The sequence below is a fragment of the Canis aureus genome, unplaced genomic scaffold (genome assembly GCF_053574225.1).
Source record: "Canis aureus isolate CA01 unplaced genomic scaffold, VMU_Caureus_v.1.0 ptg000086l_RagTag, whole genome shotgun sequence".
Taxonomy (NCBI): domain Eukaryota; kingdom Metazoa; phylum Chordata; class Mammalia; order Carnivora; family Canidae; genus Canis; species Canis aureus.
The window spans coordinates 239691-311779 of NW_027554427.1; the positions used below are offsets into that span (position 1 = coordinate 239691).

The window sequence follows — 72089 nt, forward strand, 5'->3', positions numbered from 1 at the left end:
CCAGCAGATGCTTAACTGGCTGAGCCACCCCTTTCAGTGGTTTCATGAGAGAAAAGGCATAAATGTGTTTGTTCAAACCACTACTTTAAAGCGAACCAATCCAACTTATCTTAGAAAAAAGTTCTGGCACATTGGCAAAAATGTTCAGTGTCTTAAGCTCAGAGAAATGATGTGGTTGTAGTCATGCATTTCCCAGAATGCCAAGCAGGACAGCATGAAATATAATCATTTCAAAGATGCTTCTGAAATTCTTCCACAAAAACTCTATTTATTGGATCTGTTAATCTGTAATGTGTCCCAGAAGCCCTAGTAAAAGCAGAGTCCATAGACTTTTTTATATTAGAAGACTTAGCTTAGGGAGGGAAAATTTTCCATTATAAGAATAGTGATTAAATCCTGTGCCATGTGTACCAGTGTATCAGTGTCTTGAAAATCGAAATTACGAGGCACCAGTTGTTGGCTCTAACATTTAATATCTTTGCAATAAAAAATGGTACAAGATGTAGGACAGTACCGGCTGTGAATATATATGCATGGCTTTTGAATGGTTTTCAGTCACTGCAAACAGATAATTCTTGTTAAGTACACATGACATATTTCTTATGTAACTCTATGTTGTGGCCAATATGAAAGCTTTGAAGTTATACATGTTACATGAACTTTAAATATTTTGTTAGTAGGATTTCTTACTACAGGACTGAAAAGTAAAACTGGATTTGAGCAGTATGATCTTTATTTATTTATTTATTTTTGAGCAGTATGATCTTTAAATCCTGTCCAATTTGATCAAATAGCAGTTATTGTTATTTCAATGTAAAAACCTTCTCAAGTCTTTTTTTTTTTTGCAGCATTTAAAGCAACATCTGTTTGAACTTTTTAAAATCTGATTTCAAATTGATTTCCCTGATTTCATGAAAACAGCAAACCACACTTTCCAATCCTCAGTCCACAGGGGTCAGATCTTCAAATTATACTTGTGTCTAGCTGCCAATAAGTATTAAGTCAGCAAGAAGCTAGGTAAGAAAAATTAAATATTAGAGATGTTGCTTTTTTAAAGTATTGCTTTCTAGCAGGATCTACACTGGATCTACTATTTATGAAAACAAATAATAGGGCAGCCCCTCTTGCTCAGTGTTTTAGCACCACCTTCAGTCCAGGATGTGATCCCGGAGACCTGCGATCAAGTCCCATGTCAGGCTCCCTGCATGGGGCCTGCTTCTCCCTCTGCCTGTGTCTGTGCCTCTTTCTCTGTGTGCATGTAAAATCTTAAAAAAGAAAAGAAAAGAAAGAAAAGAAAAGAAAAGAAAAAATAAATTATAAATAAAAAGTAACTAAACAACTTTCCCACTGTTTTTAGAGATTAAACACTGTTGCTATAAGGCAAAGTCTTCACAAACGCTTTCAGATTAATGTTGCTATAATTAATCCTTATAAAGGTGGAATTACAACAAAAATATGAATTACATGGGACGCCTGGGTGGCTCAGAGGTTGAGCGTTTGACTTTGGCTCAGGTCATGATCCCGGGTCCCAGGATTGAGTCCCGCATCGGGCTCCCTGCAGGGAGCCTCCTTATCCCTCTGCCTGTGTCTCTGCCTCTCTCTCTCTCTGTCTCTTATGAATAAATAAATAAAATCTTTAAAAAATATGAATTACAACCATAGGAACTAATAAAGAAAGCACTTTAGTGGGATTCTACTTTATTGCCTTTGAGGCTTACAACAGATTTTAAATGTGATTCAATTTAAATTACAGGTGAATATTAGCAATCTTTATCATCCATAAATAGTCTGATGTTTTGATAAGGTTGAATGACCTATAACAAGTTAAAAAGTAAGGCTTTTCAAAAATTTAACATCGTCAATCTTGCTGACTCTATCCCGGACCTAGATGTTAATTAACACATCTTTTATTTTGATCTGCTCTTTATCTTTGTTGGGGTTTTAATATTCACTCACCTTTATTAATTTTATCCTGAATGCCCATACAACGTGTTCTAGATGGAAAACAGGTTATCATTGTATACTTAAAAATAATGACCACATGATTCCTCACATCAATTCTTGCCCCGAAGGTGATGCAATGAAAGCCAAGTCAGATATCCTACATAAATTTAAAAGTCTATATTACAGGTGGGTATTGGAGAAAATTTATTTTTTATCTGCTTATCTACAAGAGAAAGAGACAGTTACCGCCTTCTCCCTCCTTGAAAGGCAGGAGAAAAACCTTTGCTCTTTGGTGACAGGATGTAAAGGATCCTGAGATCTCACTCTAAACTTTTGGGATATAAATATATATCTCCAAGGGCCAGATAAAGCCAGTGTCTCTGGCTTTTCTGACCTAAGATGGCTCCACGATTCTGAGCCTTATCTTCCCTTAAGAGATTAAGTATATACCTCTGGAGTTAGAAAAACCTGTCTGGAGTTCTCTCAGTACCTATACAGTTGTGAATTAACTTCCCACATCTTGTTCTTAGCCTAGCCTCACAGGATTTCAGCGAAATTTATTCAAAAAGCTGTACGTCTACAGAAACACAAAAATATTTCTTCATATCTCACACTCTTGATAGCTCCAATTATTGGCACTATGAACTCTTTTTTGCATTACTGATAGTGTTTCTCACATAAGTAATAAACAAGCATATACAGTCCTTCCTTTAGAAAATTCATATGTTATACATGACATATTTACTTCCTATCATTAACAAAAAGTCATTTTTAACCTAATAAATCAAAGTAAGTTATCATTATCTTATTTTATCTGACAGGATTTCCAGACTTCAGAAGGAAATTTGTGAAATAATGCATAATGTTACTAAAGAGACCTTTTTAAACCTCCACCAGCAGGTTTTCCTCATTTTGAATCAGTTCATTTTTTCCTTTCACATGAATTTGACAATGACATGCCTTTTCTCTTTTTCTTTATTATAATTAACTTATTTCTGAATTTGTCATAACTATGACATTTTTGGAACAGCTAACATATTCTTTCTTTAATTAAGACTTGAAGGCTTATTCCTGCTCTTTTTAGCAGTTCATTTCATTACCTTTTTCAAATTTCTATGTGACTAAAAATTATATTTTCTAAGTTTCATAAAACTAAATTTACATTTAAATATAATTCATTTTGCAGAAAAAAATGACAATCCTTTAGAAGTATGGTTTAGTCTAGCTTCAAATGTACAGTTACAAGATTATGTCAAATGTATAAAATGGAGCATTTTTTATTAAATGTAATATATTTCTGCATAGTGCTACCCAAGCTAATCGAGTGATTACCTCTAATTCATGATTTAGCAAACTATGCCAGATTAGTCTTTGAAAGGAACTCAGTGCCAACAATAAGAAAAATATAAATATCACACAGTTTGTCCAGAAATGTTATATTTCACAGAAGGTAAAGAAGATGCTGATATATTCAATCTTATCAAACAATAGATCTTTGGCTGCAAATTTATCTTCTAATTTATCTTTAGATTCAACATTTGAAAACAATTAAGTGCTTTGATGTATACTTAATTAGTGTGATTCTAGTGGCTTATATAAATATACCAGTTGAAAATAATAACTTTTTAATAATCTTACCTGGAAACAAAATCAGTAGAATCAAAGACATGGACCTAGCTAAGTTTTATATGTCATATGTCTATTATATAAATGTGATCATGATAGAAAACAACATTTAAAACCAAGCAATAATAGGAGTCAATTATAGATAATCAAGTATAATACATAATTCCCAAATAAATTCAATAAAAAGTTTGCTATTTTCTCTCAAGTGAATGATACACTGACATTTACTTTTATAAAATGAGGATATCTTAGTTTGCAAGGAAGACATGTACAAACACTTATTTCTATTAAGTGGTTATTATAAGGATTTGTGGATATAGGAGATCATTAAGATGTTGGATGAGTAGTTGTCTGGTCCCTGAAATTTGGCTACATAGTTATCAAATCATCTGAACACCTGAAAAATCAACCAGAAATCAGAGGAAAGAACTGCTACAACTCTACAAATAGAAAGTGACCACATTTTGTAAGACAGGAGCTGCAAAGATGTGCATCTGAGGCAATATATCTGAAGGCAAACCACAGGGGAAGGGAGCTTCCATAAGCTGAGTACCAGAAAGTGTTATTAGCCACAGAGTGCAAAATGAGAAGGTTTAGAATTTTGCCTGAAAAGCGCCCAGGAGGCAAAGCAGAATAGTATCCCAGGTGGTACAGCATGTTCTCAGGATCCTAGGGGTAACAAAAAGAAAAGGGGTGTCTGAGTACAGTGCAGTTCCCAAGCACTGGAGGGGGAGGCTGGCTGAAAATAGTGAGCCCAGGTGCAGACTTTCTGTCCAGTGTTGCTGTAAACCCAGAACTGTTGCACAGTCAGGTGACTGCTCTCCCAGCGAGGGCCCAGCAAAAGGCAGAAGCAGAGACACCCCCCTCCTTCCCTGGAGGAGCAGCCTGGGTTCTTATCACAGGAGTCCTTAAGGTTTGGACACTCAGCATGGGATCCTGTGCCTGAGATAAAAACACTGGATCACAGGCTGGACAAACACAGAGATTGGATGGAAACCAGGAGAAAAGAGTGGTTGACTGCTTTTCTGGGAGGGCTCGCTGAGGAATGGGGGGCACAAACTTTCAGCTCTGGGCTAGAGCTTGGGGCAAAACCATTTTCACCCCCCACACCAGTTCCAAAGCTGCCTACACTCAACCCAGCCTTGGGGGTAAGGGTGGTGCCAGTTCCGCCAGGGAAGACACGTGAAAATCAATGCATGGGGTACCACCTGCAGAAGGCCAGCGGGAGATTCCAGCATACAGATGGGCGTTTGGTGGGTAAACTTTCACTGTGTACATATTTAGGTTTTTCTTTCTGTCGTATTTGGGATCTGTTTTTTTTTTTTTTTTTTTTCCTAAAAAACAAACCAAAATACACCCAGGATCTAGTTTATTATTCTGTTCAACTTCTGGCTTGATCTTATCTCTCTCTCTCTCTCTCTTTTTATCCTTTTCTTTTTATTTTCTTCTTGGTTTCTGTTCACTTCTGATTTGTGTAGTAAATTTTTTTCTGGTGTCATTATTGCTATTTTTTTGTATTTTCTCTCTCTTTCACCTATTCTTTTATGCAAATAATGATAAGAACTCAGCCCAAAAAAGAGAACAAGAGGCACTGCTCACTGCCAAGGATTTTTTTTTTAGGTTTGATTTATTTATTCATGAGAAACACAGAGAAAGAGAGGCAGAGACAAAGGCAGCGGGAGAAGCAGGCTCCATGCAGTAAGCCCAATGTGGGACTCGATCCAGGGACTCTGGGATCATGACCTGAGCCAAAGGCAGATGCTCAACCACTGACCCACCCAGGTACCCCCCTGCCAAGAATTTAATAAATATGGATGTAAGTAAGATATTGGAATTAGAATTCAAAACAATAATTATAAAGATACTAGTTGAGCTTGAAAAAAGGATGGAAGATACTAGAGAATCACTGGAGAAATAAAAGAACTAAAATCTATTCAGGCTGAAATTTAAAAATGGTATTACTGAGATGCAATAAAAAATGGAAGCTTGCCACCCCTGGGTGGCTCAGTGGTTGAGCACTTGCATTCAGCTAGATAGTGATCCTGGGGTCCTGGGATCTAGTCCCACATTGGGCTCTCCACAGGGAGCCCCCTTCTCCCTCTGCCTATGTGTTTGCCCATGTCTCTCCTGAATAAATATATAAAATATATATATATTTTTAAGTGGAAGCTTAACCATTATGATAAATGAGACCGAAGAGATAGTCAGTGAAATAGAAAATAAAATGATGCAGTATAAAGAAGTTTAGAAAAGGAGAGACAAACAACCAGTGGATTGTGAGGGCAGAATTTGATAGTTCAACAAGAGCATAAAGCAAGACAATATTAGACAATATTAGAATATTAGAATAATTGGGGTCTGAGAGGAAGGGCAAAGAGAGAGAGGGCCATAAAGTATATTTAAACAAATTATAGCTAAAGCGCTCCCCTAATCTGGGTAAGGAAACAGGATTCAAGACCAGGAGGCACAGAGAACTTCCCTCAAAATTAATAAAAATAGTTTGACACCTCAATATGTAATAGTGATTTTTGCAAATTTCAAAGATAAAGAGAAAATCCTGAGAGCTGCACAGGACAAGAGGTCCTTAACCTACAAGAGTAGAAACATTAGACTGGTATCAGACCTATCCACAAAGATCCAGAAAGGGCTAGTATGGTATATTGAGTATATTGAGTATGAGAAAAATAAGCAGCCAGGAATACTTTATCCAGCAAGACTGTCATTTTTTTTATACTAGCTGTGTAACTTTATTTTTTTAAAGATGTGTTTATTTATGATAGACATAGAGAGGGAGAGAGAGGCAGAGACACAGGAGGAGGGAGAAGCAGGCTCCATAACAGGAGCCTGACACAGGACTCGATCCTGGGACTCCAGGATCGTGCCCTGGGCCAAAGGCAGGTGCCAAACCGCTGAGCCACCCAGGGATCCCCAAGACTGTCATTCTGAATGGAAGGAGAGATAGCTTCCAGGCCAAACAGAAACTAAAAGAATTTGTGATCACTACACCAGCTCTGCAGGAAATATTAAAAGGGATCCTTTAAGTGAAAAGACAGCCCAAATGTAACATAGACCAGAAAGGAACAGAAAATCTACAGAAACGTTGACTTTACAGGTAATACAGTGGCACTAAATTCGTAACTTTCTATTGTTACTCTGAATGTAAATGAGTTAAATGCCCCAATCAAAAGACACAAGGTATCAGATTAAAAAAAAAAAAAAAGCAGGACTCAAGACTCACCAATATGCTGTCTGTAAGAGACTCATTTTATTTTATTTTTTAAAATATTTTATTTATTTTTTTTGACAGAGAGAGAGCACAAACACATTGAGAGGGAGAGGGAGCAGCAAAGGAAGAGGGAGATGCAGACTTCTGCTGTGCGGGAAGCCCAGATGTAGGGCTTTCTCCAAGGGCCCTGGTATCATGACCTGAGCTGAAGGCAGACGCTTAACCAATTGAGACACCCAGACACCCTAAGAGACTCATTTTAGACATGAAAATACCTGCAGATTGAAAGTGAGAGGTGAAGAACCATTTATCATGCTAATGGATATCAAATAAAGCTGTGGTAGCAATTCTTATATCACACAAATTGGATTTTAAATCAAAGACTATTATTTGCAAAGTATATATCAGATAAAGAACTAGTATGAAATATCCAAAAGAACTTATAAAACTCAACAGCTCCTTCCAAAAATAATCCAGTCAAGAATTGGGCAGAAGGCATGACAGACATTTCGTCAAAGAAGACCTACATGTGGCCAACAGACACATGAAAAAAATGCTCCACCTCACTTGCCATCAGGGAAATACATTTCAAAGCCACAATGAGAATACCAGTGAGAATACCAGTGAGAATGGATAAAATTAACAAATCAGGAAATGACAGATGCTGATGAGGATGTGGATAAAGGGGAACCCTCCTACACTGTTGGTGGGAATGCAAACTGGAGCAGCCACTGTGGAAAACAGTGTGGAGTTTCCTCAAGAAGTTGAAAATACAGCCACCCAATGACCCAGAAATTGCACTACTAGGTATTTACCCCAAAGATACAAATGTAGTGATATGAAGGGGCACCTGCACCCCAATGCTTATAGCAGCAATGACCACAATAGCTAAACTACGGAAAGAGCTTTAATGTGCATTGACAGATAAAGAAGATGGATAAAGAAGATGTATCATATTTATGTGTGTGTGTGTGTATGTGTGTGTATATAATGAAATATTACTCAGCTTTCAGAAAAATGAAATCTTACCATCTGCAATGAAGTGGATATAACTAGAGGATATTATGCTCAGTGAAAATGGTCAACTAGAGAAAGATAATTATCATATAATCTCACTCATGTGGAATTTTAGAAACAAAACAGAGGATCATAGGGGCAGGGAGGAAAAAATAAGTAAGATGAAATGAGAGAGGGAGACAAACCATAAGAGACTCTTAATTACAAGAAACAAACTGAGGGTTGCTGGAAGGGAGATGGGCGAGGGGATGGTGTCACTAGGGGATGGGCATGAAGGAGGGCACATGATGTAATGAGTACTGAGTGTTATATCCAACTGATGAATCACAAAACTCTACCTCTGAAACTAATAATACACTATATGTAATTTAATATAGAATTTAAAATAAATAAATAAATAAATAAAGTTTTAAAAAATAATTTGGGGATATAAGAAAGGAAGCAAACAAGTTCTCTCAAGAAACAGAATATATTATGAGTTAATTTCCCAATATCTCTAATCTTAGAGGAGTTCTGATGGCTGAAGTATCATTATAAAAAAATTAAAAAGAAAGAAAAAAAGAACAACTCTAGCTACTGTGTTTTCTAAGACAGGTATCTACTATTCCCTAGACTCAGCCCATCACTATGGTGATAAATAAACTTTTTCCCTCTCTCTGTCTTTCTGCCCACCAACTATTCATTTAGCTAAGATGTTTGCTATTTAATTTTTTCTTATAATTTATAAAAAATTAGTTCAAGTCTTCAGGTACATGATTATTTTCTCAATTTATTTTAATTAAAAGATGTTAACACACTCAATATTCATCTCATTATAGTATGTTATCCTTGATTTTTTTTGTGTTCCATGTAGCAGTCAGTAACTCAGGCTCACTTCCTGGATGTTGAGTCCACTCACTCAACACACAATTGAAATCTTAATTTTGTTTTTTGTTTTGTTTTGATTTTTCCATAGGATCGCGTTTTCTTTCTCTCTCTTTTTTTTTTTTTAAATTAGGTTTTGGTTATCATGGTCACTGAGAAGCTTTAACCATTTCTTTTACTGTTTCCTTAAGAGAGAAGACATTTATTTCCCATATTATATTCTTTAGATATTTCAGTTAGATACTCTATTTGTAAAAGTCATCTAAAAAATCGGCAATGATCAGACAATCAGATGTAGGCAGTAATTTCATTTTATGCACTACTGATTATAATAAATATTCCCTTTACTCTTCTCTATATAACACCTTGGTTGGGGGGTGTAGTGGGAGTTACAACACTTGTTTACTTGTTTATATTTTCTCAGTGTGACTGAACTCAAAGTCACCAAAAAATAAATAAATAAATAATGAATAAATAAATGTAATAAAATATCTGTGAATAGCAAATGAAAGACATTCTAGTCCAGTTCTGTTGCTTGTTGAATTTTAGTACCAAATTTATGAGAAAAAAATGTATTACAGAACTATTCAGATTATGGAGTGGTTCTCATGTACTTGAAGCAGGAAATGAAATTACTATCTCCATTTTACAGATGAAGAAACCAATATAGAAAAATTAATTAAATTATCTTCATCATGCACACAGTATAGACTGTAGAGCCAATCTTCAAACTCAGACAATCTGGCTCCACTGACCTGTTCTATGGAGGGTCTATGTCTCTCCAGCCATTTCAATTTCTCTGTTTTCCCTGGTTGTTTCTTTATCATGTTCCTCAATGGTCCAGGAAGTCAACACTCTTACCTTTCACTGTGCCCATGAAAGTGATTTAGGATATGACCACATTCAAGACAACACTTACTGAATTTTACATAATAACTGATTATCATTTAGCACAAACAATAGTTTGGGTTTCATTTCCATTTAAGTACACAGATATCTAGGTTTGATTTTCAAATTTTTCTATCTATGAACGTATAGACATGTAGGTTATGATTTGGAAGGTAAAGAAGAAATATAGTGATACAAAACAATCCCATAACTGAATATTAATGTGGGAGAATTAGAGGGTCAGCTTTTGCATATTCTAAAAATCATGAGGAAAAATCAGATGCTCATGCAACGATATAGGCCTACAGTCCTGTTCCTACTTTTATGCTATCAAGAAACTTCTATGCCATTCCATTTCTTTTTATTCATAATACTAATAAGCGTACACACAAACCCACACACAAAGAACATACAAAATATGTATACATTTTGCCACACAATAGCTCTCATTGATTTGAAATGTAATACTTATGTATTTGGACTCTCTAAACTTTGGATTTCTAGGTCTTGTTTAAGAGGTTATCAGTATTTTTTTTAGGTTATCAGTATTTTATGGAAGGTAATATACTGTTTAAATTTTTATACTGATACAATTAATCTCTAAATTTTAGAACATATTGCCTTCAAATACCATCATTGTTAATCTCCTGCTATTGCAGAATGACAACACATAACTTTTTAAGAAAAAGCATGTTATTATGGAAAATACATGGAAATAAGTTTGGGTTCTCACCTTTTATCCTAATACTGCTACCAACTAGCTACGTGAACCTTCTCTCTGAGCAATTTAGATAATACTATGATTTCATTTTATTAAAAATGAAACTTGCCTACAAAACATAATAAAATATATTATGTTATGATTATTAAAGTAATGCAGGACATTTGGAGAATATATAAAAGCATAAATTAAACCATTAAAAAATAAATTAGCTATTTTTAATAAAACAGAAGCCCCAGATAATCAAAAGAAAAATACAGTACGATAATATATACTTTTTGTTTTATCTTCCTCTCTATTTTCCCTATTCAGTTTCCCTCACTCTCTTATGGTACCTTTCACTATTTCTTATATTCCACATTTGAGTGAGACCATATGATAATTGTCTTTCTCTGATTGACTTATTTCACTCAAAATAATGCCCTCCAGGTCCATCCACATCAAAGCAAATGGTAGGTAGGTATTCATCCTTTCTGATGGCTGTGTAGTATTCCATTGTGTGTGTATGTGTGTGTGTGTGTATACCACATCTTCATTATCCATTCATCTGACAAAGGACATCTCAGCTCCTTCCACAGTTTGGCTATTTTGGACATTGCTGCTATGAATATTGGGGTGCAGGTGTCAACATCAGTTCCATTCATGTATTTTTATACATCTACCTTAGTCAACTCAGTTGCCAAAACAAAATACTACAGACCAGATGCCTAAAACAAAAGGAACTTATTATGCAAACTCTGGAGGCTGGGAAGTCCAAGGACAACCAGGGGATTAGGTTCCCTGGTCAGAGTCTCCTCTGGGCTTGCTGATGGCCACCTTCCCAGGCTGTCATCTCATGGCAGAAAGAAAGAGAAAGAAATCTTGTTGGTATGTCTTCTTATAAAGGCACTAACCTGATCATGATGGCTTCATCTTCATGATCTCATCTAAACCTAATTATCTTCCAAAAGCTTCATCTCCAAATGCCATCACATTGGGGGTTAGGGCTTCAACATATGGAGTTTGAGGAACACAATTCAGTCCATAGTCTTCTGTTTCTGACCCCTGAGTTCATGTCTTATCACTTGCATTCCATCCCAATATCCACAGAAGTCTTAATTCATTCCAGCATCAGCTCTAAAATCTAAAGCCCAAAGTCTTATTTAAATAAAACATAAGTCATATAAAATGAGTGAGATTCCAGATCTGAGGCAAGATTCCTCTCCAGTGATGCACCTGTGAAACAAGAGCTGTGCTTCTAAAATATAATGGTGGAACAGACATAGGATGGACATTCTTTTTCAAAATAGAAAAAGGGAAAGAAAGAGGGGTGATAGGTCTCAAGCAAGCCCAAAACAGAAGGTTAATTGCTAGATCTTGAAGCTTGAAAATAACCCTCTTTGGTTCTGTACTATACGTTCCAAACCCACTGGAGCAGGTCTTATTTCCCGAAGGCTCTGCTAGGCCATGGGCAAACTCCTGAGATTCCAAGAAGCTCACCTCCCAGTGTTCCAAGTGGCAATCGTCTCACCTATTGAAACCAAAACAGCCCCCTCCTCTCTCATACACACACACACACACACACACACACACACACACACTTTGAAATCATGAGGGCAGCTCCAGTGATCTCTAAATTCCTTGGTTCATTTTTCCCCTTGTCTTGGAAAAGCACACACAATCACATCCAAATAGCCCCATGGCCCAGCCCTGTCATATCTAAGAAGTCTGACAACCTCCCTTCACTTTATCCCGTCTCTGTCCCCTTCAGTTCAAATGCACAGTGTTTCTGATGGGATGACCCCATAATCTACTTATCAAGTGACAGTCCAACATCTTCGGTGCTGTCTTCCAGACACACTTTCTCATTTTCTGCAATATAAATAGAATTATTTATTATAATAATATAATAATTATTTATTATTAATTTATTTATTTGAGAAAGAGGGAGAGAGAGAGGGAGAGAGAGGCAGAGACATAGGCAGAGGGAAAAGCAGGCTTCATGCAGGGAGCCCGATGCGGGACTTGATCCTGGGGCTCCAGGATCATGCCCTGAGCCAAAGGCAGACACTCAACCACTGAGCCACCCAGGCGTCCCCAGATTGAATATATATATTTTAAAATAGTTAGTAGTTCTGATTTCTTTTTATTTAATAATTCCTTCTTCAATTTATTTTTTTCTTCATGTATTTTACTAAAAGCAGTTAGGAGGAACCAAATGATTCCTTCAACACTTTAACATCCACATTTCTAACTTGCACTTCAAAACTCTTCATTATCTAGCTCCAGTCATTTCCACATATTGAGGTATTTGTTACAGCATTGCCACACTTCTCAGTACCAATATTTTAATCTGCTCAGGCTGCTATATAACAAAATACCAAAGACTGAGGGGCATAAGAAACAGGAATTCATTTCTCCCAGTTCTGGAAGCTGTCTAAGATCCAGATGCTGGCCAATCCAATTCCCCAGTGAGGACTCTCTTAGGATTGCAGAAAGCAACCTTCTCCTTTTGTCCTGTCCTGGCAGAAAGAGAGAGAGAGAGAGGAAAGCTCTTTGGTGTCCCTCCTCACAAGAGCAGTAATCCCATCCTGAAGTCCCCTCACTCATGATCCCACTTAAATCCAATAACCTCTCAAAGGCCTCAACTCCAAATAACATCACACTATGGTTACTCCTTCAACACAAAAATGTGGGGACAAAATTCAGTTTATAGCAATGCCTAATAAGGCTTTCATTTTATTTTTTTCTCTTTTTTATTTTAAAACTTAATTTTACTTCATTATAAACATGTTTACATTCAATTTTAGAGGCATAAAATTTTCAGAAAGTCAATGGTATTCCTTAACCTCTTCAATCCCACTGTGAGTACCTAAAGTTGACAGGTTGGACTGCGTTTTGTTGTTGTTGTTGTTCCACGGGTTTTATATATTTTCACTAACATAGAGAATTATGTATACACTTCTGCAGGAGATTTTATTTAATTTTTTAATGGAATCATGATTTACATAGTTTTCTATAACATTTATGTACATTTAGTTCTCATTCTTTTTTAATAGTTGAATGATAATCCTTACTGTGAATGTAATAAAACTGCTCAATCTTTCTCCGTTGCCATTTAAAATAATTTCAAACGTTTTCAGTGTTGCTACTAAAAATCCTTATACACAATAAAAATCTTTATATACATATACTTAGAAGAATATTTTAAGCCAAATGAATATGTCTTACCCTTGTATTTAATGTACTTAATCTTTTCTCCAGTAATCAAGATGTATTTTATCTCTTGATGGATAGGTTAGGGGGTGATTAGAATTGCTCAAACAAGAATTCAAAGAGGGGGAATTACTATTGAGTTTCTTATACGTAACATAAAGCTGTTGAATCCTCAGCAAGGTAATAGATTTGAAAGATGTTTCATTCCCTCTATAGAGACAGACTAGAAGATTGGATTATAGAGTTCTATTATACACCCAGAATCCAAAGGAGGAAAATATGAAATGTAGAGATGGAAACCCAAAGCTTTCCTCTTATGCTTCACTTTTATTGTAGAGAGAAAAGGGAAAGAAGAACGGGGGAGGGTTCCCTTTCCCCCTGGAGCTGAGCTTCCAGGCATGCTGGGAGGTAGGAAGATTTATTCTCTAACCTACAGATAGGTAGGGGAAAGTCCAAATTGTTGGGTCTGATGGCAAACTTGACTGGATTTGGTAGGGGAAGCTGGTAAGCTTTTGGAAAAAAAACCAACTGTGGCTATTTCACACATGACCTAAGGCGGTGGCACACCACCCATAGTAGAAGAGGTAAAATGGAAGCACTGTTCTTAAATTTTCAGTGGCCATATAGATCAAAAGACTTAGAAGATGATATCAGTATAGTAAAGAAAAGAATAGTAAAGAAGCCCAGAGGTATGGGAGGCCCATAAACCCTCAGAAGCCTAGAGTTAGCTTGAAGAAGCCACTTTAGAATTAGAGTCAACGCCTGGACCATCCAAATGTCCTTCAACAGGTGACTGGATAAACAAGCCATGGTCTACCTTTTAGCTCCCCAAATTCTAACACTGTTTTCTGAATCACCTCTCCCATGGCTTTACTATCTACTCTTACCCACTTTGCAGTAGCTCAAACTCACTCTGTCTGCCTCTTTATTTTATTAAAGCCACATTAATAGCAATATTCAATGAATTAACAAGAATCACTTTCATCCCTCATTCCTACCTGCACAATATTTTACATGGCCATGATTGAAGTGCTCTGGCTGCTACTTCTTCCCACATAATACAGCTGATATGGCTGACACTGAGAGTCTATCTGCTTTCCCAGCTGTCTCACTGTGATAACACAGCAGCCTCAGATCCATACATAAAACTGCACATTCAGTCACTTGCTTCAGAAGAAGAAAAATCACCTTATATCTCAAAGACCAAGAAAATAGGGATCCCTGGGTGGCGCAGCGGTTTGGCGCCTGCCTTTGGCCCAGGGCGCGATCCTGGAGATCCGGGATCGAATCCCATGTCGGGCTCCCGGTGCATGGAGCCTGCTTCTCCCTCTGCCTGTGTCTCTGCCTCTCGCTCTCTCTCTCTCTCTCTGTGTGTGTGACTATCATAAATAAATAAAAGTTAAAAAAATTTAAAAAAAAAAGACCAAGAAAATAAAGGTTTCTTTCTTAATAGAAAAGATTGTATATTGCTATTACGCAGCAAGCACTAGGTTGCAAAAGGACTTTACTATAGGAGACAACTAACTTTTAGGATCCATACTTTCTGCACCAATAAAATTAAAGTATGTTTTTAAAAGCATTAATTGAAAAAAAAATAAAATAAAAGCATTAATTGTTAATTATCAAGGCCAAATATATTAAGACAAAATGCCTCTTAAAAATGTATTGCCAGGGATCCCTGGGTGGCGCAGCAGTTTGGCGCCTGCCTTTGGCCCAGGGCGCGATCCTGGAGACCCGGGATCGAATCCCACGTCGGGCTCCTGGTGCATGGAGCCTGCTTCTCCTTCTGCCTGTATCTCTGCCTCTCTCTCTCTCTCTCTGTGTGACTATCATAGATAAATAAAAGTTAAAAAAATGTATTGTCAGACAAGGTATAACCTATTCTCAATATTATATTGTCAAAGGTGTTCGAGTTCACTATGGTGATATATTTAATTAGAAACACATTTTTTTATGTTTCCAGAGGTTGGATCAAAGATATTTTTTTTTTCAACTGAAAAATTTGCATTTTCTAGTTCTCCACTGTCTTTCTAAATTAACAACTGTTACTTAGGAAAAAAAAGTATAGTTTATTTAAAATGAAATACCAGCATATTTTAAGGCTTGGATATTGTTGAATATAGTCATTATTAAGTCAGCCCAGCATGGAGCCCAACACAGGGCTCGGTTTCATGATCCTGAGATCATGACCTGAGCCCAAATCAAGAGATGCTTAACTGACTGAGCCATCCAGATGCCCAACAAAGTTTAATCATTTACAATTTTCAAAATGCCAGTATTTGTTTAAAAAAAAACACTGTATTATCATCATATAATGTATTACATATAAGTGTAACAGATATAGTTTTTAATTTGGCATATACTCCCTCTTCTTGTATTGCCATTTGTTGCTGGTTGCTACTTGAGAAACTGGGAATCTCTGCTTAAAAAAAAACAAAGAATTTCTTGTAAAAGAAATAATCATAACATCTAAACCACCTTTTTTTTTTCCTTCCAGAGTTCAATGTTGTAGAATTTCTTTGAGAGCTTAAGGTAGTCTAAAATGGAATCATCCACAGGAAAGGATTGTGATACCTTCTTCCCACTGCTCCCAAAGAAGGGAAGCACCGGCACCCAGGGACCTGTTACAAACTCAGTATATTGCTGAGGTTGCAAAGCTCTTTTTCCAGCACTGTGGCGCTGTTGGCAAGCCCAGGGCTCAGGAAGTCAACAGGTTCCTCAAACCCTCAAAACCATATCTCACAGGGAACTAAACGGGTTAGGTGAGGAGGATCCTTTTCTTCCTTCTCCTTCCTACACCACTCAGACCACTGATGCTAGCAGAGACCCCATCTCAGAAGACCTGAGACTCTATTTCCCTCTGTACAATGCTGATTCTTTTCAGGATCACTTCTACCCAGGAGCAACACAGTCCACAACTTCCCTTTCTTCAAGTTTTCTTCTGTGAAGGACACTTAAAATGTGCTCTTTCATGGGAAGTTCTTTTTTTTTTTTTTTCTTTTTTTTTTCTTTTTTTCTTTTTTTTTTTCTTTTTTTTTTTTTCTTCTTTTTCTTTTTTTTTTTCTTCATGGGAAGTTCTAAGAAGCCCCGACAGTGGTGTTGGGCAGACATGGAAGGGGTCCTTGCTTATTTTCTACTTGTTGGCAGCAAGACTCTGGCCAGAGACTTGGCCAAGGGTCCTTTTAGAAGCAAATATTCATAAAATGGCAGGCTGTAGCACCTACTCCAATAGATAGGAAGGAATATTTGAGAGTGAAATGTTGGGTTTAGGAACCTCAAAGATTATTACTCTAGACAGGCTATCCATCTGAAAGAGAATATTCTCTCAGATAAGGCTAAAAGTATGGAGCCACTGATTATTATTATTATTATTATTATTATTTTAAATTTTTGTTTATTTATGATAGTCACACACAGAGAGAGAGAGGCAGAGGCACAGGCAGAGGGAGAAGCAGGCTCCATGCACTGGGAGCCCAACGTGGGATTCAATCCTGGGTCTCCAGGATAGCGCCCTGGGCCAAAGGCAGGTGCCAAACCACTGCGCCACCCAGGGATCCCTAATATTATTAATGTAAATAGGATTTCATTTTTACCATAAGCTAGCACATGGGACATAAGTTTATAATAGTATTTCTTAACTCTAATTCTGCCCCATAATAAAGATAATGGGAAAATTTCTTGGCAGACAATTCATTGAAAACTGAAAAAAAAATAATTTTTTAAAAAGATTTTATTTATTTATTCATGAAAGACACACACAGAGAGAGAGACAGAGGCAGAGACACAGGCAGAGGGTGAAGCAGGTTCCACGCTGGAAGCCTGATGTCCTGGGACTCCAGGATCATGCCCTGGGTCAAAGGCAGGCACCAAAGCACTGAGCCACCCAGGAATCCCCTAAAATAATTTTAAAAAATATGCAACCACAGTATAATTAATTGAAAAAAGATACAGATATGAAATCAGAAAACTCAAGCTTAAATCCCAATTTTACTGACAACTCAATGAGATTTGAACAAATCACTTAAACTCTATAAGCTCAGATTCTTGGTCAATAAAATGTGAATGTGAGTTACTATTCTGAATGTTTTTTATAATATTTAAATGAGATAGTCAGCTCTTGAAATATATATTAGTTTTCTTATCTAGTTTTCCAATCATATTGTACTTCAAAATAATCAGCACTTTTTTTTTACATTTCATGTGCCATCAGTAAGGAAATGTGTTATAGTAACACTTAGTAGTAGATGCTTAATATTTATATAATAAGTTTTAATACCAGAGTTGGAAGCAGAATTACCTGGATACCCCTGCTATATTTACCAATGAAAATATTAACTCCTACTTTGGTCCAGATTCAATCACAATCTGAAGCAACACTGTAGATTGAACTCCTTCATGCTAAAAGCACACAGAGCATTGAGCCAAAGAGTTGTAAATCTTATAAAATCATATTAAGTGCGATTAAAACCGAAACCCATGTAAAATCAAGAAGTCACTGGTACACCCACTCTCAATATCACCATGATAGAAGCCAAATTTTTAGAAACTAAAATTTTCCTACAGAGTTGAGGATTTTAGACTTCAGCTCAGATTTGGGCTGGCTTAGAGGACAATGTGATATTAGTTCAGCGACCTTCATGCAAAAAAACCTGTGCCTTCTTCACTTAGCAAGGAAGAAGGAATTTAATTAAGGTTATCTTTTAATCCTTTGAGTTCCAGCAAGTGGTGGGAAACATGGAGGGATACCAGGACCATGGAGAGAGCCCAAACATGGAGAAAGCCCAGCATGAATCCAACTCTCCAACCCTAATCACATGCACAAGCATGTTCTCATGCCAACCCAAGATAGGAAAAAGGTCTGTTATCTGACCTGTTGGATCTCTATGCAATTGGAAGGGGAAAGGTGGTTAGAAATAAGAGAAACAGTGTGACAAATAACTGATATGTTTTTCTTTTTCCAAGTATTCTTAATAGATAAAGAAGGAAAGTAACTGCAAGTTTGCACTTGTTGCCTTAGGTAGTAGTGGTTTTTGTCTGTTTTAGTTCATTGATTGGTTTTAACTTGATGCCTGAGATGAAATTTACATAGCCAACAAACAATAAAATCCAGAACACAGGAGACTAAAATTAAGACAGTTGAAGTTTAGTGCAGAAGACAACCAATAGATAGGTAGATGATTGATTGATGGATAGATAGATACATAGACAGACAGACAAATGATGTAGAGATAACCACAAATATGCTACTTTCATCTACTGCAGACTTTTGATCATCACCCCCTCATCATGTTCAGCTAAAGGACACTGACAGAGCACCTAAGTTTGTATTTGCACAGCTTTCAAAAGGTATTTATTATATTCATCTTTTAAAGGGAGATAATGAAAACATTCATAGTGAAAAAAAGTTGATATAAAATTGAAAATGATGATGTCAATTCACTGTTCAATCTTTTAAGCAAAGAGAGAGCCTGAAAGTAACACAAGCCAAGAAGAGCAGAGGCAATCTATAGAAACAGGGACTTTATATGTAGCACAATGTCATTAAATTCATATCTTTCAATACTCTGAATGTAATGAGCTAAATGCTCCAATCAAAAGACATAGGGTATCAGGTTGGATAAAAAAGTAAGACTCACCAATATGCTGTCTGCAAGAGACTCATTTTAGACCCAAAGACACTTCCAGATTGAAAATGAGGGGGTGGAAAAATATTTATCATCCTAATGGACATTGAAAGAAAACTGGGGTGGCAAACCTAATATCAGACAAATTAGATTTTACCAAAGACTGTAATAAGAGATGAAGAAGGACACTATATCATAATTAAAGGGTCTATCTAAAAGAAGAATTAACAATTGTAAATATTATGCCTCTAAGATGAGACAGTCAATTGTATATATCAGTTAATAACAAAATTGAAGAAACCCATTGATAATAATACAATAATAGTAGAGGACTTGAAAACCCCACCTATTGCAATGGACAGATAATCTAAGCAGAATATCAGCAAGGAGACAATGGCTTTGAATGACACACTTGAACAGATGGGCCGCACACATATTCAGAACATTCTATCCTAAAACAACAGAATACACATTCTTCTCGAGTACACATGGAACAATCTCCAAAATAGGTCACATACTGGGACACAAATCAGGTCTCTACTGCTACTGAAAGATTAGGATCATTCCCTTTATATTCTCAAACCACAATGCTATGAAACTGGAACTCAATCACAAGAGAAAATTTGGAAAGACTCAAACACACGGAAGGTAAAGAGCATCATACTAAAGAATGAATGAGTTAAAGAAGAAATTTAAGAAGAATTTTTTTAAATTCATGGAAACAAATGAAAATGAAAACACAACTGTTCAGAATCTTTGGGATGCAACAAAGGCAATCCTGAGAGGGAAATAGATAACAATACAAGCCTTTCTCGAGAAACAAGAAAGGTCTCAAATACACAAGTTAATCTTACAGCTAAAGGAGCTGGAGAAAGAATAGTAGATAAGCCTAAACCTAGCAGGAGAAGGGAATCAATAAAGTTTAGAGCAGAAACAATGAAATAGAAACCAAAAAACCAGTAGAACAGACCAACAAAACTAGGAGCTGGTTCCTTGTTTGTGTTTTTACTTTTTAAAGATTTTATTTATTTATTCATGACAGATAGAAAGAGAAAGGCAGAGACAAAGGCAGAGGGAGAAACAGGCTCCTTGTAGGGAGCCCAATGTGGGACTCAATCCCAGACACTGGGATCATGACCTGAGCCAAAGGCAGATGCTCAACCACTGAGTCACCCAGGTGTCCCCGGAGCTGGTTCTTTGAAAGAATTAATGAGATTGATAAACCCCTGGCCAGACTTATAAAAAGAAAACAGAAAGGTCACAAATAAATAAAATCATGAATGAAAAAGGAGAGACCACAAGCAACACCAAAGAAATATAAACGATTATCAGAACATATTATGATAAATTGTGCTGGGGAAAATTGGACAATCACATGCAGAAGAATGAAACTGGACCACTTTCTTACACCATACACAAAGACAAACTCAAAATGGAAGTAAGATTTAAATGAGAGACAGGAATCCATCAAAATCCTAGAGAACAGGTAGAAACCTCTGACCACAATAACTTCTTGCTAGACATGTCTCCAAAGGCAAGAGAAACAAGAGTAATAATGAACTATTGGGACTGCATCAAGAGAAAAAGCTTCTTCACAGCATAGGAAACAGTTGACAAAATGAAAAGACAACCTACAGAATGGGAGAAGATATTTGTAATGACATATCAGATCAAGGGCTAGTATCCAAGATCTATAAAGAACTTATCAAACTCAACACTCAAAGAACAAATAATCCAATCAAGAACTGTGCAGAAGACATGAACAGACATTTCTCCAAAGAAGACATATGAATGTCTTGAATGACATATGAATGACCAACATATACATTAAAAAATGCACATCAGGGAAATACAAATCAAAAACCCCAAGGAAGTACAAGTCAGAACAACTAAAACTAATAAGACTGGAAACAATAAATCTTGGCAAGGATGTGGAGAAAGGGGAATTCTCTTACGCTGTTGTTAGGAATGCAAGTTGGTGCAGCCACTGTGGACAACAGTGTGGAGAGTCCTCAAGAAGTTAAAAATAGAGCTACTCTATGACTCAGTAACTGCCCTACTGGGTATAGACACCAAAGATACAGATGTGAAATGAAGGGGCAACTGCACCCCAATGTTCATAGCAACAATGTCCACAACAGCCAAACTGTGGAAAGAGCCTCGACGTCCATTGATGTGTGTGTGTGTGTGTATAGAGAGAGAATATTCATATATTGAACATTCATATTGAATTAATATATATTCATACATATATATATATGAATACTGTTCAGCCATCACAAAAATGAAATCAACCATTTGCAACAATGTGGATAGAACTAGAGGATATTATGCTAAGCAAAATAAGTCAATCAGAGAAAGACAATTATCATATGGTCTCACTCATATGTGAAATTTAAGAAACAAAACAGAAGATCACAGGACAAAAGAGGGAAAAATAAAACAAGATGAAATCAGAGAGGAAGACAAACCATAAAAGACTCTTAATCATAGGAAACAAACTGAAGGTTGCTGGAGGGGAGGTTGTTGGGGGATGGGGTAACTGGGTGATGGACATGAAAGAGGGCATGTAATGTAGTGAGAACTGGGTATTATATTAGACTGATAAATCACTAACCTCTACCCCTGAATCTAATAACACATTATATTTTAGTCATTTGAATAAAAATAAAAATAAAATAAAATGAGTAAAAATTATTTCTTACTCCTCCATATTTGTTACCCATTCTTCTCTTATTCACATATCCCAGTCCTGACTGGTTTTCTTTAATCCAGCCTGGCCTTTCCCACAACTTGCAGCTGACAACACATACCCCACCACCCTCATCTTTCTTTCTTACCTCCCCTCATTTTTAAATCTATCTTCTCCCAGGTTCAAGCTTCCTTTATGCTCCTGCATTCTATCTCCAGTTGGTTTTGGTGGTAATAAAATTTTTCCCTTCTCTCTTTTTTCAGACTAGTCAACTGATCTTCATTTTTCCCATATTGATCTGCAGTATTCTCTAAAATATTTTTCCTCTGATACTTTCCACTCCTGGCTGCTGCAAGGAATTTTACTCACACCAATTCAGGTATTATAACATAATAAAACCCAGGGCTATTTCCCATAGCCAGCAATCTTCAGTCAATACAGGGGAAGGAAGAAGGGAAAATCCAAATAAATCTTTTCATTTGCCAAAAGGCCTTTTTCTTCTAATTCCGAATCTGCAAGTCCAACATATTAATCTGGGTCAGATTTATTTGACTAGTGTCAGTATGCTCCTGGTGCAACACTGGCTATCCAAGTAACTGCTCTGCATAACCCGCCCCAAAGCCTCAGGTTCAGTCTTGAACATGTCTGACACTTGATTTTACCTTTCCACCATCAGGTTGAGCTCTGTGGGCTCCAAGCACTGTATGCTCCTGGTACCTGACTACTACATATCCTCTCATATCTCTGTGCCTTTGCAGGGGACTCTGCTGCAGACTAAGCCTGAACACAACTCAGCATTCACTGAATGTTCTATGTTTGGGACACTGTGTTTAGTCCTGGGGATAAGAAAATCACTAGGATTAAAATCCTGTTCTCAAGTAGGTCACAGTCTGGAAAAGGAAAATAGGTGCATCGAAAGTATGTAAATTACAAAAAGGAGTTGATATCTGACCCAAATATTGGGAGATGAGTAGAAATTTGTAGAAATCCAAATTCAATAGGCATTTCTCTTACTGTGCCTTGAGTTCTCTGAAGAATTCAACTTGATTTAATTCTTAAAACAAGGCCATCCTTTTGGTATAGCAGAAAATAGAAGTTATGGCTTAAGAGGTAAAGTAGAGTGAGCGATACTGAGCCATAATGAAGAGTACCTCTGAAAAGGCAAGGTCTTCCAAAGAAAAGAGATAGATCAGGAAATGGCCAAAAGAGCTGAAAGGTAACATGATGCTTTACATAGCTGTGTGCAAATGAGATTTAAAAATATATTTCAACTCATGATTTCTTTAATTGAGAAGAAATTGTACCATTAGAGAATCTCTTTTTGATTACTGTATTTATCCCACTAGCACTTTCTCTAACTAGGGATAATATTTATATTTGAGCAAAAAAATAAAAATTTTAGTGATTCTTTTCTAAAACCTTCAAGAAAACATAAATAAAGTGGTACATTTTTAAAATATGATTACTCATCTACAACAGGAAATATGATTCAAGTTTTTTATACTTAATACACGGATTATTTTATCAGATCAACCTGCATAGGCCAAAGCTGAGATGCCTGCCCTGCTGGGTGAGATATTTTGTATACAAGTTTATTGCCAAACTACCAACATAAAAGCCAAGACCCTTTAATGATTTCTTTCCTAATTTAAAACTGCTCACTCTGTTGAAGGGTTCTTACTTGATTCATATTCAGTTATTATCTGATTAGGACCATTTCCCTAACTTAAAGAAGAAATAAATCCTGAGCAAATTCAGTCAATTCTTATTCTGGTTCAGAAATCTTCAGTCTTGTCAGCCAAATGGCATCCCTTCTCCCATCTGTGTTTCTACAGTAGCTACAAAAAGCTTACCTGGCCCCACCTCTGGTTTTTTGAATGGTCCTGGGAATGGCCTCTGGTTAAAGCTGAGCCAATCAAGTCTTTCATCAAGGACTTGCTACCTGGCGATGAGGGAAGGGATTCAGTGAGCAAAGAAGCTGTGAGGTTTGCTGCTTGAGAATGCTTGATGCAACCTCTCCCACCAGGTAGGTGAAGTTGGCCTGCAGGTGAGAAAGTGGGTGGAACATAGGTGGAAAGTAAGGCTGCACATGGAGTGTGCACAACATTCCCCACCTTGCACCTGGTTTCATGGGCCCCTAAGGTTTAACTCTATCACTGGTGCAGGAACCCACAATTTTCCATGTTTGTTTTTCCATGTTTTAATTTTATTTTCTTTATTTACAGCCATAAGAGTTGTGAATAATAACCATTCAAACACTTAAAGGATAATTGTATTCATTATCACAAAACCTGAAAGTAAGTTACAATCTCATACCTTTATTATATAAGGTCACCGGTACTACGATATGTTATTAGATATTGTATCTATGATTTATTTTAAGAAATTGGCTCAGATGATTATGGAGGTAGAAAATCACAGGCCAGCAGGCTGAAAGCCAGGCAGTATTTGATGCTGCAGCTTTAAAGCAGAATTCCTTTTCCAGGAAACCCTAGTCTTTGCCCTTAAGGTCTTCAAATAACTGGATAAGGCCCTTTCATGGGGCCTTGTTATGGAGGGAAATCTGTTTTTTTTTTTAAGTCCACTGATTGTAAATATTAGCTATGTCTATGAAATTGGTGTTGGATCAAACAACCATGTACTTACTACAATCTGGCCAAGCTGGCACATAAGACTTACTATCATGCTGTCTTTATTCCACAAATATCTAAATAATTGGACAACTTTTAAGTATCTTTTTTTAAAGACTCATTTATTTGAGAGAGAAAGAGAGAGAGAGAAGGGGTGAAGGGTGAGGGGCAGGGGGAGAGAGAATCTCCAGCAGACTCCACATTGAGCAGAGAGCCTAACGTGGGGGCTCTATCCCAGGACTCTGAGATCATGACCTGAGCCTAAACCAAGAGTCAGAAACCACTAAGGCTGCATCATCTAGGCACCCCAACTTTTAAGTGTCTTTCCTGTTCCCTAATTTGGGTAAATAAAATATGTCCATAGACCTAATACTCTAGAGCTTTAAATTGAGCCTTATGATTCTGAAGCTAGTAATAAAGCACTCAGATAGTATTTATGCAATGTATAAGGTCAGCAAAAATCCCTGAAGTGAATTACATCCCTGTAGGCACAACAGGACCATCAGTGATTATTCTGAATATAAATATCAAGTATTTACTCAGTAACAGGTAAAAGCTTTTGTGTAATGTTGTTTTGCTGCTGAGCATTATAGGTAAAAACATGAATATTCCTTCTGAAATAATGAGGTGCTAAATCAGCATCCACCAAAAAATATTTTAGAGAATCGATATTCATTTATTTAATCTTGCTGCCTTTCCTAACCAACACCCGAAAGCAAGGTTACTTTAAAACATTTGATAAATAGTGTAACATCAAATGGGAAAATTAATCAGTGCTTTTCTTCTAACGCATAGCAATCCATCATGCATGGACGATTTCCTTTCTTTTAAAATGCTGCTTATGTACTACTGTTCAAATATTTACAGGTGTTCTTCTTTATATAGTGTTACTTGATCCATGGGGTGGATATTCAGTAGATTGACTTTGGATCAATAATTTAGCATAATAATCTTTAAATAATACAGCAAGACCAGAAAAAAAAGTCAGAATAGAAGTCAGGAGATGGATGTGCTTGTTTAGACCTTGGGCAAATTATTTCATCTTAAAATAGGTCAAGAACATTTGATGGAAGAAAAACTGGGTTTAAGTTCACACTTAAACTCTCGCTAGCCGTACAATCTATGGAAAGGTTAGACCTTCATTTTTTCTCCACTGTAAAACTTTGATAGCTGTAGCAGCTTTCCAGAGTGGCCGTGAATATGAAATATGAAGGCATTTAGCACAAGGCCTGGCACAGACGGCATTCAGGAAATGCACACTAGTTTAATTTTCCTCTCTTGGTGTTAGTTTTTCTCATCACTATAATTTAGAGGATGGGCCAAATGACTCCTTAGGTGCAGTCTTCTCCCAAATTTTGTGTTCTAAAGACTAATGATAAATTTATTTGCACTTTGAATAGTCAGTTCCATGAAGTTTTCTATTTAACTGTGCCCTTTTCAGAGAAGGCTTAGGATAAAGACCCAGCAAAGACTCCTAACGTGTCCCTTGTTAGGAGACAGTGCTATGGAAGATATTTAGTACTTTATTTATGACAGCAGACAGCTATCTTAACTGAATTAGTCTCTGATAACATGAAAAATATGGCTTTGTAGTGAGTTGCTTTGGAGCATGAATATGTCTGGCTCCAGCTATTCCTGATTTTAACCAATGACTTATGTTCGCAAAATCTTAGTGCTTTTTCTATTAATCACCAATGTCTCTTTATAGATAGTAAAGCAGAAATCAAAGTTAACCAATTAGTCTTATAAATCAAGGATGAATGAGCCTACCTCTTTGAAAATAACAAACTTGTCCAACTACCAGGGTGATGCTCTGGTCATGGTTACAAGAACTTGGGAAAGTTAAATTAAGAAAATCATTGTGAAATTTCTGTTCATGTCTTTTGCCCATTTCATGATTGGATTGTTTGCTTCTTTGCTGTTGAGTTTAAGAAGTTCCTTATAGATCTTGGAAACTAGCCCTTTATCATCATTTATCGTCATTTGCAAATATCTTCTCCCATTCTGTAGGTTGTCTTTCAGTTTGGTTGACTGTTTCTTTTGCTGTGCAGAAGCTTGTTATCTTGATGAAGTCCCAATAGTTCATTTTTGCTTTTGTTTCTCTTGCCTTCATGGATGTATCTTGCGAGAAGTTGCTGTGGCCAAGTTCAAAAGGGTGTTGCCTGTGTTCTTTAGGATTTGGATGGAATCTTGTCTCACATTTAGATCTTTCATTCATTTTGAGTTTATTTTTGTGACTGGTGTAAGACACAAAATTTCATTCTTCTGCACGTGGCTGTCCAATTTTCCCAGCACCTATTATTGAAGAAATTGTCCTGCTTCCAGTAGGAATGTGAACTGGTATAGCCACTCTGGAAAACTGTGTGGAGGTTCCTCAAAGAGTTAAAAATAGAGCTGCCCTATGACCCAGCAATTGCACTACTGGGGATTTACCCCTAAGATAAAGATGCAGTGAAAAGCCGAGACACGTGCACCCCGATGTTTATGGCAGCCATGTTCACAATAGCCAACTGTAGAAGGAGCCTTAGTGTCCATCGAAAGATGAATGGACGGGGATCCCTGGGTGGCTCAGCAGTTGAGCACCTGCCTTCAGCCCAGGGTGTGATCCTGGGGTCCCGGGATCAAGTCCCACATCGGGCTCCCAGCATGGAGCCTGCTTCTCCTTCTGTCTGTGTCTCTCTCTCTCTCTCTCTCTCTCTCTGTGTGTGTGTGTGTCTTTCATGAATAAATAAAAAACTTAAAAAAAGAAAGATGAATGGATAAAGAAGATGTGGTCTATATATACAATGGAATATTCCTCAGCCATTAGAAACGACAAATACCCACCATTTGCTTCAACGTGGAGGGAATTGGAGGGTATTATGCTGAGGGAAGTAAGTCAATCAGAGAAGGACAATCATTATATGGTTTCACTTATATGGGGAATATAAAAAAATAGTGAAAGGGATTAAAGGGGAAAGGAGAGAAAATGAGTGGCAAAAATCAGAGTGTGACAAAACATGAGAGACCCCTAACTCTGGGAGACAAACAAGGGGTAGTGGGCAGAGGGATGAGTGATGGGCACCGAGGGGGGCACTTGACAGGATGAGCATTGGGTGTTATACTATATGTTAGCAAATCGAACTCCAATATAAAAGTATACATATATATGAAAAAAAAAAGATGGGGATCCCTGGATGGCTCAGTGGTTTGGCAGCTGCCTTTGGCCCAGGGCACGATCCTGGAGTCCCAGGATTGAGTCCCGCCTCAGGCTCCCTGCGTGGAGCCTGCTTCTCCCTCTGCCTGTGTCTCTGCCTCTCTCTCTCTCTCTCTCTCTCTATGTCTCTCATGAATAAATAAATAAATAAATCTTAAAAAAAAAGAAACTCATTGTGATCAACTGCACATAATTTTCTAAGTGTAATCCCGCATTAATTTCCAATCTGAAAACAAATGAAGAAGTCACAAAGTGTTAGCTCTTGGAGTCCCTTCACCCATCAAGTAAAACCTCCTCTAGCCCATCTTTTGAAATTCTATGTCTGCTGAGATTTCCTCGTCCTGGAGACATAGGAGCCATGGAACAGAACCACATCTCTCACCCATGGAAGGTAGGTACAGTCTCAGGGTCACTCGCTGGCCCACAGACTGTGTCCTCCTGTCACTCTTGGGTATGTTCTTCTGAAGCTGCACCATGTCATATCGTCAGTAAGTATAGTCACTGTCCACAACTCTCAAATAAATTATGCAAACAAAATATGTGTATAGAGGGGCACGTGGGTGGTTCAGTGGATAAGTGTCTGCCTTCAACCCAGTGTGTGATCCTGGAGAGCTGGGATCGAGTCCCACATCAGGGTCCCTGCATGGAGCCTGCTTCACCTTCTGCCTGCGTCTCTGCCTCTCTCTTTGTCTCTAATGAATAAATAAATATAATCTTTAAAAAATATATGTATAGAAATGGAAATGGAGGAACAGTACATTTTAAAATGGTGACTTGTGATTTGAGGGATATTTGCAATATTCAGGGGGAAGGGGGCTTGTCAGGTAGGCCACCCTTCCCCTGGCCTTGATATTGATGGCAAAAAAAGTTTCAAGGGAAAGAGTTTCTTATTCACTATATGCTTCTGCTCTTGTGGTCTGTCTTTCTGAATTATTGCACAGCTGCTCCTAACCAATAGCACTTTTAAGTGTGGGGAACAAATGATCTCCCAATTTTGAAATGTCCTGGGACATTCTTTCCCAGAGTTCATTTCTCAGAATGAGTTAATAGATGTTATATATGTTTAAAGGGGGCAGTTTCCTGGGCATGTGCATTTAGTAAACATAAAAGTTTTGTTGTTGTTGTTGTTTTCTAGAACTTCTCAGAACCTAGAACATGCAGACCTTTTTTTTTATAAATTTATTTTTTATTGGTGTTCAATTTGCCAACATACAGAATAACACCCAGTGCTCATCCTGTCAAGTGCCCGCCTCAGTCATGCAAACTTTCATTATGAATATCTAAGAAAAAGATAAAGAATATTTCCAAAGTTTATTTGGCCATTGTTGTGGGTTGAATCATGTTCCCCAAAAAGATTTATTGAAAGCTAAATCCCTGGTACTTGTGAATCTGATCTTATTGGAAATAACCTTTATAGATACTATGCTCTGAATTGTGTCCCAATATTTAAATGTTAAAGCCCTAACTACTAATGTGACTGTATTTGAAGTAAGAAAGTAATTAAGGTTAACTGAGTCCAGTAGGACTAGTACCCTTATAAAAAGAAGCACCAGACATGCTTCCTCTTTCTCTCTCCTTCTCCCCCTCCCACTCCCACCCTCCTCTTCCTCCTAATTCTTCCTCCCTTCCCTCTCCTTTTCTCTCTCCACCATAGGAGGGCACGGCAAGGAGGCACCCATCTGCAGGCCAGGAATAGCACTTTCACTAGACACAGAATCTGCCCATCCCTTCATCTTGGACTTCCCAGCCTCCAAAACTATGAGAAAATAAACTTTGGTTTATGCCTCCCAGCCTTTAAGTGTTGTGTTATATCAGCTAGAGCTAAGATGCCAGTTCTAATCAAGCTACAATGAGGTCACACTAGATTACGGTGGGCCTGAATACAGTGACTGTGTCCTCATTAGAGGGAGGTTTAGACACAACCCACACAAAGGGTACATGACCTTGTGAACTTAGGGGAGGAGAATGGAGTTATGTGACACAAGCCAAAGAACATGAAGGATTGCTTCAACCAGCAGAAGCTAAACTAGGCAGGTGGATGATTAGTTTTGGAGGAAGCACAGCCCTGTTGGCACCTTGATTTTAGACTTGTAGCTTCCAGAGCCATGAGAGAATAAATTTCTGTTATATAAATCTATCCAAGTTTGTGGTACTTTGTTATGGCAGCCCTCGAAAATTAACTAAGCCATGGAAACACCTTGCTCTGTGGAAAAATCTAGAGAATTAAGAATCCATGGAAAAGTGTTGGGAAACATTGTCTTTAAGCCTACAACCCCTCCACACCATAACTGCCCTTTAAGACATATATTAGTTCCTTTAGGTTTACTCTAACCCACTTACACTCTCCCTCCTCTGAACTCTTATCATCCCATATCATTGGCCATCTTCTCATTGCTTTGTAATATTCTTGAATTATTTTATCTTAGTAAATCTTACAGCTGTCCTTGATGCAAGCTTGCAATTTGGGATTTAGCTCAACAGATCCTTACATGAGCATGCCAGTTCACTCTGCTCCCACGCACTCAGATTGTTCCATCTTAAATGCCCTGTCTTTGTTCTCTCATCTCCCACTCTCCACTATCCATTTCCATAACTCTAAAGTTTTCCAAAGTCCAACTGAACTGTCACTCCCTGAAATCCCTCAGCATTCCTAGTCAGAAATAAACTCTTCCATCTCTGAAGCCACAAAGCACGTATTCCTTTGATATAGCACTTTTTACCGTGTTGTATTTGGACTGAATGAACTGGCCCCGTGTATCATTATCTGTGGAACATGAGGTCGCATCTGCTCATTTCTATGGTTTTGCTTTGCCGAGTACAATATGCAGGGTGGAGAAAAGCCCAGTGCTCTGGAACAGGACAAACTTTGCAGAAGAAAAGAAAACTGAAAGTGATGACTGGACACTTGTATGGCTAATTAGAGAGAAACATGGAAAACAGAACAAATGGCTAACTATCCACGTGAATTCACGATGTGCTATGTAAACTTCTCCAGCTCCTAAAGAAAACATCAGTAAAGTTTACGTGAATCACCAATGCAAGAATGTCCCTGTGTGTATGTGAATTGACAGATGAAGCAAAAAGCAAAGTTAAACTCTAAGATGGGTGAGAAGTAAAAATAAATGTTATCAGCTGTGTTGAGGTTGCACATATTATTTATATGTTTTCTGTATAAACTGTAAACTACCAGAGGTTGCGGTAGTTTCTGAAGGAACTTTAGATTCCTCACAGTTGCTAGCATGATCTTATTGCATATTAGTAAACACTTTTAGTGTTCCCATGAGCTAGATGCTATAACGATAATTTGATTCTTGATGCATGAAGTGTTTGTAAGGAACAAAGATGGCTCAGGTGAATCACCCAAGTTATATGGATTATAAGTGGCAGATGAGGGTTTTGGACCCATACAATGACACCAGATCTTCCACACTTGGCCAGCTGTCCTGAGCCCCAGTGTGTAAGCAGCTGCTGAATAAGTGAAATGAATAAATATTCAATGTTTATTAAATGCATGCTGATGGATTGATATTTAGGGCTTGTTCCTGGCCTTTTTAGATAAAATCATAGGAAAAGATTAGGTATTTTCCTCCAAATACTTTCATGGTAGAGGTAGAGTATTGGCCAAAAAGAGCGGTGGTTCTGATTCTGGTCCTCATGTTTATATTCCCTACTGGAATTTCTATTGCAGCCTCAACAAGAAGCTGCTAAGAATAAGGTTTACTTATGATACGGCATAATAAGCAATGAAAATGGGTAATGACTTAATTTCCAGCACAAATCAGAAGTCTGGAGTAAAACCACAGGACCCATGAAATCTAGCAGAACCAGTCAAGTGAATAATTATTTGACTACTTGATGCAAGGTATGGGGTGAACTCTGAGACATCAGTGATTGTCATAAGTTATCCATCTTCCTTTTTTTCCACATTTCAATCACTTCAATATTACTAAAAAATAGAGGATTGAGGCAGGCAGAACATGCCCAGAAACTAAATAAATCACTAGTATAATGACTCAAAAAGGAAAGAAAAAAATTAATATAAGCCAAGAGAAATTTTGGATTAGTTCTGAAAGACAAATAATAATCAAAAAGAGGGATCCCAGGGTGGCGCAGCGGTTTGGCGCCTGCCTTTGGCCCAGGGCACGATCCTGGAGACCCGGGATCGAATCCCACGTCGGGCTCCCGGTGCATGGAGCCTGCTTCTCCCTCTGCCTGTGTCTCTGCCTCTCTCTCTCTCTGTGACTATCATAAGTAAATAAAAATTTTTAAAAAAATAATCAAAAAGAAAAATAACTTAGCTAAAAGCTAACTAATCAGATTAATTAATAACTCTCCCTGCATTAGATTATTTGTTCCAATAAGGATATAGCAAAAATAAAGTGAGGGGACACTATATCTTATCTGGACCTGCTTTAGAAAGGTTTGCATAAAATTGAGAAATTTATCTTACTGATAAAATACTAGAAACATAAAGAAGGAAAAATATTTTAAGATAATGGAAATATAAATTAAAAATTAGACTCAAGAAAATTTAGATCCCACCCCCAGGTCTTATAGCTCTGAGTTTTTCACATTAATATTATTTTCTACACTTGTACAAAAATTAATAATTACATTTAAAATACTTTTTATTTTACTGGTTTAAGTCCAAGATGTTACAATTTTCATATAATGTGTTCCACAAATATTAAGGCCTTGTTTTCAGAGATATGGTTATTAAAAAAAAAATTCTAAGGGCACATGGGTGGCTCAGTGGTTAAGTGACTAACTTTGCCTCCGGTCATGATCCCGGGGTCCTGGGATTGAGTCACGCATCAGGCTCCCTGCGAGAAGCCTGCTTTCCCTCTGCCTATGTCTCTGCCTCTCTCTGTGTGTCTTTTGTGAATAAATAAATAAAATCTTAAAAAATAAAAAAATCTGAAAAGAGCAAAAAAGAAGAGTTGACTGAAGATTTTATTAAATAATGACTGGCACAGTGTTCTTGTCTCCACTTCCTGAAAATAAGATCACGCATTCTTGCTAAAGATTAGCTTTTTCAAAATAATGCTATCGTGAGACTCTAGAAGCTGGAGATATTGGGAGAATGTTAATCATAAGCACTCTCCAGAAGAACTAGACTCCCAGGGCAATCCTCCTTATCCAGAAAACCCTGCCTCGCTTTGTAGAGCAACAGGGATTTATTACCCACTGGACACTCACACTTCAAAATCTACTTAGATTCAAGAGGTGAGGCTGGCAGTCATCAGCCTAGGATCAAGTTAAGGACCACCTGCTGACTGTAGCATGGGTGAAGTCATTGCATGATCCTGGCCCTTCATAGTCTGAGCAGAAAAAATCTGAATTTTATCTCTTTATTGATGTTGGAGCCTCCTACATACCTTGAATATTTAGATACTGCAGTCAAACCTGTAACAAAACTATGTCTCTTCAGTTTTGTTTAATCCTAGGTATGTCACTGTTTTTGGTGCAATTGTAAATGGGATCAATTTCTTTTTTTTTTTACTGCCTCATCATTCATTGGTGTCTAGAAATCATGCTCCTTCCCCAATGTAGATCCATAAAGTCAATCCCAGCTTATAGGTTAGACTGCAAATTTGCCCATATTTAACAATGTTGTTTAAATTCTGACCTTTCCAAACTTGAAGCTATACACATGTGACCCAGACATAGTTTGTGATTAATGAAACAATTATTAACTGTACTACGACCCAATGTCACTCAATAAAGAAAATTACTATTTCAAATCAAATGAGTAGATAAGCAGCACCTTTGAGGTGCCCCAGGGTAAGAATGAGAAGACTCCTGACTGATACTTATAAAAATTCAGCTTCCTGAGCACGGTTCATCTCTAAATAGTCTCTAAATAGATTATTTTAATTTATTTGCACAGGTTTCATATTTGCATTCCCATTTTAGGCAGGATAGAACAGATTTTAAGGCAACTTGTATTAGGGAAATAACATGTGATTAATTGAATGAATATTAAGATAAGGTAAAAGAATGTTTCCCAGGCTCATAAACTCAACTATATCTGGACACAGGTTTTACTTTATCTAAAGAAAAATGTATACCTTAAAGAGGGTGACCTGCTCATAAAAAGAAGTCAAAAGAATTAAACGTGGTCAATATTTATTGACCTGAAAGTATAGTTTTCAAGATAATTGAAAACATGACTCTCAGACAAATGAAAAGTTAGCAAAGTTGACTAAAATTTACTAATTAAGGAAACAGCTAAATAGTATCCTAGTACAAAGAATTTAAGACAATGGATATTTATTTTAAATGGAAAAGGTAATGCTAAAATAGGATTGCAAAGTTAGATGTAAAACTGGTTAATATTGATGATGATAATAATTATAGTCCAAACAACATCCTACGGTAATTATTTAATTAACTTCAAATATTGCTCCAAAAAAAGTTCAAAAACTATCTGCCAAGATGATGTTTCAAAAAAGATGGCAACATAGGAGGCTCTGGAATTTCCTTTCTTCCATGGACATCTCAAATATACATCTACACACAGAGCAATTCTCTCTGAGAAAGATCCAGAAGCTAGTTGAGTGGCTCCTACATGTCAGGTAACTGAAAAGGAACTAGTATCAAAATGGATAGAAAAGGCTAAGACAAACTCTTGCCATCAATTATACCTCTGGTCCACAGTCATAAAGTCAGGAAAGAACTCCAATTCTCAGCTTCTCCCGGAGGAGCAAAGGGTTTGGAACACACATATAGCACCTCAAACTTTGAGTCTCCTGCTCAGGGTGATGGCAAGCAAAGAAACAGTTTTTAAATGCACACAGAATGTGGCTCACAGCTATAAACCAGGGCTCAGCTCCAGAGAACAGGCAAAAATGTCAACAAGGTCGGGAGAACAATGCACGAACAAAGTGAGAATTTTGACAAAGAGAGAAAATATTTTAAAAGAACTACCAGATAAAGTATTCTTGGTTGCATGTTCTTCTCATTTAGGACCCTGAATATATCCTGCCAGCCCTTTCTGGCCTGCCAGGTCTCTGTGGAGAGGTCTGCTGTTACCCTAATATTCCTCCCCATAAAAGTCCGGGATTTCTTGTCTCTTGCTGCTTTAAGGATCCTCTCTTTATCTTTGGAATTTGCAAGCTTAACTATTAAATGTCGAGGTGTTGAACGGTTTTTATTGATTTTAAGGGGGGATCTCTCTATTTCCTGGATCTGAATGCCTGATCTTTGTACACTGTGTCCTAGATGGCAGTAGAGTGTAGTGGTTAAGGGCTGAGTTCTGCAGGAAAGCCACAGCTGCCTGCACATCATGGGCCTGCCTCTTGTGTCACCCGACTGCTTCCTCACCTATAAAATGTGAACAGTAGAACTTTATCTACTTCTCAGCAATAACTGAAGGATTGAATCTAGTGTGCCTGGCACTCAGTTAATACTGATGATTATTATTCATCTTGATTCATTTTGATTTTTCCTCCATATTTCCCTTTAATGTCAAATGGTCAAAAGCCAAAAAAAAATTTTTTTAAATAAAAATTCAGGCCTTTCTCTTTAAAAAAAAAAAAAAGTACTACCAGAAATCTCAGAGCCTAGAATGTATGAACTGAATTAAAAATTCAATAGAGAAAGTTGATAACAGATTTGATTAATTAGAAGAAATGTTCAGCAAATTTGAAGACAGGAGAGTAGAATTCATTCAATCGGAGAAGCAAAAACAAAGAAGTGAAAAAGAGTGAAGATGGCTTAAAGGATTTACATAATATCATCAATATAGTCATCATAGGGATACCAAAATGAGAAGAGGGAGAGAAAGGGGCAGGAAGTTATTCACAGAAAAAAAAATGGCTGGGGGATCCCTGGGTGGCTCAGCGGTTTGGCGCCTGCCTTTGGCCCAGGGCATGATCCTGGAGTCCCAGGATCGAGTCCCACATCGGGCTCCCGGCATGGAGCCTGCTTCTCCCTCCTCCTGTGTCTCTGCCTCTCTCTCTCTATGTCTATCATAAATAAATAAATAAATAAATAAATAAATAAATAAATAAATAAATGATTTTTAAAAAAAGAAAAGAAAAAAATGGCTGAAAATGTCCCTAACCTAAAGGGTAAAATAGACATTCAGATTTAAGAAGCCCAAAGAGTATCAAATAAGATGAAAACAAAGATATCCACACTAAGGCACTTTATAATTAAATTGTCACAATTTAAAGACAAAAGACTTGAATGTAAACCTGAAACCATGAAAATCCAAGGAGAAAATGCATGCATAGGGATAAACTCCTTGACACTGGTCTTCGTAATGATTATTTGGATTTGACATCAATAGCAAAGGAAAAAAGCAAAATTAAACAAGTGGGACTGCATCAAACTAAAAAGCTTCTGCACAGCAAAATAAACCACCAACAAAGTGAAAAGGCAGTCTATGGAGCAGGAGCAAGTATTTGCAAATCACATATCTGATAAACAGTTAATATCCAAAATATACAAGGAGCTCATAGAACTCACTAGGAAAAAACAACCCAATTTTAAATGGACAGAGGAACTGAATAGACATTTTTCCAAAGAAGATATTTAAAAGTGGCCAAGAAGTACATGGAAAAGTGTTGACCAGCCCTCATCTTCAGGGAAACACAGAATAAAACCACAATGAGATGTCACCTCACACCTGTGAGGATCGCTGTTACCAAACAGAACAGAGATGACTCATGCTGCCAAGGGCACGAGGTAAAGGGAATCCTTGTACACTGTTGATGGGAATGTAAACTGATAAGGCCACTATGAAAAACAGCATAGAACTTTCTTAAGAAATTAAAATTCAGTTAATTAAAAATTAACTACCATAGATCCAGCAATCCCACTTCTGGATATACATCTCATGAAAATGAAATCATTAACTTAAAAAGGTGTCTGTACTCCTGTGTTCACTCCAGAATAATCCATAAATAGCCAAGACATGGAAACAACTTAAGTATTTGTCAAAGGATAACTGGATAAAGATGAGTGGGTATATACATATACATTACCCTGGAATATTATTTAGCCTTCAAAAAAGAAGGAAATCTTGGCATTTGCAACAACATGGATTAACCTGTAGGGAATTATGCTACGTGACAGAAGCCAGAGAAAAACAAATATTGCATGGTGTCACTTCCATGTCAAATATAAAAAAGAAAAAAACCTAAAACCATAAAGAGAGTAGAGTGGTGGTTGCTAGGGCTGAGGGACGGGGAAAAATAGGAGATATTGGTTAAGGGTACAAGCTTTCAGTTACAAGATAAAGTCTGAGGATCTAATGCATGACACAGCATTTTAATTGTTAACAATGTTTTGTATTGTATAATTAAAAATTGCTAAGAGAGTCGAACTTAAGTTCCTACACACACATAAAAGGTAGAAAATCCATTGATATCTGCTCCCCCTCCATTGATATCTAATAATAGGTAAGACCAAAGTATGACCTTTTCCCAAATATCAATCTTTAAATATAAACCTGTTTCTAGGTTTCCGATTTTGTAAAAAAGAAATTTAAAAAAATTCCTACCTCATTGGAAGATTGTAAAAATTAAAGACATTACATATAAAGGGCTCAGAATCTGCCTCGCATATTATATTGTTTGCAATACATATGAGTTTTAATGATTATTTTATATTATTGCCATTATTATTAGAATATCATCATTTAATTATAATGCATGTTCAAGTCCCACAAACTCAGAGTACTGTTTATTATGACAGGATATACACAAAAATATATACAGGGCATTCACTTGAGCATCAGTTTGTTTTTATTCACTTGCTGGTTCTGTTTTTTTTTTATTCTTGCATAAATAATACTTCCTGTATTTGACATGTTTTGGTGACTTGATGAATAATGAGCATCATGTATATGGGTTCAAAGGTGCTCATAATACCTTATGCCATACTAATTTCTAATTCACCTCCCTAGAGAACTGGCTACTTGTACGGTATCTCAAATCCCACCTTTCATGTTGTCAACACCGTAGTATACTTGTTAAATGACAGGTCTATCATTAAGCCTTTACTAATTGGGACATAAATATGAAATATTTTTTTTTCCAATCACAGTTCCCCATGTGAATGGTATCAACTCCTCCTTTCAGACTCTTTAACTTGGACGTTTATAAATTCCCATTGTTTTGTTTTGTTTTTTTTTTTAAGATTTTATTTATTTATTCATGAGAGACAGAGAGAGAGAGAGAGAGACAGGCAGAGGGAGAAGCAGGCTCCATGCAGGAAGCCTGATACAGGACTCGATTCCGGGTCTCCAGGATCATGCCCAGGGCTGAAGGAGGCGCTAAACTGCTGAGCCACCCGGACTGCCCAATTCCCATTGTTTTGACTTATCAACTCATGTTCACTTACTCTATAGTATTTCTATATATTCCTTGGAAATATCATTTTGCATTGTCATCATTCTAGCCAACGACCATGTGTTCATAATTGCCCACCCCTGTCTTGTCTTGACCTGTTTGGTCAGGCTTCCCTCCTCCCAACAGGTCTCTGCACTTTGGTCCACCACACCCCTGAGGATAAGAAAGGGTTTAAATGCAAAACATGCCCCTCTTCCCATTAATGGTACAAAGAGCCTGCTGACCATGAGGACACACAACTTACTGTCAGGTCAAACCCCATCATGCTGTCTGCTCATTCTCTCTCACTTGCCAATGTCCCTTCAAAGTTTCCACTAGTCGTGTTTACTTCTGTTTCATTCTTGCATGATTGCACATTTCTGAGATCAGAATGCTCTCCATATTGTGACATCCTTTTTGGATTTTTTGTGGGGAAGTGGGTTGTTTTTAATTTTTTGTTTAAATTCAACTTTGTCAACATGTAGTGGATTATTAGTTCAGGGGTAGAATTTAGTGATTCATCAGTTGTAAATAACACCCAATTCTCATTACATTAAGTGCCCTCCTTAATGCCCATACCCCATCCCTCCACCTACCTACCTCAGTTTGTTTCCTATAGTTGATAGTTTCTTATGATTTGCCTCTCTGTTTTTATCTTGTTTTATTTTTCCTTTCATCCCCCTCTGTTCTTCTGTTTTGTTTCTTAAATTTCACATATGAGTTAAATCATATAGTATTTGTTTTTCTCTGACTTATTTTGCTTAGCATAATACCCTCTAGTTCCATCCACATCATTGCAAACAGCAAGATTTCATTCATTTTTGTGGGATATATATATATATATATATACACATATATACATATATACATTCTATTATACATTCTATCTATATATCTATATATCTATATATCTATATCTTTATCTATATCTATATCTATATATCTATATATATCTATATATATCTATATATATAGATATATATAGATATATATATATCATGTCTTCCATTCATCAGTCAATGAACACCGGGGCTCTTTTCATATTTTAGTTTGTGGACATTGCTGCTGTAAACGTTGGGATGCAGGATCCCCTTCAGATCAGTATGTTTGTATTCTTTTTTTTTTTAATTTATTTTTTATTGGTGTTCAATTTACTAACATACAGAATAACCCCCAGTGCCCGTCACCCATTCACTCCCACCCCCCGCCCTCCTCCCCTTCTACCACCCCTAGTTCGTTTCCCAGAGTTAGCAGTCTTTACATTCTGTCTCCCTTTCTGATATTTCCCACACATTTCTTCCCCCTTCCCTTATATTCCCTTTCACTATTATTTATATTCCCCAAATGAATGAGAACATATAATGTTTGTCCTTCTCCGACTGGCTTACTTCACTCAGCATAATACCCTCCAGTTCCATCCACGTTGAAGCAAATGGTGGGTATTTGTCATTTCTAATGGCTGAGTAATATTCCATTGTATACATAAACCACATCTTCTTTATCCATTCATCTTTCGTTGGACACCGAGGCTCCTTCCACAGTTTGGCTATCGTGGCCATTGCTGCTAGAAACATCGGGGTGCAGGTGTCCCGGCGTTTCATTGCATTTGTATCTTTGGGGTAAATCCCCAACAGTGCAATTGCTGGGTCGTAGGGCAGGTCTATTTTTAACTGTTTGAGGAACCTCCACACAGTTTTCCAGAGTGGCTGCACCAGTTCACATTCCCACCAACAGTGTATGAGGGTTCCCTTTTCTCCGCATCCTCTCCAACGTTTGTTGTTTCCTGCCTTGTTAATTTTCCCCATTCTCACTGGTGTGAGGTGGTATCTCATTGTGGTTTTGATTTGTATTTCCCTGATGGCAAGTGATGCAGAGCATTTTCTCATGTGCATGTTGGCCATGTCTATGTCTTCCTCTGTGAGATTTCTGTTCATGTCTTTTGCCCATTTCATGATTGGATTGTTTGTTTCTTTGGTGTTGAGTTTAATAAGTTCTTTATAGATCTTGGAAACTAGCCCTTTATCTGATATGTCATTTGCAAATATCTTCTCCCATTCTGTAGGTTGTCTTTGAGTTTTGTTGACTGTATCCTTTGCTGTGCAAAAGCTTCTTATCTTGATGAAGTCCCAATAGTTCATTTTTGCTTTTGTTTCTTTTGCCTTCGTGGATGTATCTTGCAAGAAGTTACTATGGCCGAGTTCAAAAAGGGTGTTGCCTGTGTTCTTCTCTAGGATTTGGATGGAATCTTGTCTCACATTTAGATCTTTCATCCATTTTGAGTTTATCTTTGTGTATGGTGAAAGAGAGTGGTCTAGTTTCATTCTTCTGCATGTCGATGTCCAATTTTCCCAGCACCATTTGTTGAAGAGACTGTCTTTCTCCCAATGGATAGTCTTTCCTCCTTTATCGAATATTAGTTGCCCATAAAGTTCAGGGTCCACTTCTGGATTCTCTATTCTGTTCCACTGATCTATGTGTCTGTTTTTGTGCCAGTATGTTTGTATTCTTTGGATAAATATCGAGTACTGTAATTGCTGGGTCATAAGGTAGTTCGATTTTCAACTTTTTGAGGAATTTCCATACTGTTATCCACAGTGGCTGCACCAGTTTGCAGTCCCACCCACAGTGTAAGAGAGTTCCCCTTTCTCCACATTCTCACCAACATCTGTTGTTTCCTGACTTGCTAAGTTTAGCCATTCTGACAGGTGTGAGGTAATATCTCATTTTGGTTTTGATTTATATTTCCCTGATGATGAGTGATGTTGAGCATCTTTACATGTGTCTGTTGGTCATATGGATGCCTTTTTTGGAGAAATGTCTGTTCATATCTTCTGCCCATTTCTTGACTGGATTTCTTGGGTTTTGGGGTTTTGAGTTTGATAAATTCTTTATAGATTTGAAATGCTACCATTTTATCTGATATGTGACATACTCTTTTTTTAAAAAGATTTTATTTATTTATCTGATGGTGAGAGAACACAAGCACGGAGAGTGGGAGAGACTCCCCCCTGAGCAGGAAGCCCAATGTGGGACTTGATTCCAGAACTCTGGGAACATGACCCAAGCTGAAAGCAGACATAACTGTCTGAACCACCCAGGTGCCCCGTGACATGTTTTTTGAATAAAATCTCTCCTTATCTAAGTTGGCTTTGCTTTTATTTTATACCAATTCTTACAATATTTCTTTCTGGGGCATATCCTTTATTAGATTTTATTATAGAATAAAAGAATTAATTAGGCAAATTAACTCTACTCTCCACTCTAATAAATCCATATTAAACTGTCTTTTCCCACCATCCTAAAATACTCTCATAAAAATTGCTCTAGAATATTTAACAACATTACACAAGACATATTAATGTACCAAATGTATGGTTTAATTTTGTTTTACGTGACCTCTCTGAGCTTTTGGATTATATTATACAATGTAGGGGAACATATTCTCTCTCTTTCTTTCTCTCTGTCTCACTTTGTCTCTGAAGAATACGATGTTAATTCCTGAGTCTGGTTCTTTATAATAATCCCTTCATCCTCTCTCAATTTTCAGGTAATTGTCAATATATACCCAGGCCTCATTCATTTGTGGTGTTCCTTCATCAAACATTTCTTGAAGCTTTATCATGTTGCCTAGCATTTAGATAGGAGCTACGGGTACTATTATAAACAACACAGACAACACAGGTCTTCATGTGGGGGTAAAAAATTACAGAAAGACTTGTACTTTTCTCTATTATTGTTAAATCTCCTAGGTATCCCTCTCCTTTTTAAGCTAAGCTCTGTTGCATATTTTAAAGAAAATTGTTTTTAAGATACTTCACAAAGGTTACTTCAAAAGTTCTTTTTGTCATCTACCATTAAATTAATTCTGCTTTATGATGAGTTGACATAACAGTTTTCCTTGATTTGTGACTTTTATTCTTATAGATGTAACATTGTCACAATTATCATTTTGTGGAGTTAAAAGTGACAGAAACTAACAAAAAAGGTTAATCATAGCCTCACATTCAGATTCAGTTAAAGCACAGCTCAGGTGTTCAGATGTCATTTAGCATCTATCTTCCTGTCTGCTCTGATTTTCTCTGCAATAATTTTTATATAAGAGAATCTTTCCACAAAATAGGATAAAAAGAACAAAACCACTTCGATTATATAATCTATGAACCAAGCAAATTTCACTTAGATAAAGTTTATTTTTTGAAAAAAATCTGGGATTATATGGGCTATAAATTTGCCAATAAGATGTTGGCACTCTGGGAAAAAAAAGGAAGGAAAGAAGGAAGGAAGGAAGGAAGGAAGGAAGGAAGGAAGGAAGGAAGGAAGGAAGGGGAAAGAAAGAAAAAAAGAAAGAAAGAAAGAAAGAAAGAAAGAAAGAAAGAAAGAAGAAAGAAAGAAAGAAAGAAAGAAAGAAAGAAAGAAAGAAAGAAAGGAAATAAAGGGAAAGAAAGAAAAAGAAAGAAAGGAAGGAAAGAAAGAAAGAAAGAAAGAAAGAAAAATAGATATTGGTGCTCCAGTTAGCAGAGTATGTGCCATTTTAAAGTCATGGGTGAGTGAGTTGGCATTAACCATGCTAGAGGCATGTTGACCAAGAGTGGAAGAGATGTAGTTTCAATGAGAGATGTGAGTCACTGTTAGGAGAAGAGAAATAAACAATCAGTGAAATGGGCACATCTGAGTATAGGGTACCAAGGTGACCCAGAGTGGACACTGCATATTGCCTTTTCCGGGATTGGTTATGTCACTTCCAAGAAAAAAGCCATAAAGATGTGTGAACTTCTACTTTTCTTCCAGATGAGCATGTGTTTTTGCACAGATATTGGTAACAGTATCTTCATAGGATGTAACAATATACAGGAGCTACAACTTTTGAACAAGTGTCTTGTGTGATGAAAATATCATTATCTTCATAACAGATTCAATACACAGGGATACTTGTTGGGACAGAAATGCTAAGATCACCCTTCCTGTTCTTAGCACTAGCGCTGCTATTCCTACACTCAATCTCAGGCCAACTCCAACTTCCACTTCAATGAGCGTCATTTATTTGCACTATAGGAGACATAAAGAAGGGTCAGAGCAAAGACAGAGGAAAAAAAGGCTGAACATACCTGCAGAACATCGCGCAAACAATTTAATCTTACTTGTATAGGAGTTATATATACAACACTATTGAGAGAGAATCCTGGAAAACTAGATACACATCAAATTTTGCAAGATCCTGAGTGGTGCAGATAAGGAACTGCTAATGATTTCTGAAGAGACCGTATAATGAGAACATCATTTTAGGAACAAGGATCTGAGAACAGCAGGTTGGTGGTAAGGGGAGAAACTAGAAATGGAGAAACGGGATCCCTGGGTAGCGCAGCAGTTTGGCACCTGCCTTTGGCCCAGGGCGCGATCCTGGAGACCCGGGATTGAATCCCACGTTGGGCTCCCGGTGCATGGAGCCTGCTTCTCCCTCTGCCTGTGTCTCTGCCTCTCTCTCTCTCTCTCTCTCTGTGACTATCATAAGTAAATAAAAATTAAAAAAAAAAGAAATGGAGAAACAACAGTTTGTTAGAATAAAACTGAGGTTGAAGGGGAACCGAATGAGTCTGACAGAGAAAGAGAACAAGACAAATATCAGAAAGTTAAAGAGATAATTAAAAGGATTTAAGAACTCTCTCCATTCCTTGTAGGCAAATTTACTCCATCAGAACCTTTTATTTAGAATATCCACCTCTGGATCTCACACCCACAACTCCGTCCACTGGAGTTTTATCCCTACTTCTACCCATGGTTTCTAAAATGTCCAATGATTGTCTTATTGCTCCAGCCAAGTTACCTTTTTGACTATTCTTCTGAGGCTTCACACTCTGCTCTTCCTAAGAGCTATCATGGTATAATATTCTCATCATTCTTCTCACACTTCTCTGAAGAATATTTTAATTCCACCACCTTCATAGAAGCCCTTCCTTCTGCTCATACCTTAGACTGCAAGTTGGCCTTGTTCTATAGCTGTTTATAGTTATGTTATTGTTTTTTCTGTCCATTCTTACTATTTAAATAATTATTGTATAATTTTATGTAAAACTCTATAATCTATATCTCTGTCTATATTCTGAACACTTTCTAATCTCTACATTGACAAAACACTTCTAAACGTGTCTACTGGCTAACATATACACTAGTACTTCACACTTAATAAATCTAAAACTCAAAACTTCAGATTGCTTAAAATCAGATTTTCCTAATTTTAATCCAGTCTCAGTTAATAAAACTACTATACATCTTGTCACGCAGGTCAGAACCTAGGAATGTCATTGATTAATCTTTTTATCCTAAATGAAATAAAAGATGAAAGCATGTTAATTTCACTTCCTACACATTGCTCCAACATAACCATTCCTCTCATCATTTTTCACATGGACTATGCTATAATCTAATAATTGGTATTTAAGAATCTTGTTTTGATCAAATCAAATGTCTTCCACACCTAAACCAAAGAGATCAATGCAAAATATGAGTTTGTTCATACCACTCTTCCATTTAAAACATTCAAAGATTGTTTATTCCTTTTCGAATAAAATCCAAGACCAAGGTGTAAAATATCCTCAAAGAAGTGACTCTACTCATGTCCAAGACTCATGACTCATTACTTAAATTTAATTAATGAAAATGTAAGTGGATTTCTTTTCTTTATGATTTTATTTATTTATTCATGAAACAGAGAGAGGCACAGACACAGACAGGCTTCCTGCGGGGAGCCCGGTGCGGGACCTGATCCCAGACCCTGGGATCACACCCTGAGCAGAAGGCAGACGCTTAACTGCTAAGCCACTCACACATCCTTGTAAATGGATATCTTAAAGATCATGGGTTTATTCTTTAAATACTAGTAGAACTTTGAAAGTTGCTAGGACAGTAGATCTTTAAAATTCTCACCACAAGAAAAAAAAGGTACTTGTCACTATATGTGGTGATAGAAGTTAATTAGGCTAATTAGAGTGATCATTTCACAATATATACAAATATCAAATCATTATATTGTACATTTGAAACTAATATGCTATATGTAAATTATATCTTAATTTTAAAATACACTAGTATACATGTAACTCAGTAAATTTCAATTGTGATTTAGATTCATCTTTTTCTGCTATATTTTTAAAATTTTTATAAATATTGTTTATTCAAGAGAGATTTTTCATAAAGTTATATATCTAGCATATTTCCTCTTGATAGTCATACTTAAAATATATTTATATAACTATCTCAATGTTATTAATATTTGGGACACCTGGGTGGCATAGTTGGTTTAGTGTCTGACTCTTGATTTTTGGCTCAAGTCATGATATCGGGGTCATGAAATCAAGCCCTGCATTGGGCTGTGCTTTCAGTATGGAGTCTGCTTAGACTTCTCTCTCCCTCTCCCTCTGCCCCTTCCACTCATGCTCTCTCTACCTCAAAATAAATAAATAAATCTTTAAAAAAGAATTTATTATATTTATTCTGGATATGAAATGTACAGCTTTCAGAAACCATCAACTATTTCAGGATTATACTATTGCAATGATAAATATACATTTTACTTTAACATACAGAATTTCAACATACAGAGGCATCTGGGTGGCTGTGATGTGCCTTAGGGAAAAATATGAGTGTGACATAAGCTTTGTTCAGGCTGAGTTACAGCGCTGTTGTCCATGAGTTCAATGTTAATTGAATCAACAACACATACTAAATAAGATGTTTGTAAACAGAAACATACGTAAAACAAAGTCATGTGCTACTCAGCTGATGAAAATGTGTGACCAGAAGCAATTCACAGGAACTTAGGAGTGATGGTTCAGTTATTTACTAATTTAGTGTTTGTGAGGACTTTATAGAACATAAGTACCTTGAATAATGAGAACTGGCTATAAATATTCTGCATTGTGCTAGATTTATTATTATTAGAAGTGAAAAAGAAGGTAGTGATATTTTAGAAAATAATCATAGGGGAAGAAGCATATTTTAGAGTGGAGGTAAGAAAACTAAACTTCTCTAAAGAATTTCCCAAAGAAGGAACTGAAATCTAAAGGATATGAAAAAACATTAGCCATTATTTTGGAAAACAGATGACAGACTTATTTCTAAATAAGATTCTGTTGTAACAAGATGCTAAATATAGGAAGAACTGAGGGGAGCATCCACCAGCAGGAGCCAGATGACCATTTCATGTTTATTCCTCATCACTGATTTTTTTTGACTTTATTGAGGAATAATTGACAAACATAATCATATATATTTAAAGTGTACATGATGATTAGATGTACATCTATACTTTAGAATGATTACCAAGATCAAGATAATTAACATATCTTCACTTCAGGTAATTAACACATCTATCACTTCACATAATTAACTTTTTTGTGTGTATATGTGGTAGGAAGGCTGAAGATCTACTCTCCACAACTTTCAAGTGTGTGACACCATATTATCAACTATAGTCACCATGCTGTACAGTAGATCCTCAGAACTTATTTTTCTTATAATTAAAAAGTTGTATCCTTTGATCTATACCACCCCATTCCCCCTCCCCTGAACCCTAGCAACCACCATTCTATCCTCTGTTTCTATGAAATCAGTTTTGTTGTTGTTTGTTTTTAAGATTTCACATACAAACAATATCATACAGTATTTGTCTTTCTCTCTCTCGGACTTATTTCATTTCCAGATTCATCCATGTTCTACAAAAGGTGAAATTTCCTTCTTTTTTTGTGGCTGATTCATATTTCATTGCATGTGCATGCCACATCTTCTTTATCCATTCATGAGCATGAGAAGGTCAAAGCAAGAGGCAGACTCTTCACTGAGCAGGGAGCCTGACTCAGGGCTTAATCCTGAGAGTCTGGGATCAGGGTCTTAGCTGAAGGCAGATGCCTAACTGACTGAGCCACCCAGGTGCCCCTTAACTCACTGATTTTTAAAGTTTCTCTTTCTACATGAGGACAGCCAACCACCACCACTCCCCATCCTACCGTCACTAAATAAGATTTATAAATCATTTCATTTATGGCAACTCCCTCCACAACACACAATTCAGGAAGGTGGAAAGTAAAACCTAGAAAAAGCAAGTGATGTTTTCCAACCTCCCACACTCAGGAACTTACCTCATCAAGGGTAGGGTGGGCTTGTTATTCAACCTAAATCAGAATTCTACCAATGGGACTGGAGTCTTATTAACATATCCAAAACAATCTGAGTCCAAGCCCACTACGAGCAAATCGTGGAGCCTGGTTTTTCCTAACATCCATCTAAAGAGACAAGTTTTAAAATATTTTTCCAGAAAAAAAACGTTGGCCAAAAGAAAATGAAAGTGGGCTTTTACATGCATACTAAAACAAAACAAATGCAAAATCCAAAAGATTTCAGGAGACCGGCAGAGAATTATATTAGAATTTAGATTCAAATGAAGGCACTGGTTATTATTTCAATCTTTTAATTATTTCCTCATCAATTTAACAGCTGATAACAGATTCAAAGCACTACATAATTAGGAGTTACCTGTAGACCCAAATTCCTGGCCAACAAATCAAAGTAATTCACACAGAGGTTTTCTTTCAAAATTAGTAAGGAAAATGGAAATTCCAACCATTGCATTACACCTAAATAACCGAGGAGTTACCATCTTCATGAGAATTTTGACTAAAATATTGAACCAGGAACCCACCAAGTTTTGTGTAGGGAAGCATTACAGCTACTTGTGAAATGTATATGCAGGTAATTCATTCTGCCTGGATTCAAATCTTGGTTTCATAACTTACTAGTTAGATGAACTTGCAAATGCGGACTGTGCGAGATGTAAAGCCAAAGAGTGCTAAATGTTAAATAAACATTATCCATTATTAATATATACTTTAAAGGCTTTTATCCAAATACACTGTTGGAGAAATATAATTTAAAGAACAAGTTTCCTCCTAGGGGTGCCTTGGTGGCTCAGTCAGTGAAGCATCTGCCTGCAGCTCAGGTCATGGTCACAGGGTCTTAGGATTGAGCCCCACATTGGCCTTCCTGCTCAGTAGGGAATCTCCTACTGGGAGTAGCTTCTCCCTCTCCCTCTGCCCCTCCCCTTTCCTGTGCACACACTCTCTCTCTCTCTCAAATAAATAAATGAAACCTTTATAAATAAATAAATAAATAAATAAATAAATAAATAAATAAATAAATAAATAAAATAAATCTCCTCCTAAACCAGAAAATCTCTCCCTGAAGGCAGAAGACAATATTACTATTGAATAAGCATTAAAGCATAATATGATGCACATCACAGGACATCTGCTAAGAGATCGCAAAAGGCAGAAAGAAATAGCACCCTTTTATATTACTAATAAAAACATTCATTTACATACATGTTCTCAAAAACAAAAACTATCACTAGTCCTTAAGTTAGAGGACTTGACAGCACCATTTGTCACACACAGGTCATCCTAAATTCACCTGATAATGGGTGATAATATGTGTTTGCTAACTGTCTTTGTCCAGAGGAAAAACCTATCTAATATCTTTATGACAGTAGTTTCACATCTTGGAGGTAGGCACCTGCTAAAGTTAGGTTCTTATCTCCACAGTAGCTGGTGCTCTATCTTCCCCAATGGCTACATTTCAAGGAGGTGGTTCCCAGGTCCTTTTTTTTTTTTTTTTTTTTTCCCCAGGCCCCCTTCTCAGGGAGAGACTCACCCACCGTGCCACTCCCAGATATGTAAGGCCACCCATCGCTCTTGGGAGGCTCCCTGTGGGATGGCCAAGACACCCCCCCCTCACCTCCCACAAGTGGGCAGCACACTCACTTGTTTCGTTTTCTGTTTATTACTTGCAATCATGGTGTTTGTATAGGTTTATCTTTCCCAATTTTGTTTTCATACAGGAAACTCACGCAAGGTGCTGGGACACCCCGAGGGTGGGTAATGCTTTCTTGGGGGAGACCTGGTGAGGATAGAGGGGGAACCAGAGGGCTGGTTCCTGCCTGGGGCCTCCACCCTCAGACCTGCGGAGGCATAGGTGTTATTTAAAAATCGTTAAAGAAAATTTCAATTTACAATCTTGTTTTGTAAAGCTAGTAAGACACTTATTTAGCTTTTTAAAAAATTAATATACATTTCAAAGAGACAGTAAAAGACCTTGAAATCACAATTTTTTTAAGTAAATATTCTAGGAAAAGGGAAGGGGTGGGAAGACTCTTCCCTTATTTTCAGTTATAAGAATTAAATCTCTTATTTTTAATTTGCATTTGCCTTCATAATCTCAAAATTTGTAAAGGAACCAATATTGCTTATTTATTTAAAAATGTAGGGCAGCCCTGGTGGCTCAGCGGTTTAGCACCTGCCTTCAGCCCAGGGCCTGATCCTGGAGACCCGGGATCAAGTCCCATGTCGGGCTCCCTGTATGGAGTCTGCTTCTCCCTCTGCCTGTGTCTCTGCCTCTCTCTCTTTCTGTGTCTCTCTGTCTCTCATGAATAAATAAAATCTTTAAAAAAATTTAAACTAACATTCTACAAGGTTCTCCTTTCTGAAGTTCTATTTGATTTCTTTTATTTCTTTCTTTTTTTTTTTAGAAAAAAAAAATCAATGTTTCTGAGCCCAATAATAGCCAGGCCCAACTGTTACTCTTAAAGGTGGAATGAGTGTCATATGTTATTCAATTCAATTTAGCTATACATTAACTATAATTTCTGCAATTTTTGTCATGCTGCTTCCTATAGATATACTTTCTTATCTTCCCTTATTTTTTATGAGCGCTCTCATCATGGGCTCTGTGAGCAGTGCTGAGGGCCTCTTGGGTCTGGGAGAATGAGAACGTGAGGAGGTAAATGGGTAAAAGAATGAGCAGTTCCTGTCTTCCTTTCCACATTCCTGGAACATATTCATCGAATACATATTTCATGAGATTTCAAAATCAACACGAGATAGCTAATTTCTTTTGACAAACCTGCCAGCCCTTCTATTTCTCTCTACTTTGTACCTTGGCCTATCCTCCTGTGTCTATTAGGAGGTTCACAACTATATGTACAGAAATACTCACAAGAGCAAGCGCCTACACCCAGCTCTCTGTCTAAAATTATACAGGAAACTATTAAAATTCAATTTTAGGGATGCCCAAAAAAGCAAAGAAAAGTAAGCCGTTTGTACTAGAATACATTATTTTAAAACAGAAGACACTAAACATGTTTAAATAGATTATGGAAAAGTCATTCATAACCTCCCCTTCCCTTCTTTTCTTCAACAAACCTGATAGTGGGATGATTTGATTTACTCATCAGCACTAATATCTGACTTTGGCAGGAACAACATCATAGTCAGAAAGAATAAACCGAAACTGATGCGGTATAGTTTGGAAAGCACATTGAGAATTACTTCTCTCAGCTCAGCCTGGAAATTTGCCTGAAATTATACCACTAGAGCTTTATTCTTTTAACTTTTTAGGAATACCAATTAAAATGTATAGACCTCAAGCAATGATTGCATGAGGTTACATTTGTGGTCATGTGATTCTTAGGGAGACCAATATCACAAGATATCTACAGCAATGAAGCAAAGTGGAGAAGCAATGATATAAGTGGGTTTTCAGAGGCAAATGCACTCCTTGGGTAAGTTCTGAGGCATATGCTTTATTTCTGATGGAAAGTAGCAGGAAACCCTCAATGAGACATGTGAGGTATCTAGCACATGTGAGGGAGATGTTTCTAGTATGAAAGAGGAGAAAACAATGACCATAACCCAACCTTGCCATCTATATCATTTTGCTTTTATGGATAAGGTAATTCAGAACAAAGTACGAAAGATATATGGTCCTTGTCCTTCTAATAGTCACACAGTCAGATGAGTGGGTTCTGAAAACACTAAAAGACAAGTGTACAGAGGATATAATTTTCACTATAAAAATAAAGTAATATTACTACATTTACCCTGTAGACAAAATGGCTTAAAATATCACCTTATATTTTCCTTAACAGATGTTTCAACTACCTTTGGAAATATTCAAGATTTAAAGGAAGTTTTTTGTGTGCTGTTTTAATGCAAAATATTTCAGGTTCATCTTACACTTTCTGAAATTACCATTTATCCAGCCACACTTGGGTCTTGGTGGGAGGAAGGGAATAGGTTTAGAAAACAAGTTATAGACTCTAGGGGTATTTTCTGGTTCTGGAATTCATTACTGCTAGGCCCTCTCAGAACTATGAAAAAAACCCAGATACATATGTTTGTACATGCTTATGCATTTCTCTATTTTACACATATATAAAACCTTGATTTTATATATGTATAAATATATACAGAGATGAATAGCTGCAATTCTAAGCCAACTACACAGGATTCAGTCTAACCTTTCTCTTTTCCTTGTAATTATCATTTATGTTTTCCCCATTGTACAGATGGAGAGACTGAGGTCTTGGGAGATTATCCACGGTCACATGGCTAGTAAGTGGTAAAGTCAGAATTCAAATCCAAGCTTTCTCACTTCAAAGCTCTTCATCACTAGACTTTACTACAACTCTAACAACAGAAGCAGGAACACTCCCCTGAGAGCTCTGTCTCTAAATCATTTTGGATGATTTAGTGGCATTCAAAATGGCTTTAGGATGCCATGCCAACTACAAATTAGACCAAAAATTTGCCCAGTAGAAAACACAAAGTCCTGTTCCAGTTCTGGTTTACAATTGCAGAAATCAAGCAAGTATGTTCATCTTCAACAACCTACAGTCTGTTATTTCCTGAAAGTGTCCCTAAATGCATTACCATTGCAGTAAAAACATAGACATAAAAGATACACTAGTGTTTTTCTTGACTTCAAACAATAAAACATTTCACAGAATGAAACTACTCACTTGGAGAAAAAATTTCAGTCCTACTTTTGAGTTCTTCATGATCCAAGCCTTTCTTTTCTTTCAGCATTTCAGAAAACTATCTACAGCCAAGTAAGAGTAGTAAAAAGCAAAAAAAAAAAAAAAAAAAGGAATAGTAAAAAGCTGTCAACAATACCCAAACTCATCTGAGTCCCTTGGCTTTATGTTCATGAACTACCATTTACATTTTTTTATTTGTTTCAGTCTTTATTCTTGGAATCCAATTCTTGGAATCTAGTAAATAATGTTCCTTTAAATATGTTGTAATGCTTTCAGAATGTGGCATAATAATTCAAGGAATGCTTTGCCAACTAAAGATGATAATTTTGCTAGAAAAAAATCTAAAATCATACTATTTACTCCAAGATATGCATATATATAAAGTTTAACATACATGTCATAAATAATAGATCACATATGGCATAATTCATACTTCATGTAATTGAAGGAGCAATCCCAAATGAATTACAGATAAAAATAACTTAGATGAGCAGCAGTAATTCTTTAAGTTATTTCTTTCTAGTATGGTTCAATCTGATATACTTGTTTCATTTAAGGAAAATAAGTCCTTTTCTGGCTTCCAAAACTTAGTTGGTATTAATAAATACTTATTTTCACTATTCAATCTGCCCAAGAGATAGTTTAAATAAAACACAATTTAAGATCATCAAAATAGACACCAGAAATGTAAAAAATTCTTACAAAGAGATAGATTTGTAACACTTGTCAAAATTTATACCTTATAAATGCATCCTAAAGAAATATTAGCTCAGAACCTTTCCATTTTGGAAGAATGAGATAAAATCATAAAAGTGAGAGTCAAAATTGTTAAAATTGACAAGAGAAATTTTTCCTCCCCAAAGATTTAAATGTTCTTAAACTCAAATATAACCAATTCAATTCTTATGCAACTCATAAAAGAGCAGTTCCCATTAGAGAAGTAAACTTTTATTTATTATATGATATATTCTCTGAATTTGCTGGAGTACAAAAATAGGATCAGAGTTGATATAATATACATAGTAAATAATTCTAAATCTATGTCCCACTGACGAAGTCTGTTACCACTTCAGTTATGGTAAGTAAAATAATTCCAAGCGTGACTATCCAGCCCAAGTGAGATAAAGCCTAGTTAATACTGCTTTTCAGAGAAGAGACAGAAAATTAGATTGATCCACTGAAAGCCCTTTTTCCCTCTAATGTTGCTGACATTGCTTAGTATCCCTGCTGGAACAAGGATTCCAGAAGTCTGGCGCAAACATGAAACATGGAAAGCATGTCCCCAAAACTGGAGATGTAGAATTTAGAAGGGAGAGCCTACTTACTGCATTGTCAGTTTGATAGTTGAGGCTCTTTCCATTTATTTTAGAATTCTGGAATCACCAAGGTAAGACCTCACAGTATCTGTTGGGTGGGTAGAGGAATAGGAATGAAGCATCTCTCTTCCAGTAGTGACACTAGCTAGGTAAGGGAGGATTCCAGCACCAGGAAACGTGGAGCTCAGAACTAGCCTTAACCTCACTGCAGTAACAGGACTCTGGTTGTTAGTTCTTAGTCATCTCAATGTTTGCTAGACTGTTAGAATCCTTCCCTTGAGGCTGATAATTATATCATTAATACTCATTTCCTTTGCTTCATGTAGCAGCAATACAGAATTTTGGGAGCTTTACTCATAGCCTGTTTCCTCCCCACCAGGTCTGAGTCACTGATGAAAATGTTCAGTCTGCCTCCATAGCCCAGAATATAAAGAAAGTTCTCTCTCACTGTGCCAGTATTATCTTCCAAGATAGCTTCTTTCATGGCAAAAGTCCACACTGATACACAAGAGAAGGAAATTTCTTGAATCCAAGTCACTAAGACTAGATGGTTAAGATTAACAGACCCCAACATGCACTAGCCTTAGAAAAAACAGTTTTGAGTGTAATATGGGAATAATAATAATGGTCTCATTACCTTTAAAGATTGCTTTGAGAGAATGAAATCAGATAAAACAGATTTAAAAAATCAAGGTTGAAATAATTATAGCATTACATTATCTTCAAACTCTTCTCATTTCATGATAAATATTAATTTTTTAATTACCAAACATTTGTACTTAATTGGTAAATTGTGTTTAAACTGACTAGGGGTGGAAAGGTTATCATTTTACATAGTACCTAATAAATTTAAGTAACAAAACCCACAAGGGCACATATAAAATTTATGGCACATGTTCCAATATTGGTGTGAGGCTTGCACTTACCACACTCACCCCTCTATTTCATAGTGTTGTGTTTCATTTTTCTCCTTTATTCCTTATTTATTAATTCCTTGTTCCAAGTAGTACCCAAGTTATTGCTTAACTACACCAAGATCTTCAATAAAAAGGTATCTGGCCACTGAAAGAATATAATTTACTCCCAGTTAAATGTGGTAACTATTGTCTTTTCTGTCTATAAACCAAATTCACAAAACAAGTCCATATATGCGTAGTATTTTTTTTTTTTTTAGTGGAGAAGGAAAGATACACTCTACAAGTTTTACATTACATTACCTCCTACACAGCAACGTGGTAACTTTCATGTGAGAGTAAAAACTATTTACCAAGCAACTGATCCCAAGGTAAAATAAATAGTGTGCATTGGTCCAGTTTATAAATGTTCAATGTTCAGAACAAAGAATGTTTCATGGTAAGTAAGGCTAAAGTTCAAAGTGACCTCAGGAGGAGAGGTACCTACAGTCATTCTTCAGGAGAGATGGAAAGTGTTTGGGCATTGGCTGGAAATGCCAGGCATGGACATGGTCTGCGTGAAGACACTAACCAAAGTAGCTCTCAAAGCAGCAAAGGAGCTCAAAGGAGCTCTCAAAGGAGCCCTCAAGACCTGCTGATCCTTGGAGGAGACACAGAGAAGCAGGATGAACAAGCCACAGGCCACCAATGTCCCATTTAGAAGAAGATGTGAACTTTAAAGGCATCACGATGAACCTCACCCAGGAGAATGGGACAGCTCTAGATGGAGATGTAAACTGAAGAACTACAAGTCCTCTGGACCAGCTCCCCAAAGTCACTTCCCACAAGCCGGGCATTAGCTTCAAAAAAGACAATCTCCCAGGTGGAGCAAGAGGAAAAACTATGAAGAGAAACAAGAAAAATTTCTCAGGGCAACTACCCAGATGTGGCAAACGGACTTTAAAAGAGAGAGAGAGGGCAGCCCCAGTGGCGCAGCGGTTTAGCGCCGCCTGCAGACCAGAGCGTGATCCTGGAGACCCTGGATCGAGTCCCACGTCAGGCTCTCTGTATGATGCCTGCTTCTTCCTCTGCCTGTGTCTCTGCCTCTCCCTCTCTCTGTCTCTATGAATAAATAAATAAAATCTTTTAAAAAAATAAATAAATAAATAAATAAAAATAAAAGAGAGAGAGAGAGAAATAAAAAAATAAATAAAAAATAAATAAAAGATAGAGACATCTTCAAAGCACAGGAATTTATGACTGCCTGTTTTCTTTTCTTATTCTCATTTTTAAATAAATATAGAAATGAATAACGACCAAAGCCAGAGTGATAGCAGTTAAAAACTAGTTCCACTTACAAATAGTAAGAATATTCTGAGGGTTATTTCTGTATAAACTTTGAGTCTTTATCTATTTGTTCTTCTTTATTAATATTCTCCATTATAAAATCAGTTAAACCAATGTGCTGGCATGTGTCTTGTCCCACATTTGTTTATACTGTGAATGAATCATGAATACTCATGATCTGAGCTGAAGTCAAGAGTAGGATGCTCCACTGGCTGAGCTACCCAGGCACTCCCAAACCACATTTTTAAAATATTATACTTATCCAAGAAAATAATCTAATTCACATATCAACTCTTCTAGGAAATATTTACTGAGACTCCAGAAAAACTTGATTTTTCCGTTCTCTGGTTTGTGTCTATTGGACTTGTTGTCTATACCATGCTATGCCAACCAATTCTGTAACAGTCTATAGAGATTGGTCATCTGCCTTCATGTAGTCATAAAGAAATAAAAATTATTCTGAAGCTAAATAATATGCAATGTAAAAAAATGTAATATTAATTGTGGGTTGCTATTCAATAAATAAACGTAGTTCTATGCAGATTTGAGAAAAAAAACTCCAAATATTCATCAACTTTGATAACCCATGATATATTATATGCAATAATGAATCTCTCTTATGGAGTGAAAATAGTCAAGTTGATAAAAGATGATCCTACGTCATTTTCAAGTGAAGTAACCCAGGAATTGTAAGGATCAGTTAAAGAGGTACCAGTAAAACCAAAGGGAGGATGTTTGAAGGAAGTAGCAGTCATCCAAATGAAAATTATACTTCATGATGGGGTTTGTGGAAAGGAGGAATTTAAGAAAAAGAATGTTTGGGGATCCCTGGGTGGCGCAGCGGTTTGGTGCCTGCCTTTGGCCCAGGGCACGACCCTGGAGACCCGGGATTGAATCCCACATTGGGCTCCCGGTGCATGGAGCCTGCTTCTCCCTCTGCCTATGTCTCTGCCTCTCTCTCTCTCTGTGTGACTATCATAAATAAATAAAAAAAGAAAGAAAAAGAATGTTTGAGGCACCTGGGTGGCTGCTAAGTTAAGTGTCAGAGTCTTGATTTCAGCTCAGGCCATGATCTCAGGGTCCTGAGATCAAGCCCTGTGTTGGACTCTGCACTGGGCATGGAGCCTGCTTAAGATTCTCTCTCTCTCCCTCTGCCCACCCCTCACCCCCACCACTCTCATTCTCCATCTCTCCAAAAAAAAAAAAAAAAAAAAAAAAAGGCTTTATTTCCAGTCTTCTCCCCAAATATAGTCAGTTAAGGAAGCATTTTCATGGACTTTTTTTTTTTTATGATAGTCACACAGAGAGAGAGAGAGAGGCAGAGACATAGGCAGAGGGAGAAACAGGCTCCATGCACCAGGAGCCCGACGTGGGATTCGATCCCGGGTCTCCAGGATCGCGCCCTGGGCCAAAGGCAGGCACTAAACCGCTGCGCCACCCAGGGATCCCAGATTTTTTGAATATTAATATTTGTATTACAATTTGATTTTTAGTAGTCATTGGAAGAACAATGATAGTGAACATACATGTGAACATAAATGTGAAACATTGACCTTATTCATCTTACAAAAACTCAAATAGAAGGTAAATAATACATATATGCTGATAGTGTTCAATGTTTTGACCATGATGATCCCTTAAATATATACTTAAAGATACATATTCTTAAGGAGAAATACTCTTTAAATACAAGGAATATGGTTAAATTTTTATCTGCTATTTTGAAATTATATAAAAAACCATTTAGTGTATTTTCTTTCTGCACTTAGAAAACTCACAATTATAAGAACTTCAGCTGATATATGTGAAGTGAAAGTGTTGGTTTACGATGGATGTAGCCATTTGTCCTAAACAAGTCATCAAATGAAATTTAATACATTTTTGAAGAAAACATATTGCAATAAATTATTACTTTGGGGAGATTTATGAATAGAGTAGTGTGTCTTGCCATGAATCCCTCCCTTTTTAGTGCTCTTTTAAAATGTGTTCCAAAAGAATATCAAATGTAATTATGCCTATTCCTTTAAAACTCACAATACTGAGATAGTCACTTAGTAGATGCTCTTGGGTTACTTCAGGTGAAAATGACAAAGGATCATCTTTGGTCATTTTGGTTTGATTATTTTAACTTCATAGGATTCATTACTGCACATAATATATCATGGGTTATCACATGTCAATATTCTCTAATCTTTGAGAAATTTTAAATTCATTTTCTCAACAGATTAAAGGGAATCAAACACATTTTTTTCCACTTGAGCATGAAGATATTTGTTTCTTTCTGGGTTCCATTAGCCATTTAACAGGTATTTTCCCCCAGGAAAATAAAATCAATAAATGTCTATAATTTATTATGAAGTACCATGGCCAGATAAAATATACTTGAAGCAAAAGCTGAAAAAACAAGTCTTACTAAAGAACAAAAGTTGGTTTTATAAACACTTTCTAGAAATGGCTATTTTTCAAAAGGAAATAGACTTCTAACCAATCTTTGCTAGCAAATCCAATGTTATTGCCTTGATGTCAGGGAATGTCAAAGAAATATTCATCAAAAAAAAAAAGAACAAAATAGATAAAATAGAATAGATAATCTGAAACAAAGTAAACAAAAGGGGGGAAATTGAAATCATAAATCAGAGCAAGAAGAATGAAATAATTGGGAACTGACAATTGAGATATAAAACACTGAAAAAGGGAAGTAAGTTCATATATTTCCTGACATGGTACAAAGGGCAACATTCAGAATAGAAACAGGCACTATTTTAATCAATCATTTGACAATGAGTTTATAAACAAGAATAGCAGGATAGAAAGGAACCCGAAGAGGGCCTGATAGAATTTAGGATGGCTTTCAAGATAGACCCAAAACTTTACTACTTTCTCCTAATTTTGAGAGTATTAAGTACACATTTCCCCTAGAATTGCATTTTTAAGTACACATTTTCCCAAAATAAAAAAACTAGAATAAATTCTACACATAGTAACGGCTCAATAAATGTTTGATTAAAGAATGAATTTAGAAGATCATTATATTTTATACATATGTTCATTCAAACAAGTGCTTGAGATGTTTCCCTAACTTTCAACTCCATTTTGCTGATGCTGCAAGAATCTAAATGATTGTGATCTTGACACGTATCAATAGCTCCAAAAAGGGTTTTTCTTTTCTTTTTTTAATTTTTATTTATTTATGTATGATAGTCACAGAGAGAGAGAGGGAGAGACACAGGCAGTGGGAGAAGCAGGCTCCATGCACCGGGAGCCCGATGTGGGTTTGGATCCCGGGTCTCCAGGATCGTGCCCTGGGCCAAAGGCAGGCGCTAAACCGCTGCACCACCCAGGGATCCCCCAAAAAGGGTTTTTCTATGTGGACTCAAAGAAGCACCATTTCACAATGTCTTTGATAAACTATACAAATAATGTCTAAGTCATCTTCATATCATAATATTTTTACAAAGCATGTTTTTTTTCTCTATAATTTTTAGAATGTAAGTTAATAATAGGAGGCTAAAAATCTTGAATGGCAATTTTTCTTTATATTAGGAAATATTACTGTTCAATAAACAATAAACAAACCAAATAACAAAGGTACCCAGGGATTCAGTTATATTAGTTTCTGTCCAAGTTTTACTGTTAATTTTTTGTATAATTACAGGTGACTCACTTAACCTCTCCCTATCCTTCATTTCCTCATCAGTAAAATTAAGATTAACAAAACTGTCTTAATTTGGGGTTACTTTGATAATTATGATTGCCACATACTTTTTAAAGATGAAGGCTGAATGAACACCATGGTTTTTCAATTTTCAATTCCTTCTTAATTTAAATTAGGCTTAGTTTATCATATGAAAAGATAGGCGTGAATCCCAAGAGATTTGTATTAGGGGAAATATGTTTATGAAAAGCAGCCATTTTTTACATGATTATATAGTATGGCCCACCAGTTATATACATGTAAAACTCCTGGAAATATTTCATCAATAAGCAAATAATTCCGGGTTGTGTCTTTGTGTTGCCTGCAGAATGAAGACTCTACAGAATTAAGCTTTATATCCACAGCAAAATCAGATGTCCCCAGGCCTGTTCCTTAATTATGGACTTGCCTTACCATGAAATTGAAGGCAAGAAAGGAAACAAAACTCGTATCCTGTTACTAATAACTGGTCTAATGGCCAACCCTCAGGCCATTTACCTCTAATCCCTTAGACTATAAGGGCTCCACTAACATATCAAAGAAGAACCCCATAGGCTTGTCTGAGGGTAAAGGGTGAAAAGATACAGGATGTCTGGTCCTGGGACAATGAAAAAGCATTAAAGAGAAGGATCAAATGTGTTTAGGGATCCCTGGGTGGTGCAGCGGTTTGGCGCCTGCCTTTGGCCCAGGGCGCGATCCTGGAGACCCAGGATCGAATCGCACGTCGGGCTCCCGGTGCATGGAGCCTGCTTCTCCTTCTGCCTATGTCTCTGCTTCTCTCTCTGTGTGTGTGACTATCATAAATAAATTAAAATAAAAAAAAATGTGTTTATACTCCCTTGAGTCAACCAGACTTTTAGCCCAGCCCAAGGTACCTTGTAAAAGAGTCCTTGGGAAAAGAGGCAAGAGGAAGAAAGGTATCCATAAATTGTGTCTTCAGGTATCTTCAAAATAAGAAGAGAAAAGAACATGGAAAAAAGGATAAGAAAAGAAATAGGGTATGGTGTCCACTAAATTTGAGGGGGAAAAAAATCTGAGTCAGTGTCATCAACCAGAAATCCTGTCCTAATCTGGGAGCCAACAGGATGATGAAAGAGACAACAGAAACAAATTTCCCACTGGAACTAAACACAGTGATCAGAAAACAAGTGGATTATGTCTTCAGTGTCAGAGGAAAAGATAAAAAATATAAGGTGTAAAACAATTGATTTTAAAAAAAAATGTGTTGATTGCAAGGACACAGAAGACATTGGGGTTGTTCCCTTAAACAAGCAAGGGAAAATCTGAGTCTGTTATTTTCAGCTATTTTGCTTCTGACAACTAAACCAGAGTGATCAACTTTACTATTATTATTATGACTGAATTTTATGGGATGCTAGGAACAAGAACAAAAAAAGCACTGAATTTTGTGGAAATATGACAAGGAAAGGGGACAAAAAAAAAACGGGAATGAACTTCTATATTAAGGTTTTGATTAGAGCCATTTATTTACTTAACAGGTGGCATATAAAAACTGAAGCTCCATGACTTAAAACTGTAGGTTTTATAATAAATTTGGACACTTTTGTTTTCTATAAAGCATTTGCCTTGTCTGCTGAATCTGAAAGTAAAATGAACTTACTTAGTTGTGAGTTGATCTCACAAGTCTATTTAGTTACAACTTCTAGTTCTCCAAACTAATTATTATGAATCCTAAAAGCCAACTTTCACCCTGCTTGATGATTTAACATGCTTTATGATTAATTTTTCTACTAGGCAATTGCCTCATCTTTTGAGAAGAAACAATTTAGCATTAAGCGACAGTGCTTTTTCTCATGTGGCTCTCTTTAATATCTGTGCCTGGATGACTCTTGCACTTCTTATCATTTCCACTACAGTAGTCAAATATCTGCAGAAATCTGGATTCTTTTATGAATTTAACAGGGACAGAGTTGGGAAAATGAATCAGTTTGACAAATGCATCTTTATTGGATTTTATGACTTATCCATAACTCTTCTAGAGACACTCTTCGGGAGATACGAGAAATAAGCAGAGCATAAAAATATACCATTAAAATTCAAAATGTTGGATATAGAGTGAATATAAAACATCTAAGGGATTGTACAAGTTAGGGAGAAGAGTTAATAAAAATGAAAAAGATGAACAAAGTCCTTGGAGTCAGTTAATAATAGTAAAACAATTCAACACGAGGACAGCAGGGTATGGATATACATGTTTATGATGAAATTATCTTTCAAGATGCCAAATTTAAATTAAATGAAACCAGCAAAAGATTGCTTCTTATATCCTCAAACTCAAGATTGATGGAGAAAGATAGTGAAAGGATTGATAGAAGCATATGTAGCATTTGTAGAAGCATAAGCTACTGCAAAAATTAATGGGGAAACAATGAAACTAAACGTTAGAGCTCTGCAGAGATGGAGAAGGTTCCAGACTCAGGGAAAATCACTCCTACCCTGATAATCAATAATGACAGTATTGTTTTCCATATGGAAAGAAAACCTGTGGTTTTAGTCATAGACTTATCATTGAAGTAAAGGCAACCAAAACAAACAAAAACCCCCAAAACCTGTCCTTTCATAATGATGAAATGAGTTGGTTAAATGTCTAAGGACCCTCCTGAAGATTTCCCACATGAGAAGAACCCTCTTCCTTTCTGAAATTTGTCCCACAGACGTCCGCTTGGATCTATGTTTTGTGTAACTGCTCTAGGTTTTCTTATGCTCATACTAAGGCAGCGCGAAGAATTCCTGACTAGAATTTTTAAAACTCCTTTTCCTTATTGAATTTATTTTTTTCTTTGTGAAAGTTAGTTCTGGGGGCACCTGGGTGGTTCAGTGTTGTCTAGTGTTTGAGCATCTGCCTTTGGCTCAGGGCGTGATCCTGGGGTCCTGGGATCGAGTCCTGCATCGGGTTCCTCACAGGGAGCCTGCTTCTCCCTCTGCCTGTGTCTCTGCCTCTCTGTGTGTCTCATGAATAAATAAATAAAATCTTTAGAAAAAAATTTTCAGTTAGTTTTGTACTGTTTGTATCTAATTACATTTCCAATTTTAAGCCTTTCTGATGGACGCAACAGACAAATCTGTAGTTAAATGTATATTTGTTATAAAATAAACCCGTTTTCTTTCTTTAAGTCACATTCAATGAACAAATACTTCAACAATACTCTAAAAGCATAGTTGCTTTTCAGTTATATCGGCAATATTAATAATTTTCAAACTAATTTGAGTTTAAGTTTTCTTTTATGCCCACCCACCAATTGTCAGGGGAAAAATATATGTAACATAGCAAGAGGGAAATTAGCCTATTATTTGCAAACCAATGAGTGTTGCATGCTAGTACTTGTGGAAAAGAAGAAAGAAGTCTGTTGTGCTCCTTCATGTGTGAATGCCTTCACTCCACAACAGCAAATGCACCCTCCAGAAGAAGGACTTCCGTTTATGGCTCTAATCAATTTTGTCCTTATGTTCTCTTCCTCCCAGCAACAGCTACTCCTTCTGACAGTCTCAGGACCACTGGATAACTTAGCACTCTCCTTTCTCCAACAGGATTTTCTTTTACAACCAGAAGAAAAACAGCCCCTTTTAGTGGAAGACTCTGCTTTTCAGTGAGCTTTGAAATCATCCTTGTTAGGATTTTTACAGTTATTTGCACAGAAAACCCTTTCTTCATCCCCAAATCTCCATAACACTAGCCCCCTATGCCTGTGGTTTTGCCTTGTTTAATCTAACAAGAGACTTGTTTTTCATGTTAACACACCTTTCTCTAATTGTAAATAACCCTGTGCAGGGCACCTGTCCCCCCTCTAGCATGATTTTATTCTACTTGTTGGGAAATTGATTCTTCTCTGGAGAAGAATACTCCTATGAAAAGCAGTTAGCAATCTTTTAGATTTCGTTCCTGAGGTTCCAGAAAGCAAGCCAGTTTACCGAGAGCTAATTTGCCAAAAGTCAATTCACCCAGTATGTACTAAATGCCCAATTTATGGAACTTCCTCTTGACAGTCTCCCACAGATGAGGGATCCCCCTTTCATAGCCTCAGCTCTCACCGTGTGGTAGAGAAGTAAATGCAATAAACCTTAAAAGACTCTTAGCAAAATAAAATGGGAGCCAGATAACTAAACTTTATAGAGATCTTCAAAAGTTTCAGAAATCAAAAAAAAAATATATGCATTGCTCTAAATGTTATAAATGTTTAAAGAAACGTGCAAATGTATCTAGTAGGTCATTCAGAAATTATCCCAATTGATAAACTTGATTTTGGTGAGTTGAATTTAGGCAAATAGATTTATATTTGAAGTTTCAAGGTTTTGGGTGTGGGGGGGTATATATTATCAATCTATAATTTTGAGGTTATCTATGTGAGAAGCCAAAGTGAAGACGAGGTCATAGGGTTCTTACCCAGAATACATGCGTACACCACTCCAGGTATCTCCTAATATCAAAATCAGAGCCTCTCATTTCCCCCAGGGTGGAGAAGGAAGGGAAACAGGAGAGCATAGGGTACTTCCTTGCCCTTCCTCTGTACCTTGGGAACCACACAAGCTCCTTTCCTTGCTGTAGGAAGACTGTGTTCATGAGAACACTCATCTAGCATCCGCTGCTCAAACAACTTTCCCAGTGCAAGAAGCACACAACTAGCTCAGCTCTGGGGACAAGGCTGCTTCAGGTGAGCAGAGTCCACTGGAAGCCCCCTCCCCCTGGGAGGCCAACTGTCCAGCTGAGTCCCTGGCCTACATGGCTGGGTCTTTACTCCAAAGGATCAAGTTTGTTCCCTTGCTGGCTTTCTCTCTATTCTCCTTCCACTTCTCTAGTATCTAAATCTTAGTTCATTGCACCTTCAGATGGTGCAGTCATGTGACCAAATGCCTAGTATATCTAACTACTCATCCTACCAACCAGCGACCCTCTGTACCCTGTGCACACCAGGGCCACCCATCATGAGTCCTTAGGTTTATTCATCCATTCATTTTTACACTTTGAAGGACAAGCTTACTGTCCATCAGTTGTTACTGAAAGAGGCAATGAATTTCCAAGGCCACAGGCCTCCGCTCTAAGAGCCTGGCTGCTAGAATTTGGCTGCTTTGTATAACATTTGTTTTGGGGACGATAGACATAATCCTCCTACTTCTAGGACAAATATATCTTTTTGGTACTCAATTAAGGTGTGATAGTACTTCCTAGAAAGATGAAAGCCAGGGTATCTCTCATCCAACCAAAAATAAATGAGCAAAATCAGCCCTCTAATACCAAAATGTCAAAATATTAGCACGAGAGAATTACCATATAGCATTAGGCTAAAAAACAGAGGCAAATACTAACCAAAAAAAAAAAAAAAAAAAAAGATCTTTTTGGTTTGCATATGGCTTGCCATCTTCTTTAGTAATTGTTTTGGTTTGAATCTTTGCTTTTTCTTCTCCTCCTTCTTCTTCTCCTCCTCCTTCTTCTTCTTCTTCTTCTTCTTCTTCTTCTTCTTCTTCTTCTTCTTCTTCTTCTTCTTCTTTCTCCATCTCTTATTTTCTGACCCAAATCATACCACTCTCTCCCTTATACTTATTTCCTGAGTAACAGGAAAAATAACAACAGGAATAGTAATATATGAGCCTAATGAATATCAGGCCATAATCTTCACTAGAGCCCTCTGAGATAGATGTTGTAGTTTTATTTGCTGATAAGCAAACAACAGCGCAGGAAGGATGTGTAACTTGCCTTTGGTCACACAGCAACTAAGACCAAAGTCAATGTTGGAAACTAGATGTATGTGAGCCAAAAGCCTGTGGTCTAAACTTGGTTTTTACCATCTCTCAAGACTATAAACTTGAGATCTTTTACCAACTTCCATAACACTGGAAGTAAATATATTTAAGGTAAAGTTTTTCAAGAATCATCTTTGTCAGATATGCTTTCTGTTTGCTCTATTACAGGTATGCTGCTCCAGCGAATGCACAATATCCCCCAGTGTAGTCCAATATAAGCCTATCCTATTTTTGAAATTGCATCTGAGCAGTGGATGTTTTTAGAGATAGTTTGTAATCAGCCAATGCTGGTGGCTCTGCTGGTTATGAGTGGTCCACTCTGACACCAAGAAAATGCACTCCAATTCCTTTGTTGCTGCAGAGCAGTAGCTTGGTGTAGAGCATCAACTCCATGTAGAGCATCAGTCAGAAAGGAAGAAGCAGCTATGTGACTTCCATGTCCATCCAGCAATCTCAAAGACAAGCACATGTTGAAAACACTATTTTCTGATCAACTTTCTGAAGCAGTCATAATAAGGCTTCTACTTAGAGTTTTTATTTCCCCTGGTTTGTTTAAGTGTTTCATAGCTTGGAGATGGTCACATCCCTCCCAATAAGAGAATCTGAAAGAACCAGGAGAGTCAGTAAGCGTGAAGTGGTTATGTAATTTCAATCTTTGAGGTTTCTGTTTCAGATTATTTGTGAGTGAAGGTTTGGTCCTTTTCTGAGCAACTGAGGCAGAAAATCAACATTCACTGTGTCTTCTCTCTCAAAAACTATTGTTTAAATAGTATTAGAATATGGTGCAAACATATCTACTCTTTCTTCAGGTTTGTTGGACCTGGGATTCTTCTTAGGTCATGGGGTTAAATATATGCATGGACTATAACTGATAAACTACACAAGTGTTATCAGAGTAAAATACTGGTATTTTCCACAACCAGCAATCAACTGTTATCAACAACGTCACATCAGCAGAAAAAACTTCTATCAAGATAGGCACAGTCATCTGGCAAAATGCCTAAGATAGCAGAGGAGGAAATAGAAGACGTGCAAATGAAGGGACCTGTTAACAGACAGGTTCTGGATGCAAGTGCCAGAGTAAGCATGAATGCAAGAAGAAGAAGAGATAAGAAAGAAAAAGAGGATTAAGGAGAATGGAGAAGGGTCTACATGAGGAAAATGAGTGCAGACTCTGGGAGAAAATATTAGAGACGTGATAAAACCAGCCCCTTCTGTAAATTCATGGTCCCCATCATCTCCTTTGTTAGCCTGGGAACACGCCCTCCTCATCGTAGAGGCTGGAGTGAATATCCCTCCGTTGTGAGGTGTCTTGTAGCCCACGACCCCTTCATCCCTCTCACGTGTGAACCCTGTAAAAAGGATCCTGGTCCACCTTCCTATTCCCAGCCCTTCCCTCTTGCTGCTCCGTGGTGCTGCCATGTGCTCACCTGCATCACCATCACCCCACGGTCTTCTCTACCCATCCCTATGATCTCTCAGTTACTGCCTTACTCTCGTCCTGCAGAATTTCACACTGTTGGCTCCTCACTTCCTTTTCAAAACTGCTCATTCTTGATTTCCTCTTCTCTCCATTGTCTTCTGATGATCTGATGGCTCAGTTTGTTCTTCAAGTCTTCCTGCCTCACCCCTTACATATTGTTTCTGACAATTCCACCTTCGACCTGTGTTATTTCCCGTTAGCTTGAGGCGTGGGGATCACCCGACCTTTAACTCTCACTATATTTCCGATGAATTCCAATCAGTGACCGTAGCCCAACCATGCTAGCTCCAGGTTGAACTGCGTATGGTACACATCTACCAGTGGAATTGGCATAGGAAGCCAATTCCTTTGCCAGGTTCCTTCCTATTCTCTATGTAGGAGAGAAAGGAAGGATCAAGTGTCCTCAATCATCTGATTCACCAACATCAATGATTTCATGCCAACCAGAATTCAATTTCCTCTATCCCATCTGCAAGTGACCTAGAAAAGTTGCTTAACCCTCCTTGCTGTAAGTTTCCTACCTCCAGTGATTGCAGTAAGAAATAATGAGGAAATGCTTGTAAAGGTAAATAGCTCATTACTTGACACATAGAAAACACTCATCGTAATTATTAGTCATTCGTGTTTTAGAAATCGGGATGGGGAGGAGGAAGAGGAAAAGAAGCAAGGATACTATGGAAGTCTAATTTAAGTAAATCCATTATAATGCAGGTTTCATTTTGGGGATCCAAACACCATAAATCTGTAACCCATGAGTGAAAACCACTCAGGTAACATTATGATGGTCTCATATCCAGTTCTGAGCTCCAGCATCTACATATCTCATGAGCACTCACACTAAGTTCCATCTGCAGGAAAGATAAAATTGGCCAAGCCAGAAGAATGTTTAGGACTCTCCAGTGTCCAAGACTCTGCATCCAAGTGATTAAGTTCCTCATGAAAGCCTTGATCCCCTTTCCTACTATTAGTGAAGCTCCACTTTCTATCCCACTGCGAAGTTCTCCCTTCCAAGAAGCTGAAGCTGATTGAAGTCAAAAGGACTTGGGTATAAGTGAACAGACAGCAGCTCTTTGCTCCCACTTTCTACCTTCTCTCCACCCAAGGGCTTTCTTCTCTCCTTTCCTTTGAAGACAGAGGTGCTGTACACTGATGAGGCAAGCCTTCAACCAACATCTGTGATGAAATTTGGAGAACTCATTTGGATTTCAAATACACTGTCTGCATTATCAGCCATTAGGTAATCTGCCAAAAATAATAAGAGATTCCTTTCCACAGAAAGAAGGCGCTAATGATTATCTTCAGATTTCTACCACTTGCTTTACTGTGATGTAGCTTGTCTCTTTTTGCTACTCCAATTTCATTTTCATGAACTCTGCTTTTTGAAGTTTTTGTCAAATAGTAAAAGATTCAAATAGAATACCATTGAAGAGAGCAGAGAACAGCAAAATAGAGTCATCACCAGCTCCTGATACATTAATTCAGGCTTCTGTCTTTGTGTTACATCCTCACCATCTTTCAGGAAGTAGAGAAAAGCACCTATACTCACACTTCCCAAGATTATGTCAGAGATAATGATCACTTGGATGATTTTCTCCTCATCTGAAGGGAAAGCTTCAGAAGTGTTCTATATTGCTACAAAACAATCAATATTGGGCAAAACTGAACTATTTGAAATAGCCAAAAAGAAGTAAGGAGTCAATTATTATTTTTTATAAAGATTTTATTTATTTATTCATGAAAGACACACAGAGAGAAAGGCAGAGACATAGGCAGAAGGAGAAGCAGACTCCATGCAGGGAGTCCAATGTGGGACTTGATCCAGGACTCCAGGATCACGTCCTGAGCTGAAGGCAGACGCTTAACCGCTGAGCCACCCAGGCATCCCAGTAATGAGTAAATTAAACTGCATTTGGTCCCCATGAGTAGAGAGATGAACATGTTGCTTGTTTGAAAAGGGATGAGCAAGCAGAACAATGGGCAGGCACCAATACTGTGCTGCATTTGTCAAAGGCATGGGCTTTTGCAAACACTCAAACTGTGACCCAAATATGAAATGTGTAGTTTGATTGAAGAGTGGATCCTGTGAATGTTTTCTTTAGTGATAACTGGTCTATTCTCTTCTTTTTCTCTAATCTTAAAGGAAGGAGGGTTAGGATGCTTTTCCCGAACAGAACCAGTTGTGGCTTGATCTATCATCCCATTTAACCCAGCCATGGGGAATCCATCTTACTTGATTAATGAGAATAATAATATGCCACTCTCCTGGAGAAAATAAATGAAATTGGATAATGACCTATCATATGATGGTATTCTGCATAGAGTCCTGCTAAAGTAGTCATTGGAATAACACCTGATAATTAAAATGTGTCTCTAGCTTAAAGAGCATAATAGTAATTGTTTCTGCCCTTTACTTTCCTTCAAAGTTCAACTTTATTTTTTAATTTTTTTTTATTTTTTTATTTTTCAAAGTTCAACTTTAATTTCACCTCCTCAGTGAAGCATTCTGTGATTTTCCTAATATTGACTGTGAATTTTTCTTCCTGTAAAGATCACACGATATTAATGACACCATTGATATGATTGTTGTTCATCCATTTATCAGCGGATGGACAGGAGGGTTGTGTTCACTCTTTGGCTACTATGAACCTTCATGTGCAAGTTTTTACATAGATGTATGTCTTCCCTCCTCTTGGGTGTGTGCTTAGGAGTGGAAGTGCAAGTGTGGTAGACAGAAACAGAGATCCTCAGATATGTTCACAGCCTAATTCCCTAATCTGTGATTACATTCAGGTAAATGGGAAGGGTTGCCCATGAAAGTAAGATTGCTAATAAATTGATCTGAAGATAGATTATCCTAGATTACCCGTGAGCCCAATCTAATCACATGTCCATAAAAGTGGAGGAAAGAGACAGAAGAGGCTGAAATAACCTATTATGAAAAGAATTCAACCTAGCACAGCTTACTCTGAAAATGGGGACGTGGGGAGGACGGGCAGGAGCTTAGGAATGCAGACAGCTTCTAGAAGAGGAAAAGCCGAAGGAAGTGGTTCACCCCTGGAGCTCCTATAGAAGACATGCAGAACGTGAGTTGTGTGAGAATTCAGAGCAGTAGGATAATAGTGTATGTACTTGATAAACCACCACGTTTGTGGTGATTTTTTTGCAGGGGCAATGGGGAATAAGACACAGGTAATACAACACCTGTAAGCATAACTGCAAAGGAATTGCTAAACTTTTTTCAAAGCAGCTGCACCATTTTGCATTCCCACCGACAGACAAGAGTTACATTTCTTCTTACATTTCTTCACCTCTTCACCAAAGCTCATTATTGCTGGTCTTTTTGAATATAGCTGTCCTCATGGGTATGAAGTGCTATGTTGTCATTTTGATTTTTTTTTTTCACATTTCTTTAGCAGGGGGAGGGAGTTTGTACTTTTTTCCTCTTAAACACCAGCACCAAGTATTTTTCTAGGAAATAAAAAAAATGTACTTTCAAAGATAAATAACAATTTAAAAAGTAAAAGTAAGCTTTTATAAAAATATGGAAAAATATCTAAACAATTTTCAAAATTTGTCACTATCAAGAGTGGACTTTATTGAACACTGTTTCCTGCAGGAAATCTCTCTGTGAGAGATTCACTGTCTTACTGGCCCCATCTCTTTAAATCTCCTGGATTCATACTCTCTTATGTAATGTTTCAGTTTCTCTCAATAAAGAGGGGTGCCTATTTTCCCAATCCTTGTTTCCTCGTGACTTGCCAACACAATGTGGCAGAGGAGGCAGCGTGTCCTTCTCAACCCTCGGACTCAGGAGGCTTTGTGCGGTGCTGTGTGTTTCTGTCCCTCAGCCATTGCTAGGAGGATGAGAAACATGTGGAGTATAACCAAGGGTATTTAGGCATGTGCTTCAAAACTTCCTGAGGTTTTTAAAGCACATTTCCCAGATTTAAATTGTCAGTGAAGTCTTTGACTAACCAGGCTTGTTTATTCGGTATGTTAAGTTACTCGGGAAGCCCAATAAGGATAGACCTTATTAATAGACCTTAATAAGTCAAACCAATAAGGATAGACCTCAGGTTATGTTTGGGTAAATGCTCTAATTATCCCAGAGATATGACATGCAATTCCTAAAGTTTTAATATGTTCTGGTGAAAGATCATCTCTTAACATTCCAATTATTAAAATGTTACATGTCACAGAAATACCGGGATTTCCTTGCCAACTATATATGAGCTCTCATCAGATCTTTAACCATGTCCATTTCAGAGTTTTTGTCATTTGTAATTGTACTTATTCTCTTGCAAAATGTGCTTCATCTTCAAGGGGATTTATAAAAAGGACTTTTAGGACAAATACAGGTTTTTAGTATCATTAAAATCATAAAGCTAAAATGGGTAAGAATTTCCAGAACTAACTAAACTGAGGAAGATTATAGTTTGTGACTCTTGTTTGAAACATTACTGATTCTCTAATCTTTGCTCTTCCAGAATCTCTAATCTTTGCTCTTCCAGAATCTTGCTCTTAAGATATCTATGACTTACAGAAATGTGATAGAATATTCATTTTTGAACAAATTGAAGCATTTAACTTTTCTCCCTACCTGAACTCTCTGAAATTCAAGAAGTCTCTGAATATTCCTTCTTCCATAGCAACCATGTCGTTTGCATAGTTCTCCTTGTAACAGGACACCCTTGGAAACATTGGTTATTATACCAAGGCTTTGACTGGAATGTCATATTTGAGAGAGAGAAGCATAGACTCAGATATGATCAGACAGCTTTAAGGAACTGAGGTTGACTTTGACACCTGGAGCCATAAGTCCCCTTGGAAATATTGGCCTGATACCTGGTTACAGAGATCCCAGCGGCAGGTGAGTAACGACTCTTATTCCTGGCAGGTACAGGGACCTCAGGATGCTTTGGGTACCTCGTGAAGAGGAATTCCCCCAAATCTACAGGTATTGCAGGCACATCTGATGGCAAGTACTGGGCTTGGCTTCTGGCCTGGAGAGGATACTGAGAGTTCAATCTAGATTCCTTATAAAAGATTCCAGCCAAGCAGATTCTGAATCTACATGATCAAACGTTATTCTTGCTGAGCTTATAAAAATAATTAGAACAAGTTTGTTAAAATTGGACTTGTTTCACAAACAAATTAGTCTTGATTTGGCTATCTCTGGAAATGAAAGTGATTATAGAGAAAAATTATGTTTCAGTAGCACATCTTTGTAAATATTAAATTTTTTCTTAAATATCTGGCTATGGCTCTCCAACTAAGGTTTCCAGTCTTCTCCCATCTCTTGAGTTAAAGTCACTAAAAACTAAAACGTCTTTTTCCTAAAAGCTCTAAAAACAAATGATGGAAAACTTGTAAAATTTCAGAGAAATTGCCACAATAGCTCATGTATGGATAATCTTCTTGCTTGTTATTCAGTGGGGATAATAACAGGACCCCAGTGGCATATGATTATTTGAACTGAAAAATAGGATTCTCCAACAATTGTATAACTCAACCATCACCTTGACCAGTTCTATGTAGCTGGGATAACAAAATCACTCCTTAAAAGCCAGAGTGTACCCCCGCCCCGTGGGGCTAACCACGGACTTGTGGAGATGTTGGATGATCCCACTTTCCTTATGATTGCATTGGATGATGCACTTGGGGATGTCCTCATCTCCTGAGACAAGTCTTCTTCCATTTGCCAGAGATTTCTTGTAATTAGGATATTGTTAACGCTGGACCTCAAACAAAGGGGGCTTCTGGATGGTTTTATTC

At 37.2% G+C, this 72089-nt stretch overlaps 1 long non-coding RNA gene across 1 annotated transcript; it reads right to left on the minus strand.

The window, feature by feature from the left end:
* Positions 1-11131: 11131 nt before the first annotated feature.
* On the minus strand, positions 11132-53351 carry LOC144309564 (uncharacterized). The gene is made up of 3 exons (XR_013375521.1): positions 53150-53351; positions 23651-23739; positions 11132-12137 (listed from the first exon to the last, which is right to left on the minus strand). It is a non-coding gene; the product is annotated as an uncharacterized LOC144309564 (long non-coding RNA).
* Between the last annotated feature and the right edge of the window lie 18738 nt (positions 53352-72089).